The sequence below is a fragment of the Pongo pygmaeus genome, chromosome 1 (genome assembly GCF_028885625.2).
Source record: "Pongo pygmaeus isolate AG05252 chromosome 1, NHGRI_mPonPyg2-v2.0_pri, whole genome shotgun sequence".
Lineage (NCBI taxonomy): Eukaryota > Metazoa > Chordata > Mammalia > Primates > Hominidae > Pongo > Pongo pygmaeus.
The window spans coordinates 222,336,069-222,406,989 of record NC_072373.2 but is presented as its reverse complement, the minus strand read 5'-3'; the positions used below and the strand labels follow the sequence as shown (position 1 = coordinate 222,406,989).

Genomic DNA, 70,921 nt, shown 5'->3' with positions numbered 1-70,921 from the left:
TTTCATAATAAAACATTTTGAGTTACTAATGAAACTAATTAAAAGTACGAAAATTCTAAAAGGTTCGTATAAATGCAATAAATCATCCTAAAGATTGAAATGCATGTAATGTTTATAGGGCTGTTTCCTGGGCTGGGGAAATTCACTAGGGATACACTAGCCAGATCATTGGAATTCTAGCCAATGCCTTCATTTCTTATAAAGAAACACAAGTCGATTTTTGATGCTTATTAAAAAAAAAGTGATTCCTTGATTCACATCTTAACTGAAAAATATATTAACAAAGGGTAAGAACATCAGAACTATCCATAATAATTGGTCTATCACACAAATATTTGTTCCCTTCCTACACAGGACTATTTTCTGGGAGCAAAGAATCACTGTGGATTTAGCAAGGACCTTGGAAGCCCCCAGGATGCTTTACACTGGATTTCATTAGCTGCCCAGTATTCCTTTGAGGTCGGTAAGTAAACTGCTGCAGTTCTGAGAACAGAATCAAATGGGTCATCCCGAATTACTTCAGTCTAGTACTGCAGTTTTCCCAACAAAGACATAGAGGCACAGCAGAAGGGTAAATCTATAGTTATCAAGCTGGGGATTAGACCAGGAAGGCTCCTTCCAGATAAAGCAGCTATCTGCCACGACTGTGGTGGGAGGGGGAGGTTAATGCAGAATCTCACTTCTCACAGTACACAAAACTTCAATGGCTTAAAGAGTTAAATAGGCTGGGCACAGCGGCTCATGCCTGTAATCCCAGCACTTTGGGAGGCCAAGGTAGGCAGATCTCTTGAGGCCAGGAGTTCGAGACCAGCCTGGGCAACACAGGGAGACCTTGTCTCTACAAAAAAATTTAAAAATCTGGCCAGGTGCGGTAGTTCACACCTGTAATCCCAGCACTTTGGGAGGCCGAGGTGGGCAGATTTCTTGAGGCCCGGAGTTTGAGACCAGCCTGGCCAACATAGAGAAATCCCATCTCTATTTAAAAAAATACAAAAATTGGCCGGGTGCAGTGGCTCACACCTGTAATCCCAGCACTTTGGGAGGCCGAGGTGGGCGGATCTCTTGAGGTCCGGAGTTTGAGACCAGCCTGGTCAACATGCAGAAACCCCATCTCTATTTTAAAAAATACAAAAACTAGCTGGGCACGGTGGCACATGCCTGTAATCCCAGCTACTCAGGAGACTGAGGCAGGAGAATCACTTGAACCTGGGAGGCAGAGGTGGTGAGACAAGATTGAGCCACTGCACTCTAACCTGGGTGACATAGCAAGACCATGTTTCAAAAAAATATTTTTTTAATTAAAAAATTAGCCGGGTGTAAGGGCACATGCCTATAGTCCCAGCTACTCGGGAGGCTGAGGTGGGAGGATCTGCCTGAGCCTGGGAGGTCAAAGCTGCAGTGAGCTATGATTGTGCCACTAGCCTCCAGCCTCCGTGACAGAGCGAGACCCTGTCTAAACAAACAAACAAAAAAAATGGAAGCCTGTAATCTGGGATGCCAAGGCTGGCAGATCACTTGAGGTCAGGAGTTCAAGACCAGCCTGGCCAACATGCTGAAACTCCGTCTCTACTAAAAATACAAAAATTAGCTGGGCATGGTGGCACACCTGTAATCCCAGCTACTCCAGAGTCTGAGGGAGGAGAACTGCTTGAACCCGGGAGGTGGATGTTGCAGTGAACTGAGGCTGCACTCCAGCCTGAGCAACAGAGCCAGATTGCATCTCAAAACAAAACAAAAAAACAACAAACAGTTAAATATAACAAAATCTCTAAACATGGGTGAAATTTAGGTGACTGCTTACCTTTTCAGTCTTCCAACTGCCAAAGGTTGGACTGGCCCTGGGCCCAGTCCTCAGCTTTCTTTTCTTTCTATACACTTGTAACTTGGATGCCATTCATACTCATGACTTTAAATAAAGCTATATACTGACACTCCCAAGTATATATCTCTAGCCCTCTTCCTCAAACTCCAAATTCATGGATCTACATGCCTACATAAAATCTGATGGGTATCTGATATGGTTTGACTGTGTCCCCACCCAAATCTCATCTTGAATTGTAGCTCCCATAATCCCCTATGTCATGGGTGGGACCTGGTGGGAGGTAATTGATTCATGGGGTTGGGTTTTTCCTGTGCTGTTCTCGTGACAGTGATTAAGTCTCACGAGATCTGGTTTTATAAAGGGGAGTTCCCCTGCATACACCTTCTTGCCCACCGCCGTGTAAGACATGCCTTTGCTCCTCCTTCACTTTCTGCCATGGTTGTGAGGCCTCCTCAGCCATGTGGAACTGTGAGCCCATTAAACCTCTTTTTCTTTATAAATAATCCAGTCTTGGGTATTTCTTGTAGCAGTGTGAGAACAGACTAATACAGCATCTTAAATTGATTAGGGCTAAAACCAAAGCCCAGCTTTCCCTCTCTCAAACCTGCTCCTTCCCTGGGTTTCTCCATCTTGGTGGATGGCAGCTCCCTCCTTCCAGTTGATGGAGTTGTTCCACAACCTCATCATCATTGTCGATCCCCCTCTTTTACACAGCCTGCATCCAACCCATCCACAAACCCCACCTTGAAAATAGGTCCAGACCCTGACTACTCCTGACCACCTCAGGGGCTACTGCCCTGGTTCAGATTGCTATGGTCTCTTACCCAGCTTACAGCACTCACTTCCTCATCTGTCTTCCCATCCTCCCACTGGCTTTTCTCACCAGGGATAGCAATTGTTTTGCAACTTAGGCTTGGGCCCAGTGGCTCATGCCTGTAATCCCAGCACTTTGGGAGGCCAAGGTGGGCAGATCACCTGAAGTCAGGAGTTTGAGACCAGCCTGGCCAACATGGTGAAACCCTGTCTCTATTAAAAATACAAAAATTAGCTAGGCGTGGTGGTGCTCATCTGTATTCCCAGCTACTTGGGAGGCTGAGGCAGGAGAATCACTTGTACCTGGGAGGTCAATGTTGCAGTGAGCCGAGATCGCGCCACTACACTCCAGCCTGGGCAACAGAGCGAGACTGTGTCAAAAACAAAAAAACAAAACACACACACACAAAAATGAGAAAACGACAACTGAGGTCACATTTTGCCCTCCTCACTTCAGAGTCCTCCACTGGCTCCCATCTCATTCAGGGAAAACCCAGGGACGTCACCAGGGACCCACAGAGTCCTGCGTGATGCGGTCCTGTATGTGTTTTCTCCAACCTCATTACCCACTGCTCTTGTCCTGACCCACTGTGCTCCAGCCTCATTGATCTCCTGGTATTATTCACATAGACCTCGCCTGGATTGAGCACCCCAGGACATTGGCATTACCAGCCTCTGCCTGAGGGCCCTGCTGTGTGTTGAACTGTGTCCCCTACCAAAGCTATGTCCAAGTCGTAGCCTTATTTGGTGCTGTGGTCTGAATGCTTAGTCCTCAAAATTCAGACGTTAAGACTGAAACCCCAGTGTGATAGTATGAAGTGGTGGGGACTTTAGGAAGTGACAGGTCATGAGGGCTCTGCCCTTGGGAATGAGATTTGTGTCCTCTTCAAAGAGGCCTGAGGTGGGAGGATTGCTTGAGCCCAGGAGTTTGAGACTACAGTGAGCTAGGATTGTGCCACTGCACTTCAGCCTGGATGACAGAGCAAGAAAGTTCTTGTCTAAAAAAAAAAAAAAAAAAAAAAAAAAATGGTGGAGGGTGGGAGGGAGAGCATTAGGACAAATACCTAATGCACGTAGGGCTTAAAACCTACATGAGAGGTTGATGGGGCAGCAGACCACCATGGCACATACATGCCTGTGTAACAAACCTGCATGTTCTGCACATGTGTCCCAGAACTTAAAAAAAATAATAAAATTTAAAAGAAAAAAGAGGCACAAAGGAACCTGTGTGCCCCCTCCTCCACCACGTGAGGACACATAGAAGGTGCCATCTATCAGGAGCAGCCTCTTACCAGATACTAAATCTGCTAGTGTCATGATCTTGGTCTTCCCAGGCTCCAGAACTGTGAGCATTAAATGTATGTTGTCTGTAGTTACCCAGTCTAAGGTATGTTGTTATAGCAGCATGAATGGACTAACACTTTTTTTTTTTTTGTGAGACAGAGTCTCGCTCTGTCACCCAGGCTGGAGTGCAGTGGGGCGATCTCGGCTCACTACAAGCTCCGCCTCCTGGGTTCACGCCATTCTCCTGCCTCAGCCTCCCAAGTAGCTGGGATTACAGGCGCCTGCTACCACGCCTGGCTAATTTTCTGTATTTTTAGTAGAGACGGGGTTTCACCAGGAAACCCCAGATGCTGGAAGAGGCAAGAAAGATCTTCCAAGAGCCTTCAGTGCCAGGCTGGTCTCGATCTCCTGACCTTGTGATCCACCCACCTCAGCCTCCCAAAGTGCTGGGATTACAGGCGTGAGCCACTGCGCCCGGCCAAGATTTTTTATTTTTTGGGGATGGAGTCTGGCTCTGTCACCCAGGCTGGAGTGCAGTGGTGCGATCTCAGCTCACTGAAACCTCTGACTCCTGGGTTCAAGTGATTTTCCTACCTCAGCTTCCCAAGTAGCTGGGATTACAGGCATGTGCCACCACGTCCAACTAACTTGTTTTTGTTTTGTTTTGTTTTTGAGATGGAGTCTTGCTCTGTTGCCCAGGCTGGAGTGCAGTGGCACGATCTTGGCTCACTGCTACCTCCGCCTCCCAGGTTCAAGTGATTCTCCTGCCTCAGCCTCCCAAGTAGCTGGGACTACAGGCACGTGCCACCATGCTGGCTAATTTTTTGTATTTTTAGTAGAGATGGGGTTTCACCGTGTTAGCCGGGATGGTCTTGAACTCCTGACCTCGTTACCTGCCTGCTGAGCTCAGCCTTCCAAAGGCTGGGATTACAGGCATGAGCCACTGCACCCAGCCAACTTATTGTATTTTTAGTAGAGAAGGGGTTTCGCCATGTTGGCCAGGCTGGTCTCGAACTCCTGACCTCAGGTGGTCTACCCACCTCAGCCTCCGAAAGTGCTGGGATTACAGGTACGAGCCACCGTGCCCGGCCTGGACTAAGACATTTTGGAATAAGGTTTTTGCAAATGTAATCAAGTTAAGAGGAGTCATACTGGGTTAGCGTGGGCTTTCAATCCAATGATGGTGATCTACTAAGGAGAGAGATTGAGAAACACAGAAGAGATGCACAGAAAAGAAGGCCATGAACTGATGGAGGTGGAGATTGGGGTGATGCCGCTGTAACCCTAAGGCAAGTGACCCCAAGGATGGCCAGCAGCTACCAGACGCTGAAAGAGGCAAGAGAGATCCTCCGAGAGACTTCAGTGCCTGCTGATGCCTTGATTTCAGACTGCTAGGCTCTAGGGCTGTGAGAGGGTGACTTCTGTTTTTCTGTTGTTGTTGTTATTTGTTTGAGATGGTGTCTCACTCTGTTGGCCAGGCTGGAGTGCAGTGGCGTGAACTTGGCTCACTGCAACCTCCACCTCCCAGGCTCAAGTGATTCTCATGCCCCAGCCTCCCCAAGTTGTTAAGATTACAGGCGGGCGCCACCACACCCAGCTAATTTTTGTATTTTTAGTACAGACAGGGTTTTGCCATGTTGGCCAGGCTGGTCTCGAACTCCTGACCTCAGGTGATCCTCCCGCCTTGGCCTCCCACAATGCTGGGATTACAGGCGCAAACCATGGCACCTGGCCTGATTTCTGTTGTTTTATGACATCCAGTCTGTGGTCATTTGTTACAACAGCCACCATAAACTAATAGAGTTCTCGCCCCAATGTCAGATGCTTCCTTCTGCCACTTGGAGGGGGCTTGCGGGGAGGGCTCTGTGTCTCTGCTCCACACCTTTCTCTCAGGTCACCACAGCCCCAACCGAGAGGACTCTCCCATAGTCTGGGCAGGGGCACAGGGTGATGCCCTCCTTCATTCTCTTTCCAATTCTCTCAGTGTCACATAGACTCCGCTGCTTCCCTAGGCTTTCCCTGTTGAGTTGTGAAAAAAGCACATATTGCTTCTTGACCCTTACATTCTATTATTCTTTCTTTCTTTCTTTCCTTTCTTTCTTTCTCTCTCTCTCTCTCTATCTCCCTCCTTCCCTCCCTCCCTCCCTCCCTCTCTCTCTCTCTCTTCCCCCCGCCCTTTCTTTTTTTTTTGAGACAGAGTTTCCCTCTGTCACCCAGGCTGGAGTGCAGTGACGTGGTCTCAGCTTACTTCAACCTCCATCTCCCAGGTTCAAGTGATTTTCCTGCTTCCACCTCCTGAGTAGCTGGGATTACAGGCGCCGGCCACCACGCTTGGCTAAGTTTTGTATTTTTAGTAGAGACAGAGTTTCCCCACATTGGCCAGGCTGGTCTTGAACTCCTGGCCTCAAGTGATCCCCCCACCTTGACCTCCCAAAGTGCTGGGATTACCCACTGCACGTGGCCAACTCTGAGTACACTTTGAGTATAAATCTGGTAGGAAACCGTAAGAAGCATAACAACAAAGAAACCCTCCTGCAAATGTTCCCAGGAAGAAAAAGCAGTGGTTGGAGGGACCTGGGGCTTTATGCATAGCTTGAGGCAAACCAGCTTAGAGTCACCGGGAATCAGGAGCGATGGGTCATCTCCCTGCCTCCCTGGCCACTGGTAGAGACATGGGGGAGGAAGGCTACCCATAAATAGGCCAGATAACAGCTGCACACAGGCTAGTGTCCGGGAGCTCACCCAGGGCTGCAGGAGAAAGTGGCTTCCTCTCAAGCTGTGCTTAGGGCCAGCTGTGGATGCTTCCTGAAATCAACATGTTACCTTGACCAGATGATGCAACAATATGTTCAGACCCCTTTGCTCAGGTCTACACAGCAAGAACACAGGGCCAGATGGCAGTGCCAGCTCTCATCTGCACTCAGCATCGACTGCTCTGAGGCCCCAGGGGGAGAACGTATGGCTCCAACACAAATGAAGACTGGCCAGGACCTCAGCCTGCTCCTGCCCGTGCCCTTGAACTGGTGCTGCTCCTCCTAGGAGCTCCACATCCCCCTTCCCTTTTCTGAGAGCTTTGAAGGAGAGATAAGGGAAAGTGAATCCCAAAAGGTTTACCTTTGCCAAAATAATTGTTTGCCAGGAACAGCCTCTGCTTCTAAGGGCCAAGGCAATTGAGTTCTTAATAAGTCACCTTGTAATCTACTCTAACAAAACCTCCAGATACAGTAGGAACCCCAGGACACCTCCAACCTCTCCTGTTTTTACAAAGGAAGGAACCTTTAAGACTGAACCAAGTTGTGTTTCTAGCTGAGGCTCAGAGAAGTTAAGTGACCTGGCCAAAGCCACACAGCCAGCTGTGGCAGGAATCAGTGCTCTGAGAGAGTGAGCGTTGATGTTTTTGCCCATCATGCATTCACCCTTTCTCTAGTCACAGCATCCCATTCTTCTGGTGGGAAACACCCCCCTCCCAGTCTCAGTCCATTCTGTTGGGTGAGGCTGAGCTATCCCCAGAATCTAAGGGTGACCATGTGACCCAGGCTTAATCAATCAGTGATTCCATCTCCCTTGGCCATAGTGATTGGTTCAAGGATACACATGTAACCCATTTTGAGCCAATGAGAGTCAGGCTTAGGGTTTTTGCTGAAACAATTGAGAGAAAGAAGCTAGGGGTGCTGAGCTGAACCTACAGAGGTGCTGGGGCCACCAAGTGGAGAGATGGATTGAGGCTGAGTCCTGATGTCATCGTCTCAGTCTCTGGACCCAACCGTGCCTGAAGCCACATGTCCTTTTTGGTTTAAACTTCCTTGAATTGGTCACTGCTGTTGGTTCAGCAAATGAAAGATGCTGAACCAACTGGACCACAAACCCACACCCTCTTCCGACACTGCGCCGCCATTAGCCCAGATCCACCAACCTGGTTCCCCCAGGGAGCAGACAAGGTCCACCAACCCGGGTCCCCCCGGGGTTGATGAGCACGCAGACGAGCACGCGGGCACGGCCTTGCTGTTGTTTTTGCCTTTAGATCAAACCAGCCCCAGGGACTTGGGAAGCACAGCAGAGCCCAGGAAGCTCTCCGCACCTTTCCCTCTGCGTCCTTCCCAGTCACCTGCTGTATCTTCCCTCCTTTCCAGGAAGGAGGCAATTAGAGACAAGTGAAATATAAGCTTCCGTCCACCATCTCAAAGGAGGCAGGAACATGGCTCGGGACCCAAACGTAACACTTCACAGGCTTTGTATCTGGCACACTTTTGTTATTCTTGTCATCCTAGGGATGTTTTCTTATGGTGTCCAGGAAAAAAAAAAAAAAAGAAATCCCTTATGAAGAAAAGAGAACCAAAGTGGGGAGCCTGCCTATGCCAGCATCTACATAGATTTCCAGCATCACCGCTGGTTTGACAAATGCAGCTGCTCTGCCCCTGGCTCACATGTGACAATGTTTTTGGCAAGAGCTGCATCCCAAGGTCTCAAGTGCTGTCTGACGACACATCACTGTGTATAGTTCCAGAGGGACTTTGCTCTCCGAAGCTCGTGTGCCAATTGAGGAGCCCCAGTCCCCACCCTGCCATGTGATTGGGACTTAGGTACAGGCAAGATTTAATAAGTAGGCTGTCACTGCTATTTTGCAGGGATCAGTTAGGACAAAGGACACCCAGGCAGGCCAGGGCATACTTTTTGGGGTACTTGCACATTTGAGGTCAGCAGTTAATTTCTAAGTCTCTATACTTTTTTTTTTTTTTTTGAGATGGAGTCTTGCTTTGTCACCCAGGCTGGAGTGCAGTGGCACGATCTCAACTCACTGCAACCTCCACCTCCCGGGTTCAAGTGATTCTCCTGCCTCAGCTTCCCAAGCAGCTGGGACTACAAGTGCCCGCCATCACATCCGGGTAATTTTTTTTTTTTTGCAGACAAAGTCTCACTCTTTTGCACAGGCTGGAGTGCAGTGGTGTCATCTCGGTTCACTGCAACCTCCGCCTCCTGGGTTCAAGTGATTCTCATGTCTCAGCCTCCTGAATAGCTGGAATCACAGGCGCCTGCCACCACGCCCAGCTAATTTTTTTGTATTTTTAGTAGAGATGGGGTTTCACCATGTTGGCCAGGCTGGTCTCGAACTCCTGACCTCAAGTGATCCGCCTGACTCAGCCTCCCAAAGAGCTGGGATTATAGGTGTGAGCCACTGTGTCTAGCCTTAAGTTTTTTTTTTTGTTTTTTTTTTTTTTTTTTTTTTTTTGTTGAGTAGAGACAGGGTTTCATCGTGTTGGCCAGGCTGGTCTCGAATTCCTGACCTCAAAAGAGCTTTGACCTCCCAAAGTGCTGGGATTACAGATGTGAGCCACTGCGCTGGCCCTAGGTCTCTATACTTCCAGGTCATTTGAACTGGGTTGACATTAGTGTGGAGACATCATCTCTGTTTATTGGTGAAGTAAGCTGAGAGTGGCCTTCTTTCAGGAGGAGGGGGCCACCGCCTACTTTGAGAGACCCCCAACACATAGCTTCCCCTTAGGTCAGAGTAGGATCGGTCAAGCCTTTGTTTTTTCAGCAATTGTCCCTATTTCTACTCTGGAAGTCATATTTCTCTAGTACGAGGCATTATTTCTGTAGTATCTAGGCCTTAGGAAGGTGTTGGCTAGAGACTTACAAGGAAGGGTCTTTTAACACTGCAGATCTTTCTGCCAAATACTGCAGCCCATTTCTTATGGAGGTTGGTTGGCTGGCTGGCTGGCTTTGATGTTGGTGGATGAGATGAGGCCCAACATTCCATAAAAATGGGGAAAAAGTGTGACCAAGATGACCAAGAGGAGGGACCCAAGATCTGATCACTCCCAACCCCGCCTCGGGCTGCCCTTCCCCAGACCAGGCACCCAGGGCCCCTGCCTTGTGTGGAGTCACTGATTCTCCCCGAATGGCCCTAGAGCACTCCCTCAAACAGGTGCTGTCACTCAGAGTGACAGAAATCAGTGCAGAACACCTGTGGAAATTCTCCCCTGAAGTAGCAGCCTGACCACAGATGCCCTCCATATGAGCACTCAGCATAGAACCCACTGGTTCCCTTTAAAGCAGGTGCACGTAAACTTGGGTACTCACCCTGTGGCTGCCTCTGCCATGCTCATTTCCAAAGTGGCCCCCGGAGCTGGTCCCAGGAAGTATCGTTCCCGGCCTTGGTTTGCTGGTTTTTCTGGCTTGTGGCTGGCCGTGCCACACACAGCTGCACCTGCCCCACGGCTTTGCTTCCCAGTGAGGCGGAGGCAGGTACCAGGTCTCACTGCTGAAGATCAGAGTTTGGTGCTGGGGCAGCCAGAGAGGGAGGGGAGCTGTGGCCAAGCAGAGAGGCAGGGAGGCACAGCAGCTGCTCTTCCCACAGCTGTTGCCTCCTCTGTCCTTTCATCCGCTGAAAGCCTGAACAAAAGACCTCAACACACAAGAAATGTAAGGGAAGGAGATGCTACCCAAAAGGTTCAGAAATCAAAGTGGGAGGCTGGGTGCGGTGGCTCATGCCTGTAATACCAGGACTTTGGGAGGCCAAGGCGAGTGGATCACCTGAAGTCAGGAGTTCGAGACCAGCCTGGCCAACATGGTGAAACCCCGTCTCTACTAAAAATACAAAAATTAGCTGGGCGTGGTGGTGGGTGCCTGTAATCCCAGCTACTCGGGAGGCTGAGGCAGGAGAATCACTTGAACCTAGGATGCGGAGATTGCAGTGTACTGAGATCATGCTACTGCACTCCAGCCTGGGCAACAAAGCTAGACTCCATCTCAACAACAACAACAACAAAGAAATCAAAATGGGCCAAGGAAGAAGTCTCGCTTTGACCAGGTCCCATGGCCTCTGCTGTGCCTCGTCCCAGCATCTGCGGTGACACAGGAGAGAGTGTTGACAAGGATGTGCTGTCCAGGAATCTCCCTTTATCCAGTGACAGCTCCATTCATCTCATCGAGCTTTGCCCAGAGCTCTGGGTTGGCTTCACTCTGGCTCTGAGTCCCTGTGAGCCACAGGGTACGGTCCACTTGCAACAGTAAACCTGTGCCAGCCAGCTGGGGCTGGAGAGAAGGGAGGGCTGGGATGGCAGCCAGCCCAGCCGGGCAGCGCGCAGAGCCAGCAGCTAGGGGAGGCCACGGAGGCCCAGGGTCTTGGGGCAACCCCACTGCGCCCCCTGGCGGCTGAAGGAAGATCCTGGGCACGCCTGGACCTGGACCACCAGCTGACCTTCTGCAGTTAAGGAGTAGCTGTGACCTGGCTTTCATATGCAGAAATAAATAAATAAATAGAGTAGCCAGGAGGAGTAGCCAGGATGAGGGCCTCGACCAGGGCTCCTTACATATTGTGTCTCACCGCACCCCTAGCAGGCGGATGCAGGGGTGCCCTGCTCTCACGGCAGGGAAAGCTGAGCTGCACCGGCAGAAGGTTGGGGGAAGGATTAACCCCCTCCAACCTCCCCATATAGAAGAGCTCCTCTCCAGCCCCGTGGCCCTCAGCCCTCAGGCATTGTATGTTCTGGTCAGGAGGCCTGGTTGTACACTGGCCGACCTAGAGCTTCAATTTTCCCAGTCCTAGCCTAGCCTGGTGTAAGCTCAGTGAAGGCAGCAGTTGTAACAGTGCTAACTGCACTGCGGCACTCTTTCTTAATAATAACAAGAACGACAGCTGGGGGTGGGTGTGTACTGGGAGTGGCCACGACCTCTGAGCACACTGTCTGAAAACGCCACATTTTCAACAGTGTTTTTGGTTTTGTTTCGTTTTTTTTTTTTTTTTTGAGACAGAGTCTCACTCTATCACCTAGGCTGGAGTGCAATGGAATGCAATGGTGCGATCTCTGCTCACTGCAACCTCTGCTTTCCGGGTTCAGGCGATTCTCGTGCCTCAGACTCCTAAGTATCTGGGGATTACAGGTGTGCACCACCACACCCAGCTAATTTTTGTATTTTTAGTAGAGACAGGATTTCACCATGTTGGCCAGGCTGGTTTCAAATTTCTGACCTCAGGTGATCCGCCCACCTCAGCCTCCCAAAGTGCTGGGATTACAGGCGTGAGCCACTGTGCCTGTCCTTCAACAGTTTTTAAGGTGATCTGTTGGCAGTTAAGACTTAGACTTTTTTTTTTTTAAAGACACTTTTTTTTTTTTTAAAGACACCTTTTCAACAAACAGTACTGGGACAACTGGATATCCACATGCAACCTTATATAAAAATGAACTCAAATGGCTCATAGACCTAAATGAAAGACCTAAAACTATTAGACTCTTAGAAGGAATTAACAGGTGCAAATCTTTTGGAGCTTGGATTAGGCAATGGTTTCTTAAATACAACACCAAAAGCACAGCAACGGCAACAAAATAGACAAGGTGGACCTCATCAAAAGTAAACACTCTTGTGCATCAAAGGACACTATTGGCTGGGCATGGTGGCTCACGCCTGTAATCCTAGCACCTTGGGAAGCCAAGGCAGGAGGATGGCTTGAGCTCAAGCCAGGCTCAAGACCAGCCTGGGCAACATAGTGAGACCTCATCTCTACAAAAAAATTTTGAAAAATTAGCTGGATGTGGTGGCGTGCACCTGTAGTCCCAGCTACTTGGGGGGCTGAGTGAGGGGATCACTTGAGCCCAGGAGTTTGAGGTTGCAGTGAGCTATGACTCTTCCACTGTACTCCAGCCTGGGTGACAAAGCAAGAACCTGGCTCAAAAAAAAAAAAAATAAATAAATAAAAGTAAATAAAAAGTTATATAAGACACTATCAAGAAAGTGAAAAGACAACCTACAGAATGGGAGAAAATGTTTGTAAATCACGTAACTATCAGTTCTATCAGAATCCTACCATTCAATAAAAGAACACAAGCAACTCAATTCAAAAACGGGCAAAGGGCTGGGCGTGGTGGCTCATGCCTATAACCCCAGTACTTTGGGAGGCCGAGGTGGGCAGATCACCTGAGGTCAGGAGTTCTTGACCAGCCTGGCCAACATGGTGAAAGCCCATCTCTACTAAAAATACAAAAAATTAGCTGGGCGTGGTGGCAGGTGCCTGTAATCCCAGCTGCTCGGGAGGCTGAGGCAGGAGAATTGCTTGAGCCCAGAAGGTGGAGGTTGCAGTGAGCCGAGATCGCGCCACTGCGCTCCAGCCTGGGTGACAGAGTAAGACTCTGTCTCAAAAACAAAAAACAAACAAAAAAAAAACCAGCGAAGGAGGATTGCTTGAACCTAGGAATTTGAGACCAGCCTGGGCAACATTGTGAGACCCTCGACTCCACAAAAAAAAAAAAAAAAAAATTAGCTGAGTGTAGTGGTGCATGCCTGTAGTCCCAGCTACTTGGGAGGCTGAGGTGGGAGATCAAGGCTGCAGTGAGCTACAAGTGCACCACTGCACTCCAGCCTGGGCAACAGAGTGAGACCCTGTCTCAAAAAAAAAAAGTACTTGAATAGTCATGTCTCCAAGATTACAAATTGATGGCCAGACACAGTGGCTCGCACTTTGGGAGACTGAGATTGGAGGATTGGTTGAGCTCAGGAGTTTGAGACCAGCCTGGGCAACATGGCAAAACCCCGTCTCTACCAAAAAATACAAAAAAATTAGCTGGGCATGGTGGCGCTCACCTGGAGTCTCAGTTACTTGGGGGGCTGAGGCGGGAGGATTGCTTGAGCCCAGGAGGTCAAGGCTTTGGTGAGCCCTGATCAAGCCACTGCACTCCAGCCTGGGTGACAGAGAGAAACTCTGTCTCAGAAACAACAAGAGCAACAAAAACAAATTGACAGTAAGCACATGAAAAGATGTTCAACATCATTAGCCATTAGATAAATGTAAATCAAACCCACAATGAGATACCCCTTCACAACCATTAGGATGGAATTTAAAAACACAGAAAATTGCTGGGCGCAGTGGCTCATGCCTATAATCCCAGCACTTTGGGAGGCCGAGGCAGGCGGATCACCTGAGGTCAGGAGTTCAAGAACAGCCTGGCCAACATGGTGAAACCCAGTCTTTACTAAAAATACGAAAATTAGCCGGGCAAGGTGGCACGTGCCTGTACTCCCAGCTACTTGGGAGGCTGAGGCAGGAGAATTGATTGATCCTGGGAGGCAGAGATTGCAGTGAGCCGAGATCGCGTCACTGCACTCCAGCCTGGGTGACAGTGCAAGACTCTGTCTAAAAAAAACAAAAAACAAAAAACCCAGAAAATAACCATTGTCAGTGAGGATGTGGAAACTCGGACTCCTTGAACCCTGCTGGCAGAAAAGTAACATGGTACAGCCATTGTGGAAAACAGTTCAGCAGCTTCTCAAAAAATGAAACATAGAGTTGCCATATACCCAGCACACACCCAGGTGTAGACCCATGAGAACTGAAACCATATGTTCACACAAAAATTTATACACAAATGTTCACAGGAGCCTTATTCATAACAGCCCTCAAATGAAAACAACACAGATAGCCATAAAACTGAATGGTGGCATGCGCCCGTAATCCCACCTACTCTGGAGGCTGAGGCCTGAGGATGCCTTTAGCCCAGGAATTCGAGGCTGCAGTGAGCTATGATTACCACTGCACTCCAGCCTGGGTGACACAGTGAAACTCCATCTCAAAAAAAAAGAGAGATCATGCCATCTCAAAAAAAAAAAAGAAAAACACAAAACTTCCCTCCTTTCTTTTTTTTTCTTTTCTTTTTTATTTTTGAGGCAGAGTCTCTGTCACCCAGGCTGCATTTCAGTGGTAATCATAGCTCTCTGCAGCCTTGAACTCCTGGGCTCAAGGCATCCTCCAGCCTCAGCCTCCTAAAGTGTTGGGATTGCAGGCGTGAGCCATCATGCCTGGCCTCCTCTTCATCCTGAGCACCAAAATGTCAGAACTCAGAGGTCCTCCCGGTAGGTTGCTGTGTGCCTTATGTGAGGCACATTAAAACCACACGGTGTAGACCAGGGAGCTCATTCATGCCTGGGGCACCTTCTGTGTACCAGGCACCTTTCTTGGTGCAGGATTCACTACAGTCAGCAAAATAAAGTCTAATGGAGCTTACAGTGTAATTAAGGAAGAAGAAATAAAAAGCAGATATATAACATTTCAGATGATGTTAAGTACCTTGCAGAAAATAAAGCAGGGTACGGGGTAGACCGTTGGCTGGGGAAGGGCTGGGGTGTATGTATGTGCATTTTGGGGAGAAGGTAAGCACCCTTTGCCTTGAAAGTGTTTCTCAAAGCCTCAAAGCCCCAGCATGCTAACAGTCTGGAAACCCATTAACCAGCAGACACACTTAGACTCTGCAGAGGTCAAGACCTCCCCAGCACTGTGGACAGAGCCACAGCCAAAGCCAAACAGCTCCAGGGTCTCCTTTTTAATAAGGTACCACTTCACGGCCAGGCGCGGTGGCTCACACCTGTAATCCCAGCACTTTGGGAGGCTGAGGCAGGCCGATCACGAGGTCAGGAGACCGAGATCATCCTGGCTAACACGGTGAAACCCCGTCTCTACTAAAAAAAAAAAAAATTAGCTGGTTGCGGTGGCGGGTGCCTGTAGTCCCAGCTACTTGGGAGGCTGAGGCAGGAGAATGGCGTGAACCTGGGAGGCGGAGCTTGCAGTGAGCCAAGATTGTGCCACTGCAGTCCAGCCTGGGGAAAAGAGTGAAACTCCATCTCAAAAAAAAAAAAAAAAAAAAAAAAGGTACCACTTCACTCCTACTAGGATGGCCATAATTTACACATGCAAAATAGCAAGTAATGAGAATGCGAGGAAACTGGAACCCTGCTATATTACTCGTGGGAATGGAAAATGGTGCAGCCGCTGCGGAAAGCAGGTTGGTGGTTCCTCAAAATGTTAAACATAGAATCCCCACAAGACCCAACAACTTACCCCATAGGTATTGATCCTGAAGAATTGAAAGCAGGGGCCAGGTGCGGTGCCTCACGCCTGTAATCCCAGCGCCTTGGGAGGCCGAGGCGGGAGGATCCCTTGAGCCCAGGAGTTTGAGACCAGCCTGGGCAACATAGGGAGACCCTGTCTCTATAAAATATTGAAAAATTAGCCAGGTGATCGTGCCACTGAACTCTAGCCTGGGCGACAGGGCAAGACTCCGTCTCAGAAAAAAAAAAAACAGTTAAAATGATAAATCTTGTTTTCTTTATTTTACTACAATTAAGAAAAAAGACAAGGACGTGTCTTGCACAGTAACCTTTCCATAACAGCATCAGGAACCTGGCGAAAGGCTGAGATGGTGGCGGAGCTGTGGTCCTTCCTTAAAAAGGTGCAGCCATGGTGGCCAAGAGACAGCCTGGAGGTAACTGTCTTCAGTTAGCGCCAGTCTCAGAAGTGGTGGCTGAGCACGGGTGACGATGGAGGGTTTTTAATTGCTCCTGAGTTAATGTGCTTACTTCTCACCCTTGGGGCGCCTGGGTTTAATTACTGTCTTAGGTCACATATGCAAATGAGTCTGCTATCACTCCTGGTCCCAGTGGACAGCAGACCGGATTACCCAGCCCTTGCACATTGCAGCAAGACCAGCGGGAAGAAGCTGCAGTGCCCCCGGCCAGGGTGGCCGGTTAGAGCTGAATCCAATGAAGGTGATGTGATGCTTGCCCCCGGTGCTGGGTCTAGATGAACTGAAGAGTTCAAGGTTGCCGGGGGAAGTCCTTGATCCTTAAAGCACTGGGAGACCAGCTGTCAATGGTGGAGAAACCCCGGAAGCCCTGAATTCATGAGTACCTGGGCATGGAGGAGTTTCACACAAAAGGCAAGAACTGGGAAGCCGGCAACCTGCAGAACAGGCCATGGACAAACGGTGCAGACCCAAAAGCCTTGGGGGCTGGGCAGGCAGGGAAGAGAAGCAGGCAGGAGGGACCTCAGCTGCCTAAGGGGGTGGCCAACTGCTGCCTTCTGGGAATGCAGTGTTGTCCATTTTCCAATCCCTCAGAACCCAGAAACTAGGGCCAGGCACGGTGGCTTATGCCTGTAATCTCCGTACTTTGGGTGGCAGGAGGATTGCGTAAGCCCAGGAGTTGGAGACCAGCCTGGGTAATACAGCAAAAAAAAGTTTTAAAATTAGCCAGGCATCGGCTGGGCAAGGTGGCTCATGCCTGTAATCCCAGCACTTTGGGAGGCCAAGGCGGGCGGATCACGAGGTCAGGAGTTTGAGACCAGCCTGGCCAACACGGCAAAACCCTGTCTCTACTAAAAATACAAAAATTAGCCGGGTATGGCGGCAGGTGCCTATAATCCCAGGTACTCAGGAGGCTGAGGCAGGAGAATCACTTGAACCCGGGAGGTGGAGGTTGCAGTGAGTCAAGATCGTGCCATTGCACTCCAGCCTGGGTGACAAGAGCAAGACTCCATCTCAAAAAAATAAAATAAAATAAAATAAAATAAAATAAGCCAGGCATGGTGGCATGTGCCTGTAGTCACAGCTACTCAAAAGACTGAGGTGGGAGGATCGCTTGAGCCCAGAAGGCGGAAGATGCAGTGAGTCCTGATCACGCCAATGCACTCAGTCTGGCTGACACAGTGAAAAAAAACCCAGAAATTGACAGTTTTACATGAAGTCAGTTTTTTTAGATATTGGCAATTAATGAAAATAAAACACACACACAGAGTAGGCTGCCTGCAGAAGGGATGGGGTGGGGATTGAGTGGGAAGGGACCCAAGGAACTTTTGGAAGTGCTGGAAATATTCTGGTTACCCAGGTGTATTTGTTAAAATATGTCACACTGATATGGTTAGGCTTTGTGTCCCCACCCAAATCTCATCTTGAATTGTAATCCCCATAATTCCCATAATCTGCACACATCAAGGCAGAGACCAGGTAGAGGTAATGGAATCATGGAGCCGGTTTCCCCCATGCTGTTCTTGTGAGAGTGAGTTCTCACTAGATCTGACAGTTTTATTTTTTATTTTTATTTATTATTATTATTTTTGAGATGGAGTCTTGCTGTGTCACCCAGGCCGGAGTGCAATGGCACGATCTCGGCTCACAGCAACCTCCGCCTCTCTGGTTAAAGAAATTCTCCTGCCTCAGCCTCCCGAGTAGCTGGGATTAGAGGCGCCTGCCACCACACCTGGCTAACTTTTTGTATTTTTAGTAGAGATGGGGTTTCATCATGTTGGTCAGGCTGGTCTTGAATTCCTGATCTCAGGTGATCCGCCCATCTCGGCCTCCCAAAGTGCTGGAATTACAGGCATGAGCCACCGTGCCCAGCGAGATCTGACGGTTTTATAAGAGGCTCTTCCCCCTTTGCTTGGCACTTCTCCTTCCTGCCACCACGTGAAGGTGCCTGGGCCCTTTGCCTTCTGTCATGATTGTAAGTTTCCTGAGGCCTCCCCAGCCATGCTCAACTGTGAGTCAATTAAACTTCTTTCCTTTCTAAGTTACCCAGTCTTGGGCAGTTCTTTACAGTAGTATGAAAACAGACTAATACACACACCATATACTTAAAATGGACATCTGTTATTGAATGTCAATAATACCTCAATAATGTTAGTTAAATGGGAAAGAGAATTGGGAATGGGAAACTCACAGAAGCCTAAGGAGAAGTGTTGGGACCTAGAATCAATTTACATGTTATTTATTTATTTATTTATTTATTTATTTTTGAGTCAGGGTCTCACTCTATCGCCCAGGCTGGAGTGCAGTGGCACAATCTCGGCTCACTGCAACCTCCACTTCCCAGGTTCAAGTGATTCTCATGCCTCAGCCTCCTAAGTAGCTGGGATTACAGGTGCACACCACCACACCCATCTAATTTTTATATTTTTAGTAAAGATGGGGTTTCGCCATGTTGGCCAGGCTGGTCTCGAATTCCTGGCCTGGCCTCAAGTGATCCACCCACCTCAGCCTCCCAAAGTGCTGGGATTACAGGCCTAAACACCTTCCTCCCCTTTCCCTATGTCTTGTACCTCTTCTTATCTAAGTGTATCGGCACCTGATTGTCCAGCTGAATCATTTTATTCCGCGTGGGAGCCCGAGTTGGTGTGATCATTTATAGTACTATGTGTGCTCACCCTTGAGTGGTCTTACTATTGTGTTATTAGCCCCCTTTTATGGATGGAGAAACTGACACACAGTTGTTGGGGGAAAAGCCAGAATCCAGAGTTGCACAGCCTGGCTCTGTGTTCTCCGACACTGCTGCCTGCACTGTGGCTGCTATCGGGGAGCAGGTGCTGGGAACCCGCTGCTTAGAGGACAGCTGGTGTGGCTGCATCTACAGGCCCTAATATGGAACACATTGCTAAGAAGCAGGCTCCTAGCACAGCCCCGTGGACTGTTGGTGGCATTCAGAGGCCACCTTCCTGCCTCGGCTGCGTTCATTAAAATGAAAATTACCAGGACTTTGTGCTTTTCAGGGAAAGCCTGGCTGCCTCCCATTGTGTCCTTGAAAGCTTGGCGTTCTAGCCCCGCCTGGTTATCACCAGCTCTGAAATCCATTTACTTGTTACACCAGCGGTTCTCAAGTCTGGCTGCACACTGGAGTCAGCTTTAAAAAATACTGAAGCTTTGGGTTCCACCCTGAGGTTCTGAATTAATTGACCTGGGGTGAGTCCTGATATAGAAGCTTCAGAAGCCTCCCAGGTGATTTTAGTGTGGCCGAGTTTCGAAATCATTGCTTTAAACTTTCAACTTACCTTTTTTTTGAAGACAGAGTCTCGCTTTGCTGCCCAGGCTGGAGTGATCACAGCTCACAACTCCTGGGCTCAAGCGATCTCTCCACCGCAGCCTCCTGAGTAGCTGAGACTACAGGGACCATGTCACCATGCCCAGCTAATTTTTTACTATTTTTTTTTTTTTTCAGCTGGGTGCAGTGGCTCACGCCTGTAATCCCAGCACTTTGGGAGACCAAGGAGGGCAGATCACCTGAGGTCGGGAGTTCAAGACCAGCCTGGCCAACATGGTGAAACCCTGTCTCTACTAAAATTACAAAAATCAGCTGGGAGCGGTGGTACATGCCAGTAATCCCAGCTACTCCAGAGGCAGAGGCATGGGAATCACTTGAATCCAGGAGGTGGAGGTTGCAGTGAGCCAAGATCATGCCACTGCACTCCAGCCTGGATGACAGAGTGAGATGCTGTCTCAGAAAAAACCAAACCAAACCATATATATAAACAGTTTTTTTTCAGCCCAGGCTAACCCCAGACCTATCTTAAATGTTTCACTGAGAATGGCTTTCTCGAAACTTATTCATGTTGCCTGTCCTGCTTCAGACAGGCTCCCCAGGAAAGGACCCAGAGGTCTGCACTTCTGCTCGGCTCACATCTGCCAGTCAATGTCAGGATGTGCTTTGTTTCTGCTGAGTCAGGAAGTTTAGCCACAGTTGGCTTTCCTTATTTGGGGCCTCTGTGTCTCCAGGGTCAATGTGGTAAACCGCTCAGTCCAGCCTGCAATGGAAATGGCTCCAACCCCAGCCCAGCAGCCTCCTTTCAGGGTGGTGCGGACTGGAAGGGATCCTATCTACCTGTGTTTGCCATCTAACCTCAAGAGTGATAAATGAGGTTTACCTCACAGTCCAGAAATGTTGACATTAAACCAAACTGAAAAATACTCATGCTAACTTGCTGCCTTCGAGTCGAGATAAACAAGATGTGGAACATGCCAGTAACTGTCAGACCCAGTTCCATGATTTACTTCCCTCCAGATCAGTTCTCAGACACCGGTCATGAGAACCTGGAAAAGGGTTAGTATCTGGGGTTTTATGTGGGATGATTGCATTAAGTTAGGTAGGAGAATGACTTTGTTACTGTCATTATCTGGAGATTAAGTTTAGTTTAAGGAAATGTGTATGGGTGTAGAGCTGACAAGGGGGGAACTGCGATGGCTTTGATATGTCAGCTTGATGATTCCCCAGTTATTCAATCAAATACTAATCTAGGTATTACTGTGAAGCTATTTTGCAGAGGTAATTAAAGCTACTAATAAGTAGACGTTAAAGAATTATCCTAATTACTCTAGATCTGCCCAACTCCATAAGCGACGTGTTTGTTTTTTTGAGACAGTCTCACTCCATCATCCAGGCTGGAGTGCAGTGGTGTGATCTCAGCTCACTGCAACATCCACCTCCCAGGTTCAAGCAATTCTCCTGTCTCAGCCTCCTGAGTAGCTAGGACCACAGGCACACACCACCACTCCCAGCTAATTTTTTGGTATTTTTAGTAGAGACTGGGTTTCACTATCTTGGCCAGGCTGGTCACAAACTCCTGACCTCAGGTGATCCACCCACCTCGGCTTCCTAAAGTGCTGAGATTACAGGTGCAAGCCACTGCGCCCTGCCAGTGAGGTGGTCTTAAAAGCTGAGGTTTCAAGACAGAAATTTCACCTGTGAAATGACAGCTTCACCCAAGCCCCTGGAGTTCCAGCCTGCTGCTGGCCATTGTCCCTTCCCACTGGCAGCCCTGTGAATTTCAGACGTGCTTATCCAGGCCCCACAATCACAGAGGCCAGTTATTACTTTTGAGAAAGGCTCTCACTCTGTCGCCCAGACTGGAGTGCAGTGGTGCGATTTTGGCTCACAGAAACCTTGACCTCCGGGGCTCAAGCAATCCTCTGGTCTCAGCCTTCTGAGTAGCCGGGACCATAGCCATGCCATGCTCGGCTAACTTTACCTCTCCTTATTGGTTCTGCTTCTCAGGTTAAATCCTGACATTAACAATGAACAAGAATGTCCACAAGAGGGCTCCCCAGCTCCCTGACTGTGCATTGGAACGCGCAACTCAAGATATTTCTTTTAGGGAGAAAAATCAAGTAATAGAATATGGGACCTCTAAAGGTGCAGGTGGCAACCACAGTTTCTCATCTCTTATTTTTTCTGAGATGGAGTCTCACTCTTGCTCAGGGTGAAGTGCAGTGGCATGATCTTGGCTCACTGCAACCTCCACATCCTGGGTTCAAGCGAGTCTCATGCCTCAGCCTCCTGAGTAGCTGGGGGTTACAGGCGCATGCCACCAAGCCCAGCTAATTTTTTATTTTTTTTCGAGATGGAGTCTCGCGCTGTCACCCAGGCTGGAGTGCAGTGGCGCAATCTTGGCTCACTGCAACCTCCGCCACCCGGGTTCAAGTGATTCTCCTGCCTCAGCCTCCTGAGTAGCTGGGACTACAGGCGCCTGCCACCATGCCTGGCTGATTTTTGTATTTTTAGTGGAGATGTGGTTTCACCATATTGACCAGGCTGGTCTCAAACTCCTGACCTTGTGATCCACCAGCGTAAGCCTCCCAAAGTGCTGGGATTACAGGCATGAGCCACCGCAGCCAGCCCCATTTTTGTATTTTTAGTACAGGCAAGGTTTTGCCATATTGGCCAGGCTGGTCTTGAACTTCTGACCTCAGGTGATCCTGAGGCCTGCCCTGGCCTCCCAAAGTGCTGGGATTATAGGCGTGAGCCACCACACCTCGCTTCATCTCTCACTTTTAAATAAATGTATTCTTCACGCCCCGTGTTCAGCATTACCCTAGAACAGTACTTTCTGCAACATTCAAGTTTTCCATTTGCATAATCCAATGCAGCGGGCATCAGCTACAAATGGCAGCTACCGGGCACATGAAACCTGAAGCTTGAGAAACCGAGGAGTGGAATTCATTCATTTAAGTCGGGTCCTGAGGTCTTCTTGATGCCCTTCCACCTTCCTGCCTGGAGCCCCTATTTAATCCTTTCACCTGCTTTCCCCACGAAGAGACCCTATGCCAGCTCTTCCCAGGACGGCCACCTTCACCCTCAAGTCCTTCTGGTCTCAACAATATGGCTGTGTACTTAGTAGCTACCATCCTTAAGATAATCTACAAATAGGCCTGCATTTGAAGTTTCTTCCAAACAAGGTGTCCAAACAAAGTCTCGCTCTGCCTCCCAGCTTAGACTCTCTGTTTTGAACCCACTACCCTGGAGGGACCGCGTGTGTCTCTTCTCTTGCCTTTGCCTCTGGTTCCCTTCCCAAGGACCCAAGAAAATGACCCCAATGGATCCTCATCCTTTTCTGTTACGACACCAAACCTTGGTTCTCAAAGGCCGACACCCTTTCGCCAGGGCCCCCTGAACCCTAAGGACAGACCCAGATTGTTCCAAACATACACAGGCACACAGAGTATTCTCATGGGTCACTGAGGCTTTTTATTTTGAGCACAAAACCACCGGGGATCTTGCCTGTGGCCACCCCAGAGATGACACGAGGCTCACATGACTCCAGACACTTGGTGGAAAGTGAGGCAAGAAAAACAATGATTTGGGCCAATTACACGACTGCAAAGCTAGAGCTGCCAACAGGGCTCCAGGGAGCTTGGCTTCTGTAGAAGTTCTAAGGAAGCGGTACGAACTCCACGGTGGTGGGGCGCTAACTAGCAGGGACCCCTGCCAAGTGTTGGTTGGGGGCCTCGAGCTGCCTGAGCTGACACGAGGGGAGGGATCTATTTAGCCAACAGGTGACTGAAGGGCTTGCCTGCCCACAGCTTACTTGGCCAGGGGGTTTCTGAAGTTCCTGCCGGCAAACTTAGCCTTGCTGCCCAGCTCCTCTTCAATTCTTGGGAAGGAGAAAGGTAAAGAGATGGGGAGGAAAAAAAGAAGTCAGACCTCAAGTTTTAAGTTTTCCCATCCTAGATGTGGTCAAAGACACAGCCCCACTCCTGAGAAGTTGAGAACACAGAACTCTCCAGTTTGTCCACCTTCTTTAAACCCTCTAAACTTGTGCTTCTCTGAGAAGCCAGATATAGAAAAGTATTTAGTTCTCCTCACCCCAATTCACCATGCTAGGTGCCCTCCACCCACTGCCCCTTCTCCTCCTCTCGCTCCAGTGTTTCAGAGGAGCAAAGTAAAATGTCAGCATTGCCATTTCTTGGAAGATAAACATTCTAATGCTTTTGTTTTTTAAAAAATATTGAAGGGACAACAAATAAATGGCACGGGGAGAAAAGGCGAATGACCTTATTAAAAGACAAAATGTGTGAGCTGTTTGGAGAAGCCCCGTCTCTATTAAAAATACAAAACAATTAGCCAGGCATGGTGGTGGGCACCTGTAATCCCAGCTACTCAGGAGGCTCAGACAGGAGAACTACTTGAACCCGGGAGGCAGAGGTTGCAGTGAGCCAAGATTGCGCCACTGCACTCCAGCCTGGGCGAGAGTGAGATCCATCTCAAAAAAATAAAAATAAAATTCCCCAGAAAAAAAAGAATGGGAGTTTGAGGCTGCAGTGAGCTATGACTGCCCCACTGCACTCCAGCCTGAGTGACATGGCAAGACCCTGTCTCAAACAAACAAAACAACAAAAAAGCCCCGCGTCTACTCGTCACCTGCTTTTTTGTGTATGTTTGAAAATGTCCAGGATAGTTTTAATGAAGGGGTAATATGGGAGAACTTAGCGGGTGGAGGGCGGGGGGACAAGTCTCCTGGTGTTCAGGGGCTTCTCAAGGACACAGACAGGAAAGGGAGACCAGAACAGTCCCATAGCGCTCACAAGTGGAAACCCAGCCATGTGCCCTTTGGCCTTTTCTTCCTCCCTCGGAGCCCTGGCTCCACATCCACAAACAGGGGTTAAATGCGCTGAAACAGATCATATGAAGGAGCTCTCTGAAAGCTCTAAGAAAGTCATGGATCAGCTGTCAAAGGTGGGGGGTCCCATTCTTTCTCACCAGAAGAGGGCAGCACTGTGTGGAACAGGCTCCTGCCTCTGGTGGCGCTGCAGTGGGTGGGTGGAGGGGGGGGTGGGTCTAGGCCTAACTCTGTCCTGATGTAAGCCTGCTCAGGGCCTGGCTGTCCGCACTGCGCGCCTGCACCTGTACACGTTCCCAGAGCCAGGAGCTCCTGGGGGAGGGCAGTGCCTACACTGAATGCAGGCCCCCACCTGGTGAACCATAGGCCCCTTGTTCTCAGGAGCCCTCCTTACCTGAGGAGCTGGTTGTACTTGGCCAAGCGCTCAGATCGGCAAGGGGCACCAGTCTTGATCTAGGAGAAAAGAAAGGCCATTTGCTCATAGCGGACAGGCTTTGCAGGCATTTCTGGCAGGGAGAGGGTGTGATGTCAAAGAGAATTTTTAGAGGATCTGATGCTAGGAAAGTGGGGGCCACAACATACAGGCAGGGCCCTCATGCCCCCATTCTATTCAGGCTCAGAAACGGGAGCAGCAACTCAGGGGATATGAGCAAAACGGGGACAGACATGGAGCTTCACTGGTTTTGGGTCTTCCTAAGAAGTTGAGGTCAGAGAGAAGAAAGGAGGAGATGCTCATTCTTACCTGCCCAGTGCACAGCCCCACAACCAGGTCGGCGATGAAGGTATCTTCAGTCTCCCCGGAACGATGAGACACCATGACGCCCCAACCATTGGCCTGGGCGAGCTTGCACCTGGAAGCCAAGGAACAATCCAGATGGCATGACCCCATTTTCTGGTTCCACAACCCCCAATGCCATTACCCCTCGGTGCCAACAGGAGAGCAGTGGAGGGGCTGTTAATGGCTAAAGCTCTCCATGCCTGGGCTTTGTCAAGAGCACAGAGGAGAACCCTCACTCTCCTCTGAACTCTTCCACCCCCAGGACCTTCTTAGCCCTCTTGTCATAGTTGAAACACTGGGTTCGGCCTCCCTTGATGGGAGGAAGATTAGTGTTCTCTGACAGAGCTCTTCATAGAATACAACTACTTGTTATGTTGCCCAGGCTGGTCTTGAGCTCCTGAGCTCAAGTGATCCTCCTGCCTTGGCCTCCCAAAATGTTGGGATTACAGGCCCCAACTGTTTAATTTAAAAGGCTCCTGAGTTCAAACACAAAACCTGTTAAAATTCCAGGGAGTCCTACATTCTCCCAGCAGGATTCCCCATCACCAGAACAAAAGGGCCCGTTTCTGATTCACAAGCCATAGCTGTGGGAAAGCTGCTTGCCTGGGAAGACACTTACGCTTGAAGAGACTCGGTCACAGAGCCAATCTGGTTGACTTTGAGCAGGAGGCAGTTGCAGGACTTCTCGTTCACGGCCTTGGCAATCCTCTTTGGGTTGGTCACTGTGAGATCATCCCCCACTACCTGGATTCCTGCACTGGCTGTGAACTTCTGCCAAGCTCCCCAGTCATCCTGGTCAAAGGGATCTTCGATAGACACCACTAAGGAAAGGAGGGACACGCTTCATCAGTGTGATCCTCCCAGTGTGCTCCACTGCAATGCCCAGCAATGACCCCTTGACTTGCTGCTCGCCTGGCCTCACGCTGCCCAAAATTATAGGACAGGGATGGCTCCCCAAGTGATCCTTGAAACAATGTGCCCCAACCTACTCCTGCAGCAGGGGACAAAAGTCACCCACAATCCTGGGTATCTATAGATCTAAAACAAAAAAAATCTCACTCTGTCACCCAGGCTTGAGTGCAGTGGCGCAATCATAGCTAACTGCAGCTGCGAAGTCCTGGGATCAAATGATCCTCCCACCTCAGCTTCCTGAGTCGCTGGGACTATAGGGGTATGTCAACCCACCCAGCTACTTATTTTTTTTGTAGAAATGGAGTCTTGTTATGTTCCCTAGGCTGATCTCAAACTCCTGGGCTCAAGTGATGCTATTTCAGTCTCTCTAAGAGCTGGGATTCCAGGCGTGAGCCACCATATGCCCAGCCTCAAAAATTTTGTTTAAGACCTGTAAGAGGACACTTATTTGTCCAGGGTGGTTTGAGTTTAGTGCCACTGAAAATCAGAAAGGAGCCACAGACTCACAAGTGAGAAGACCTGAGTTTGGGTCTTGGCTCAACCTTGACCAAGTTATTTAGGGTAGTGGTTAAACACAGACTCTGGAGCCAGATTTCCTGGTCTGAATTCTTGCCCCACCATTTGCTGTGTGCTCTCGGGCAGATTATTCAACCAGCCATCAGTTTCCTCTCCTGCAGAAACGTGGTCACAGTCTCTATCCTGTGCACATACAGCGCCTAAAATGAATATTCCCAGCTCACAGGAAGCATGATACATCTCAGTACCAAGTGGCTGTTCTGATTCTGAAGGCTTGGTTCCCTCAGCTGTCTAATGGAGCACAGACTGCATCTGCTCCTCAGACAGAGATGGGAGATAATCGTACTGTGAACAACTTACAGTGCAATGTCGCTGCTGGCACCCGAGCTCCTTAGCTACTCAAGAACCTCTGTGAAGCCCTGTGTATATGCACAACTGGGGGCAAACCCCCTGGCGAATCCCCCACGGGAGCTGGAGGTTCAGACACACCCTCCCCATCCCCTCCTTGCAGCCATCACCAGCCAGCCAGATGCTCCAGCTGCCCTGCTGCAGGTCAGTGGCAGGAAAGGGAGATGGCACTCTGGGAACACTCACCTGGGTAGTCCTTGATGAAGGACTTGTACAGGTCAGCCAGCTGGTCAGGCGAGATGTACCTGCTGGGGTCATCGGGAGACTTGAAGTCCAGGTCATACTTCCCAGACCTGAAGAACTCGGAGGCTGCTACGTCCATGCCGATGACCACCTTATCAGTGTAGCCAGCTTTCCCAATGGCAGTCTTCAGCAGCTCCAGGCCTGGGAAGAGATGGTGGCAACAGGTTTGGAAAACAGGTAGGTAGAGAGAAAACTTCCCTTCAACAGCTGCTACTCAGGGACTGTAACACAAAGATCAAGAGGTATTCAGGCCCCAACCAGGAGTTCTGACATCAGTCACGTTTTTTCTGCTTTGGGGCAAGAAACCATGGGTCAGAGCTCTTGGTGCATACGAAATGGGAAATTCAGCACAGCTTCCAAGAAAGCAGCCCTTCTCACTGACAAATGCTCCCAAATTTGGTGCCCAGAACAGCTGTCCTGGCCAAGATACAGTTACAGTAAGCAGCTGAGATCAGCTGTCCCAAGGCACAGGCCTTAAATAGAGCAGAAGCAGGATCCAAGAGAAAGCCCAGTGGAGGCAGCCCGGGATGGCAGGATCCTCCCGCCAGGCTGTGCCGTTGAGAGCTCAGGCTGAGGGTCTGCTGTCTATGGCTGAGCTGCCCTGCCAGCAGGACAGACAGACAGACACTTGGCTCCCCAAACTATTAGGTGTGGCTTGAGCCCAGGAGGCGGAAGCTGTAGTGAGCCGAGATCACACCACTGCACTCCAGCCTGGGCGACAGAGACTCCATCTCAAAAATAAAAGAAAAAAATAAGTAAAATAAAATGAAGCTCCCCTTTTCCTCCTTAAAACCGTTTGAAGGGTCTTGATCTTTACAAACCACAGGTGGAAAGAATAGATTTCCACAGTGGCAGGTGTGGGTGACTCCCCCACAGAGGGAGCTGGCACTGCAGGGCTGGGTGGGGGTGGATTCCCCAGCACCTTTACCTTCTTTATTCTCCAGGATGTTGGGAGCAAACCCGCCTTCATCCCCCACATTGGTGGCATCTTTCCCATATTTCTCCTTGATGACATTCTTCAGGTTGTGGTAAACCTCCGCTCCAATGCGCATGGCTTCCCTGAAGTTTGCTGCACCAACTGGGAGGATCATGAACTCCTGCATGGCCAGCTTGTTGCCAGCGTGAGAACCGCCATTGATGACATTGAACGCCTGGGGAGAGCAGAGCAGAGAAGCATGGCACCGGGTCCAGAGAGCCCCACAGGGCAGTAAGCCCCTCTGGTCCTACCATCCCCATCTAGCTCACAGATGAGCCCAAGACTTGCTTCTTGAGGAGCACCAGAGTGGCCAAGGTGGCTATGAAATGCTCACCAGGTCTCTGACTCATGTTTTTAGAGACAGGGTCTCGCTACACTGGTCTTGCCTAGGCTGGTCTCAAACTCTTGGGTTCAAGTGATCCTCCTGCCTCAGCCTCTTGATTAGCTGGGACTACAGGTGTGCACTACTGCAAACAGTTCACGCCAGGTCTATTTTGATAACTGCAAATTCATGATCACCAGGATAAACACTTGTGACTATGTCAGCTAATGCTCACAGCCTAGCAAGGAAAGTACTGCTGTCATTTCCTGCCCGAGCCGCCACTGCAGATAAAGGACCTGGGGCACAGGCAAGTTATCTGCTCAAGGTCACACTTAACAAGGGGCAGAGCTGTGCTGGGAGAGTCACATGTTTTAAGATATCAAGACACAGGAGGTCTCGGGTCCCCAACAGCAAGCTGAAACCCCCAACTCCTTGCTTGGGAAGTTCCAATAAACCACTCACCGGGACTGGCAGGATGACTTCAGAGTTGCCAGCCAAGTCAGCAATGTGGCGGTACAGGGGGACTCCCTTCTCAACGGCACCAGCTTTGCAGACGGCAAGGGACACCCCCAGAATGGCGTTCGCACCAAACTTAGCTAGAACAGAAGAGAACCAAGTGGAATGAAGTCATTTCTGACTCACCTTTTCTCCTGCTGTCCTGCCCTGAGGGTTGCATTCTGCACCATCTCCTCCCCCATCACACCTCCATTTCACTGTTACTAGAAATGCAAATAGCATTCCATGTGGACTCACCACTGCTTTTTCCCTCTAAGACAGAGCCCAACTCCGGCCAACTGTAGGAATTGCTGAATTCATTGTTAAGGAGCAAAGCTCTTCTGAGTAACTAAACTGACAGGCTATTGTCCCTGGTTTTGCACCTGATATTCAAAAGTATGATTTCTTTTTTTTTTTTTTTTTTTTTTTTGAGAAGGAGTCTCACCCTATTGCCCAGGCTGCAGTGCAGTGGCAGGATCTCGGCTCACTGCAAGCTCTGCCTCCCGGGTTCACACCATTCTCCTGCCTCACCCTCCTGCGTAGCTGGGACTACAGGTGTCCACCACCAGGCCTGGCTAATTTTTTGTATTTTTTAGTGAAGACAGGGTTTCACCATGTTAGCCAGGATGGTCTCGATCTCCTGACCTTGTGATCCGCCCGCCTCGGCCTCCCAAAGTGTTGGGATTACAGGCGTGAGCCACCGCGCCCAGCCAAAAGTGTGATTTCTTAAGAGTGAAGCAAAGACATGGGAAGAGACCACAGGCTTAGTTCATCACTAAGATCATGGGCCTCTTTCCTGAAAGGTTTTAAAGTCTTCAGGAGACTTCATGATCTTTCCCAGTAAAGATGCCACCTCAGGCCACTCACATTTATTTTCTGTTCCATCCATCTCAATCATCAGTTTGTCAATCTTCTCCTGTTCTGTGACGTTCAGTTTCTACAAGGGAGAGGGGAGAATGAGGGGTTGGTGCCACTCTTATCTGCATAGCCTTTGCTCCCCTACCACGGAATCTGACTTTGGAAGTGTGTAAAATCAAAATCAATTCTGTGATGTTTGTTTTATAAGAAAAAGGGGAGGACAAAAATCAGTGGGGAGACAAAAAACTGCCTTCTGCTTGCTTTGATGGTTATCAGGCATTCACCCAACAGTGAAACAGAGATGGACGCTCTCAGACACAATGCTTTTGTAACAAAAGGTAAAGTCTACCCAGGGAGCCCAAAGTGACTTTATACCCAAGAGAACTGTCAGGTATGTGCTATGTAAACCACCGCTACTGAGGAACATGGCTTTCATAGGCAATAAATAAGCAAAGCTCACTGTTCACTCAAGCAGGCTGAGCCCTTGAAAGGCAGGCTCTGCTGCTCACTCTTGGCTAACCTCAAAGATGGCAAATCTTCATCCTCTGATGGGAGGCATGATTTCTGCTGGTAGTCCGAAATCACTTAGCAAAGCATCTAATGATGGATCAAAATGAGTTTTTGATGAGACTGTAAAGTAACAAAACTGACGTACTGAGAACTGGCTCAAAGTAATCCAATAAAAATCAGCATTACTTCTTAATTTTTTAATTTTTATTTTTTAAGACAGAGTCTCATTCTGCTGCCCAGGCAGGAATGCAGTGTCACGATCTCAGCTCACTGCAACCTCCACCTCGTGGGCTCAAATGATCCTCCAAACTCAGCTGGGACTATAGGCATGCACCATCAGCCTGGCTAATTTTTGTATTTTTTTTGTAGAGATGGGCTTCGCCATGTTGCCCAGGCTGGTCTCGAACTCCTGGCCTCAAGGGATCTGCCCACCTCAGCCTCCTAAAGTCCTCCTAAAGTGTTGGAATTACAGGTGTTAGCCACTGCACCCAGCCAAAAATCAGCATTCCATTTTAAACTAATATATTAATAAGAAGACATTATTTTTATCTATGATGTTCTTGATATAAAAAAATGCAAAGAAAATCAACTCTGATCCCATCATGCTGTATTAGCAATTCGGTGTCTTTTGCAGCTTTGTCAAGGCATCACTGGAACAGGCAGGCAGTTACCTAAGCACAAAGCTTCAGAGGTCAATTCTCACTAACAGTTTGGTATGTTTCTCTAGGGGGTTAAGAAAATGTCAGGGGATCCTGCTCATCGTGTGAGTCACACTATGTAGGGGTATGAAGGGACAGAGAACAAGGTATGTGTGGAGGTGTCCAGGAGACTGGCAGAGGGTGGTGCAAGAAATTTCATCTGGGGGTCGGGCAGGGAGTAATTACAGAGTGCCACAAAAGCCAGGCCTAAACCAACAAGTCAGGGACAGAGACAACAAAGGAACTCCTCCTTTTCCCTCGTGTACAGAATGAATTCACGGAGGAGAGGGACTAGATTCAAGAATAGATGGAGGCTGTGGCTGGGTTTGGACTGGGCTTAGAGAGCTTTGTTATTTTTATTTTTTGAGACAGAGTGTCACTGTTGCCCAGGCTGGAGTGTAGTGGCACAATCTCCGCTTACTGCAACCTCTGCCTCGCAGCTTCAAGCGATTCTCATGTCTCAGACTCCCAAGTAGCTGGGACTACAGGCGTGCACCACCACGCCCGGCTAATTTTTGTACTTTTAGTAGAGACAGGGTTTCACCATGTTGGCTAGACTGGTCTCCAACTCCTGACCTCAAGTGATCCACACACCTCAGCTTCCCAAAGTGCTGGGATTACAGGTGCGAGCCACTGCACCTGGCCCAGAGTGTTTCTAGACAGGGGTTTTCAAACCAGTCCCACCTGATGAGTGCCACAGGCATTGCGGAGGGACGGGCCGAAGGGAGGGCAAATGAGCTAAAAACTGCTGAGTTGGGTGGGTTGCTGGGTCCCCAGCCCTACTTCACCTCCAGCAGCTCTACTTTTATGTTTGACATACGGAGATTTCCAGATTTTACTTAACAGGAACTCCACTGTTAAAGTCAGTACAATTATAGCAAATAATTCCAAAGTTCATGAGAAATCAGTCACCATGGACACTACCACAAACACCCCTGAGAGCCACTCTTAAAATCTGGATCTTAATTTCCCCAAAGGTCCAGAGAGTTGCAGGGGGGAAAAAACCTCAGGGCTCTAAGTGTCTCATTCTTCTGATGCAATTCCATCTGCTCCCAAAAGTGGGGTGAGGCAGCGGGCAGGTTAGAGTTATATCATGCACGGATCGTTCTCATGCATGACAGGGAATCCAGTCGGCTTCTATAGCTCTCAGAATAAGCTCTTCCATGAACAGGAAAGCCCCTGGGCCTGGGAGACGCTCTGTTGGCATTAGACACATTAGTTATCAGGAGGCAGGTCCTACCTTGCTAACCAGGGCAGGTGCAATAGTTTTATTGATGTGCTCAACAGCCTTTGAGACACCTAGAAGGAACAATCAAATCAAATTACTGACATTAACTTTAAAAGCAGGCTTGAGCAGCATTGTTAGAGAGAACCACTGTTGAGGCCGACGCGGAAGCCCACCAAGGGACCTTCTCTGGGACCTCTTCCCCCTCTCCCCTTTCCCCCCAGAATCAGAGGACTTTCCGGCCCAGTCTGAGTGCTCCTACCTAGGACCCCAGAGGGTTAGAGCCACACAAACAGCAGCTGGCTCAGAGTGATCTGACCGGAGGTTAGTTTGCAAGACCATGTACTGGAAACACCAACTGCAGACTAAAGGCTGTTCAATCAGTTACCTGAGTGCACAGGGCTGGTGCCAGGAACTCATTAATATACTTAATGGGTCTGGAGACGCCTGCCCAGCAGAGGATGAAGAAGGAAAAATGAGAGAGACTCAGAAGAGAACCGGTGATTAAGGACTGCGAGTGAGAGACAGTGACGGGACAGGAAAGCGGAGGAGAGCATTTCAGGGGCCATGCGTTCAATCTTCCACAAACGCTTACTTACTGAGCACTCATTACCACCAAGGCACAGCATCATCCTGCTCCGGGTAAGTCCCCACGTACGCCATTAAACAACGGTCAAATGGTAACATGTTCGTGTGTGTAGAGTGCTTCTTACAGCATTAAAGCGGGACTGAACACCCAGCACCACCACTGCGACACCAGCCCAGTGTTTCACAACCTGATTTCATCATTGTCCCCTCCCTGTAGCCTTTTTGGAGTTTTCCGAGTCCCCCACTGAGAATGCGTGATCTAGCCCTATGTGCTTTTCTGTAATTTGGCCACATGTTCTATCTCTAGAAAGGTCAATGTTGCACACACACTAAGTCAATGTGAATACAGCCAGAGGCTGGCTCTGCCACAGGGCAGGGCTCCTGTGAGTCAGTCAACAGGAAAATCAGACTAAATGACACATCTGTAGCTCACCATTCAGAGGAGGTCATTGGTTAGACCTTCCCTGGATCCTTTCTAGCCCCTGCAGAGGCTGACGATCTCTGGAGGGCCCACAGAACTCTCCTGGGAGATGGGGAAACTTTTCTTTAGTTAACAGCCCCTGTTCTCATCCTTGGGTTCCTGTCCTAACCGTGAAGGAGTATTTCGCAGATTGGGGATAAACTGCAATAGAAACAAGCATCGGAACTGTCGACCCAGAGCATGCGGGCTCAGGAACCCCGGAATCCACACCAGCTTCCCTGTTCACACGGCAGTGGTGCACTGCTTCCACATCATGAGTTACAGCAGGTTTACCTGCCAGAGACCTGCAAATGCAAGTGCCACCCAGAGAAGAGGACAGGACTGGGCAAGGCAGGGAGGCCATGGGCTGTGGGTTCTAAGGCTTACCCTTCCCCATATAGCGAGTCTTATCATTGTCCCGGAGCTCTAGGGCCTCATAGATACCAGTTGAAGCACCACTGGGCACAGCAGCTCTGAAGAGACCTGGATGAGAGGAAAAAAGATGTAGTAGCAATTCAGAAATCCAGTTCCAGCACAATCCCAAGTCCCCTCCCGCCCACAGATGCATTTGTCATTAGGGAGCTGTTTCTTCCTCCTACCAACTGTGTGAATTAAATGCTCTGGGCTGTTCTTCATGCCTTTCACATGTTTATGATTCTGTACTGCAGACCTTACTGCAAAGATGACTAACTCCTCTAAGCAGAAAGAAAGTGTTCTACAACAGAGCCTACATGCCACCTGGGGGTCTTGTTAAAATGTAGATTCTGACCCAGGCGAATATGTGTCCCTCACAAGCTCGCATTGGTGCCCTGTGGATTACTCCAGCAGCACCGCCCAAGAGAAATCCAATGCGAGCCACACAGGGCATTGAAGATGTTCTGGTACTTTTTTTTTTCTTTTTTTGAGACAGTCTCGCTCTATCCCCCAGGCTAGAGTGCATGGCGCGATCTCGGCTCACTGCAATCTCCACCTCCTGGGTTCAAGAGATTCTCCTGCATCAGGCTCCCCAGCAGCTGGGACTACAGCAGCCTGCCACCACGCCCGGCTAATTTTTGTATTTTTAGTAGAGACGGGGTTTCACCATGTTGGCCAGGCTGGTCTTGAACTCCTGACCTCAGGTGATCTGCCCACCTCGGCCTCCCAAAATGCTGGGATTACAGGCATGAGCCACCATGCCCGGGCAGGTACTATATGGACGTTAAGCATAAAATTAGGGTAATTTAACTGGCTCAGGAGGAGTATCTAGCTCATTTGTTTCAGTTTGGACAATGCTAAATGCTATTTTGGGGGTTCTACGCCCAACTGGATACTGGCAAACAGGATGGATGTGGGGGGAAGAAATAAAGATAATAAAATGCACAGTTTAATAAATGTAACAACTGAACCAAGTAATCTTGCAGATACTGAAACCAGCCATCTGGTGAAACCTATACCTGTAACAAGGGCAATCTTTGGTGGAGGCAAAAGAACAGACGGTGTCAAGGAAGATGTTGCAGAGAAACCAAGCAGATATTTCTAGCAAAGAACCCACCAGCATTCCCTGCTGCACTGCAGTGTGTGCTATCAACAGGTCATACTTTCTTCTTGAAACCTGCCCTGGCTCCCTACATATCCACCCTGCACTGGATCAGGCAAAGACAAGATGAAAACAAGAGGCTTGGAGTCTACGGACTTTTGGTGATAGTAATGTGTTCACGCATGTTCACCACTCTAGTGGGGATGCTGACAACGGGGAGGCTGCGCATGTGCAGAGGGAGTGGGTACTCGTGGGTTTATGGACCTCTGCACCTTCCGCCTGCTTCTGCTGTGAACCTAAAACTGCTCTAAAAAAGTTGATGAGATAGGGAGAGAGAGACGAAAGGTTCTGAGCAAGTCCATCATTTCATGTTTTTTGAGAAGGATTAAAACACACAAGAGAAAGTTACATTCATTTCAATTTCAAAATGTCCGCCTCCCAACAATCTTCCAGCATCTGGGGTCTTTTGTTGCTTAAAGTTCATTAATTTCCAAGCAGAAAGTTCCACCCATTGACAAAGCAAACCACTCTTACTGGATGAAGGGAATTCTCAGCATCCTGTGAGAACCCTCAGGGTTCCCCATAAACCCAGTGAGAAACCCCATTGGGCTTGAGAGCCCACACAGCAAGCAGCCAAAGGCGGAACTCAGGCATTCTTTTGCCCAATGAAGTTGGGCCTCAAGGATCCTTTCTTCCCGAGGGGGAGGGGAAGATGCAAGGGGAAGGGAAAGGCTGGGGTTCCACTGCCAGGCCTGTGACTCACAGATGGTGACTCAGCTCTGACCGGCAGTTCTCTGTGAGTTTAGCACCACTGAGTGATTCTGCCTGAAGCTCCTTTGCCAACCTCACCCACTCTGTCCATCGCGCCATGTGCTGGAGGTAACACAGAGCTACAGAGGCACTAGATTTTCTCTTAAAGGAAGGAGTTTCACCATTCTCTTAATTTTTTCATAAGAAAACTCCTCGTATGGGGATTCACAGCCAGGTAAAAATTGTCCTTGATCCTGGCTGAAGACTGATTTCTAGACAGAGATAAAGGTGCTACATTCACGCCTGCTGTCCCTCCCATTATCAAGAGATACCATCCTATCACACTGTATCTCCGCATTTGGTCACAGCAAGCTGTCAGCCAACACCTAGTGATGGGCCCTTTTAGGGACAAGGTCTTATGGTATCACCTTACTTCCTTACCTCACTGACTTAGGAGCCAACTTATGTGGTTTTAAGCCAAGGAGCTGGCAGGGTCAGGTGGGGTGGCTCACACCTATAATCCCAGCACTTTGGGAGGCCGAGGCGGGCAGATCACCTGAGGTCAGGAGTTCAAGACCAGCCTGACCAATACGGTGAAACCCCGTCTCTACTAAAAATGCAAAAATTAGCCAGGTGTGGTGATGCACGCCTGTAGTCCCAGGCACTTGGGAGGCTAAGACAGGAGAATTGCTTGAACCCAGGAGGCGGAGGTTGCAGTGAGCCGAAATCATGCCACTGCACTCCAGCCTGGGCGACAGAGCAAGACTCCATTTCAAAAAAAAAAAAAAAGAAAAAAAAGAAAAAAAATAAGCTGAGAAGTAGCAAGACACTGGCTCCATGCCTAAAAATCCCCCAACCCTCGCAGTCAGGAATCACAACCTACTAGCATGTGCAGACAGAAAGAAAAGCTTTAACAAATTTTTTTTTTTTTGCCTAAGGCTCCAGCATTTGTAGAAAATTTTTAAAATGAAGCATGGTGGAAGGAACCATGGAAACCAAGGAGGTGGCACATACCTTTTGAGGTGAAGAGATCAACCTCAACAGTGGGATTCCCACGAGAGTCAAAGATCTCCCTGGCATGGATCTTGAGAATAGACATGGTGAATTTCTGTAGGAGAAACACACAGTTCATGTTTTCCATAAGCCATAATGCTGCATTTGCTCACTCATTCAAGGAATCACTTCCCAGGTTCGTGAACTAGAAAGAATCAGCACTGGACTAAATACTGGATGTAGGAAAGCTGGCTAGGGTGGGGGAAAAAGCCTGCTGGAAAGCAGTGGGAATTCTCCTAATTAAGTAGTTAGGGCCTAGCTCCGAAAGGCCTTGACCTGATTACGCCTAGTGTTCCATTATTGGACGCTAAGGGTGTGGGAGTTATTTTTATCCAACTGCTCAAGTCATTGCCAAGGTCTGATTTTTCACAAAAAAGATTTGCAACCTCTGGCATAAATGGGTTAAACCCCGGCAACTGAGGTCTTGTTCTGTAAGCAAAAAGAAAAAAAAAAAGAGAGAGAGAAAAAGCCCACAAATGTGTGCGCCCAGGGAGAATCAAATCCAAATAGAAAGATGAATGTGTTGCTAGACGCAGAGCGGCCCAGGAGCTGTCTGAAACTGGCTATTGTCATGAGTGAACAATGAGGGCTGGCATGGGAATGGAAACAAGAAAAGACATGAAGGTCACAAGCAAAACCACCTAGGGCGAGGCCAAAAAGAGGGTTGGGGGGGACCAGGGGAAAATCTTGCTTGCAGTAGAATTAAAACAAAATAGTGAATGAAGTTTGGACATAATTCTTCACATTAAATTTGAAGTAGCAGCAGAATATTCACTTAGTAGGTATTTGATCAGAAATTCTGTTTGGAAGTCAGAAACAATGAAGTCCTTGGACCGTGTGATCTTGGCTACTGCCGCTTCCTGGGACTTTCCAATTTCACAGTACTCGGGTCTTCAGTATCGTTATGTCATTAATGATAACATCTTTATTTTATTTTAGTTACTTTTCTAAGAGATGGCGGTCTCACTATATTGCCCAGGCTGCTCTCAAACTACTGGGCTCAAGCGATCCTCCCCTGCCTTGGCCTCCCAAAGCATGCTAGGATGATTATAGGGGTGAGCCACCAGGAGCAGCCAATAATGACATCTAATTATTTCTTCCCAAGGGGGTTTTATAATTTGTAAATAGAAGAAGGATTCTTTGAACACCAGGATACTTCAAGGGAAGGGGCTTCCTTTACCACCACCTTAAAAAAAAAAAAAAATACAAGAATTTGCAGCAATGAACAACAAATAGCAATTCCTCAAAGAAAAATCCTTTCTTACTTTTTTCCTTGGCACTCTCCAAAGAAACTAACTGAACAACTTATAGAACTGAGATGGGTGAGAGGAACTTAGTGTTTAAAGCCATTATCTACCTGAGCTCCCCTCCAACATCTTCTGTGGAATGTCCTGAGGCGGCAAATGGCAGATTTTTAACTTTCAAAATTATTTACTGAAGTCATTTCTGTGGCTTTGTTGTCTATGTAACAATGGAGTTTTATTCATTAGCCAAAAAAAAGGTATTTAGTTTTTATCTACTAGGTTCCAAAAAGACAAGTTTGTTTAAACATATTTTTAGATTTAATTTTGCGTTTTGGCAAATTACATACCCGAGTAACATTTCCATCACTGCGAAAGTTATCTCAGGCCATTTCTAGTCAATATCCCCCTGCCCCATCTCCAGGCCACCACTGTGGTGTACTTTGTGTATTTCAGTCATACTTTTAAAGGCAATTTTATTAGGGCACCTCAGTATTTTTGTTTTCATTTTAGTGACTTAAGACAAAAGTCTTAGGATGTGAAAAGAAAGTGTAAGTGATTTTTTTTATTTTTTGAGATGGAGTTTCACTATTGTCGCCCAGGCTGGAGTGCAATGGCGCCATCTGGGGTCAGTGCAACCTCAGCCTCCTGGGTTCAAGCGACTCTCCTGTCTCAGCCTCCCGAGCAGCTGGGATTACAGGCGCCTGCTACCACGCCCGGCTGATTTGTTTTTTATTTATATATATATATATATTTTTTTGAGATGGAGTCTCGCTCTTTCGCCCAGGCTAGAGTGCAGTGGCACGATCTCGGCTCACTGCAAGCTCCGCCTCCCGAGTAGCTGGGACTACAGGCGCCCACCACCACACCCGGCTAATTTTTTTGTATTTTTAGTAGAGATGGGGTTTCACCGTGTTAGCTAGGATGGTCTGGATCTCCTGACCTCGTGATCCGCCCGCCTCGGCCTCCCAACGTGCTAGGATTACAGGCGTGAGCCACCACGCCCGGACCATTCACAGCTTTTCTGGCTGCCTGGATGGAACCCCGAATTAGGGACACGGTAAATGAATGGAGCAGTCAGGGCCCGGGTGGGCCTGAAAGGCAAGCGAAGCAATGGACCCTACCGCCCAGAGAAGCGCACAGAGCAGGGGAACACTGAACAGGAAGCTTTCTTAAAATATATTCTTCTTGGCCTAGCACGGTGGCTCTTGCCTATAATCCCAGCACCTTGAGAGGCCGAGGCGGGCGGATCACCTGAGGTCGGGAGTTCAAGACCAGCCTGGGCAACATGGTGAAACACCGCCTCTACTTAAAAAAAAAAAAAATTAGCCGGGCATGGTGGCGTATGCCTGTAATCCCAGCTACTCGGGAGGCTGAGGTAGGACAACCGCTTGAACCCAGGAGGCGGAGGTTGTGGTGAGCCGAGATCGCGCAACTGCACTCCAGCCTGGGCAACAAACAAGAGCAAAACTCAAAAAAAAAAAAAAAATCCTTCTTAAAATCAGATCAGGGCCCGACTTTTGGTGGCCAGCCGGGGAGCCGCTCTTGCCCAACTTGGGCGAGTCGCCTGGAGGGCTTGCAAATGATCTAACGGCTCTGCTGCAGGTTCCTCAAGAAGAGGTGCCTTCTCGGAGTTAAATGAGTCACCGCTTACTGGGCAGAAGCGCGGGCCGCGAGCGCGGGCAAGAGGCGGGGGCTGCTGGTGGGGGAGGGGGCCGCAGCCTCGTGGGCATCTCCACTCTCGCCGCCCTCCTCTATTTTAGGAAGAGCCTGGCCTGAGTGGCCACCGCCGCTAAGTCTGCGTCTATCCCAAAAACCTTACACTTGGCTACGATGGAAAAGCAACTTCCACTCCCAACTCCCGGTGTGCTAAGCGGCTCGCGTGTGCAGCTCCCGACCTTCCCCTGACAGTGACTCGGCCCCGCAGTCGGTAATCACGTGTTGATCTGCACTTTCCCCTCCAAAGAAACCGGGGGCCCAGCACGTGCGCCTGGCACTGCGCCCCCGCCCTGGGCCTCGGGGTGAGGGGGGGGGCGCCAGTTCCCATCCAGGGAGGCGGCTCGCACGCGCCCCCGACCCCGCCACGCTGGGCCTGCGGGCGCGCCACCTCTCTCGCAGGGAAAAGAGCCCCGCAAGCCCAGAAAAGCCCTGCGCCGCCAGCCCGTTGCTCAGCACTTCCCCAATCATTACCTAGCCGCTGGGTCTCGTCGCCTAGGAGAGGAAGCTGAGGGTGCTGCAGACACCGAGGTGAACGTAAAGCCGGAGAGGTCTGCGTGCTTCGGGTCCCCACAAATACTGTCCGCGCCGCCCGCGCCGACTTCCTGCCTGGCTAAGGCGAGCCCCACCCACTTCCCGCCTCCGGGACACGCCTCCTCAGCGCCGCCTCGCCATTGGTCGGGAGAGCCGTCACTCATTCCTTCACCTCCCGGAAAGGGGCGGGACTGCGGCGGCTGCAGCAGCGTGGAAAGGGGGGTGACGACCCGCGGACGTGAGGCGGGCAGATCTGGGGGGGCCCCGACTCCCCGGCGGCCATGTAGTGGTGCGGGCGAAACTCTGGCCCCAGATAGGACCGGTGAGCCGAACTGGGGTGTGCGGAGCCGGGGCTCCAGGGGATGGCCCGAGGCGGCATGGCAGGCATGAGAGCTCGGGGCTCCGTCACGTACTCCGAGTGCCGCACGCACTCAGCGTCGCTCTGGGGCCGCACGTCCGGCCCTCGACCTTGCTGACGACTTTGACGGCCCGCGCCTGCCGCGGCCCTCCTGCCCCGCCCTTCCTTCCCCGCCCTTCCTGCCCCGCGCCGCGATCCGAGAGACCCCGTTGGCGTAGAGTCGTTGAGAGGCTGCGCGCCTCGGCGCCACTCCGGGGTTGAGGCGCTGGCCCCGCCGCAGGGCTGCGTGTCCGTGGCCACGTGCGCCGCCTGCGCCTGCGCGCTGCCCTCCAGCCGCGCCCGTCCGGCCGGGCTCCGCCGGGCACCCGCCAAGGTGACCCTGTCCCTTTCTGCTGCGGTGAGAATCAGGCCGAGACAGCCAAAGGAAGGTTCACTTTCCTTTAATTCTACTTCATATTTTTTGAGTGCCTCCTAGGTGTCCGGCGCGCCCCCACGTGCTTCCCCAGTGTTAATTCATTCTCTAGCCCGTGTCATATTGCATCTGAAATTTCACATCCCTCTCATTCCCATCTAGGGAACTAGATCAAACCTACTTGGATTCTTGTGAACCATTCGTGTGAATTATTTGGAACTGGAATTTCACACAGACCCGGGGAATTTCTCAAAGTTCAAGACGGGTCATATTCCATGGAATATGGAAGGAGTTGGTGGAGTGATTTCACCTTTCTGATCAAGAACTGATAGCCATTAAAACTCAGCTCCGCAATATATCCTCCCACTCCAAGGGAGGGCTGAAATGATCACTTCGTTTTCTGTTACGGCTACTTTTATATTTTTCAACATTACTGCTGGTCTGTAAGAGAACTAAAACATCTGATTTTCCTCATTTCCTTGTAAAGAGGTGTTCAAATATGTACTTGAATTTAATTATTTCTTCTGGTCAGCTGCAAAAACTGCTTTTCTTCGTTAACCCCTAGCATTTTTACCCTCTTAGCTACTGACAGGTTTCCATGGCGTTGGTTAAAAATGAAAGCCTATTGAGATCATAGTATTTGCTTTCCAGTGGGTAAGAAGCAAGAACTTTAGGATTAAATTCAGCAAAAAAAAAAAAAAAAAAAAGTAAAATTTTGCAAGCAGAGTTTGTGATTTCACCAGCAATACACTAACGTTTTTGGCTACTGAAAACCACTATCCCCAGCCCCATGACTCAGCAGCTAAATCAACAGCCAACATCTCCTACTGGTAAGGACTCAAAGAAATCAGGCATTTGGTACTGACTTTCAGAGCAATTCTAAGGCGTGGCCCTGAAAGGGCTCCAGACAATCTTATTTTACGTTAAAATGGTTAGAGAGATAAAGATACTCTGCTGTGGCCAGAACCAGTAAATCTAGCAGGAAATCAGAGGCAGAACATGATCCCAGGCTGCTGCCTTTGCAAGATTCTTGGAGGCTGCAGCACCACATTCTGAGCCAGCACTTCGACCTCACATTGTAGCTAAAATGTTAATGATTACTAGAGATGTCCTGAAATCTTTTTCGAAATTCACAGGCTGCCAAATGCCCTCCCTGTTTCCATAGCTCCTTAAGCTTTGTTAGCAGGCTGTGGGGTTCACATTTGCATGTAGTCAGCACAAGGGCATCGCATTTAGTTATTCTCACTTGCTGTAAGCTTGCTGAGCAGTTTCATTGGCGGTGGTGGGCAGGTGGGGAATAACTGTCCAAAGCTGTCGGAATACCACACCTTGAAGCACTGTAGGTAACACAGGCATGGTGTCTGCAGGTGGCCAGGATCAAGGAAAAGTGAATCTGCTACGACCTATAACTCGCTTGGATTACTGATTCTTCCTGTGATACGTGTGTAAAAACCACTGGTCAGCTTGAGAAGGTGATCTTTGTGAAAGAGGGTCTCCAGCCAGATGGGGAACTTCAGGGTTGGATAAGGAGCTGTGGGGAGGTAAGATACCAGATGAGTGCAGAAGGGGATGTAGGTGGATGGTCCCTCCTCATAACAGATCATGAGGTTTTGGTATTTGTTCATCACTCTATTTCACGTACACCAGAGACTACATAAAGCATATATAAATCTGTGTACCCACATCCCGCTTAAGAAATGGAACACCAGGCCGGACATGGTGGCTCACACCTGTAATCCCAGCACTTTGGGAGGCCGAGGCAGGCAGATCACGAGGTCAGGAGTTCAAGACCAGCCTGACCAACATGGTGAAACCCCGTCTCTACTAAAAATATAAAAATCAGCTGGGCGTGGTGGCAGGCGCCTGTAGTCCCTGCTACTCAGGAGGCTGAGGCAGGAGAACCACTTGAACCTGGGAGGCGGAGCTTGCAGTGAGCCGAGATGGCACCACTGCACTCCAGCCTGGACGACAGAGCGAGACTCCGTCTCCAAAAAAAGAGAAAGAAATGGAACCCTAGAGTCCAGGCTCAGTGGCTCACATCAGTACTCCCAGCACTTAGGGAGGCCGAGGCAGGAGGATTGCTTGAGCCCAGGAGTTCCAGAACAGCAGAACAGCCTGGGCAACATGGAGGAGAACGCAGTCTCTGTAAAAACTAAAAAATTAGGCAGATGTGGCACATGCCTGTAGTCCCATCCCAGCTACTAGGGAGACTCGGGTGGGAGGGTCACTTGAGCCTAGGAGGTTAAGATTACAATGAGCTATGATTGTACCAGTGCACTCCAGCCTGGGAGATAAAGACCTGTCTCAAAGGAAGAAATGGGGCCGGACATGGTGGATCACCCCTGTAATCCCATCACTTTGGGAGGCTGAGGTGGGTGGATCACCTGAGGTCAGGAGTTTGAGACCAGCCTGGCCAACATGGTGAAACCTCATCTCGACTAAAAATACAAAAAATTAGCAAGGTGTGGTGGCACATGCCTGTAATCCCAGCTACTCGGGAGGCTAACGCAGGAGAATTGCTTGAACCCAGGAGGCAGAGGTTGCAGTGAGCCAAGATCACGCCATTGTACTCTAGCCTGGGCAACAAGAGTTAAAAAAAGAAAAAAAAGAAAAGAAATGGAAAGTTAAAAAAAAAAAAAAAAAAAAGAAATGGAGGCCGGGTGCGCTGGCTCATGCCTGTAATCCCAGTAGTTTGGGAGGTCAAGGCGGGTGGATCACCTGAGGTCAGGAGTTCAAGACCAGCCTGACCAACATGGTGAAACCCCATCTCTACCAAAAATACAAAGATTAGCCGGGTGTGGTGGTACATGCCTGTACTCCCAGCTGCTCGGGAGGCTGAGGCAGGAGAATCATTTGAACCCAGGAGGCAGAGGCTGCAATGAGCCAAGAGTGTGCCACTATACTCTAGCCAGGCAACAGAGCAAGATTCCTTCTCAAAAAAATAAAAAATAAAAAAAAGAAATGGAACATTAGTAGTGTCATTTAGGTCCCCTGTATGTTCTTTGACCCCAGAGGTAGCCACTACTCTAAATTTTGTGTTTTATTATTCCCTTGCTTTTTTTTTTTTTTTTTTTTGAGACGGAGTCTCGCTCTGTCACCCAGGCTGGAGTGCAGTGGCTGATCTCAGCTCACTTTAAGCTCTGCCTCCCTGGTTCACACCATTCTCCTGCCTCAGCCTCCCGAGTAGCTGGGACTAGAGGCACCCGCCACCACACCTGGCTAATTTTTTGTATTTTTGGTAGAGACGGGGTTTCACCGTGTTAGCCAGGATGGTCTCGATCTCCCGACCTCGTGATCCACCCGCCTCGGCCTCCCAAAGTGCTGGGATTACAGGCATGAGCTACCGCGCCCGATCTATTCCCTTGCTTTTTAAAATGATTTTTTTCTTTTTTTTAGAAGGAGTCTCATTTTTTTTGCCCAGGCTGGAGTGCACTGGTGCAATCTTGGCTCACTGCAACCTCTGCCTCCTGGATTCAAGTGATCCTCCTGCCTCAGCCTCCCGAGTAGCTGGGATTACAGATATCCACTACCACGCCCGGCTAATTTTGTATGTTTAGTAGAGGCAGGGTTTTACCATGTTGACCAGGCTGGTCTCAAACTCCTGACCTCGTGATCCACCTGCCTCGGCCTCCCAAAGTGATGGGATTACAGGCATGAGCCACCTCACCCAGCCTATTTTATATTATTTTATTTTATTTTGTTTTATTTTCGAGACAGAGTCTCTCTCTGTCACCCAGGCTGGAGTGTAGTGGCACAATCTCGGCTCACTGCAACCTTTGCCTCCCGGGTTCAAGCGATTCTCCTGCCTCAGCCTCCAGATTAGCTGGGATTACAGGCGCGTGCCACCATGCCCTGCTAATCTTTTGTATTTTTAGTAGAGATGGGGTCTCACCGTATTAGCTAGGATGATCTTGATCTCCTGACCTCTTGATCCTCCCACCTCAGCCTCCCAAAGTGCTGAGATTATAGGTGTGAGCCACCGCGCCTGGCCATATTTTATTTTTAAATATATATTAAAAAGTTATAAGTACGGAACACTTCACAGATTTGCATGACATCCTTGTGCAGGGCCCATGCTGATCTTCTCTGTAGCATTCCAATTCTTTTTTTAGTATATGTGCTGCCAAGTCATGCTAGGTTGGCATTCCTCAGGGTGCCCAAATGAGAGGAGTAAAGGGGAGGTGATTAAGCAAGAAGGCCCAGGGGAGCTGGGGAAGCCAGGAGCAGGCACCCTGGGAGCAGAGTTCCCCTGGGCAGAGGTCATGAAGGGGCACCCAAGTGAGAGCCGAGGGAGAACAACTTCTGGAAAGTCTGTCTCAGCAGGCATCAGAGGAAAGCATCTCTGTTTGGCATCAAAGAGCTCAGCATGGCCTCCCTCAGGGCCCCAGCGCCTTTATCTTTGGGATGGATGGATAATAGCCTCAGGAGGAGGTCGGTAGTCTGGGAATTACTGCTTCAAGCTAGAATGGATACCTAGAAGGCACTAATATCCCTAAATAGTACCTGCAGGAAGTTATCCAGCCAGTTTTCTTTTCACGTGTCTCCGTTGCCTCCCTTTTTTTCACAAAATTCTTAAGGTTGTTGCCGAGGTTCTTTTTTTTTTGTTGAGACGGAGTTTCACTCTTGTTGCCTAGGCTGGAGTGCAATGGCGCCATCTCGGCTCACCGCAACCTCTGCCCCCCAGGTTCAAGCGATTCTCCTTCCTCATCCTCCCTAGTAGCTGGGATTACAGGCATATGCCGCCATGCCCAGCTAATTTTGTATTTTTAGTAGAGACAGGGTTTCTCCATGTTGGTCAGCCTGGTCTTGAACTCCTGACCTCAGGTGATCCGCCCTCCTTGGTCTCCCAAAGTGCTGGGATTACAGGCATGAGCCACCGCGACCGGCTGCTGAGGTTCTTAAGGTTGTCACAGCGTCACTTAGAGGCAGGAGTGCCGGCCCCTGGGACAGTCCTTGTCTTGAGAGGAGGAGAGGTCAGATGACAATTGCTGAGTTCCAGATGGAAAATGAGGACCAGAAGGTAGTGGTCCCGCGTGATTCAGGCGCGGGGAGCAGGGTTTCACCACACCTTCAGGCACACGACAATATAATGAGAAAATTCTCCCTGCATCTATCACAGACTAATAAAGTTGCTGGGCCGGGCACAGTGGCTCACGCCTGTAATCCCAGCACTTTGGGCGGGCGAGGCAGGCAGATCATCTGAGGTCAGGAGTTCGAGACCAGCCTGGCCAACATGGCAAAACCCCATCTCTACAAAAATACAAAAATTAGCTGGGCATGGTGGCACATGTGTGTAATCTCAGCTACTCAGGAGGCTGAGGCAGGAAAATTGCTTGAGTCCAAGAGGCAGAGGTGGCACTGAGCTGAGATCGTGCCACACTGTACTCCAGCCTGGGCAACACAGTGAGACTCTGTGTCAAAATAAATAAATAAATAAAATAACGTTGCTGAGGCCCTGTTACCTGCCAGACACCAGGATGCTTGTACATATAACTCATTTAATCTTGTAAGCAAGTCCATGAGCACACTCCGTCTGATTGTCTCCACTTTCCAAGGGGCAGAGAGGCAGCAGCTGCTGGCTGAGGTGCCAGAGGACCAACCCACGCAGCCTGGTCCCCAGTCCTCGCCCCCAACCTCAGCATTGTGCTCCTCCAAGATGAAGATTGTTCGTTCCCCTAGTCCCCGGATTCCAGTAAAATGCTACAACACCACCCTTAGTCCAAGGAACCTTGTCTTGATTTGCCTATCTATACCACAACTACCTAGAATTTAGCTGTAGCAGCTTCAGGATATGCGAAACATGACTCAGGAAGCTTTTGTGTCTGCCGGATTCTGTATTCTCTCTAGAACAGGTTTGCAGTCAGAAGGAGAGGCAGCTTGCAGTCTGAAATGCCAGTTACACTATGTCAGCATTGGAGTTCCAATGATAAAATGTCCCCAACCCCATACTCAGGTTGATGTTTTCTGGCATTTCCTAAGCAAAGGGGTAGACACTTTCTGATTTTCGGCTGGGCCCGGTGGCTCACACCTGTAATCCCACACTTTGGGAGGCCAAGGAGGGCAGATCATGTGAGGTTGGGAGTTTGAGACCAGCCTGGCCAACATGGTGAAACCCTGTCTCCACTGAAAATACAAAAATTCGCTGGGTGTGGTGGTGGGTGTCTGTAATCCCAGCTACTCAGTGGGCTGAGGCAGGAGAATTGCTTGAACCCAAGAGGTGGAGGGTGCAGTGAGCTGAGATAGCGCCACTGCACTCCAGCCTGAGTGACAAGAGAGAAACTCTATTTCAAAACAAAAGAGACTTTTCTGATTTCGCACAAACACATTACAGTTCCCATGAAGTGAAGTCCTTGGAAGTAAAGTCCCCACACCTCCTGCACTGGAATTCTCTGACTAACCGGGGTTTTTGTTTGCTTGTCTTGTTTCCTGGTGGTCAGGGAAATGCTGAGGAGAGAATGGATTTCAGCACAGCATTTGTCAGAGCCTCTTAGGTAATTCTTGGGGCTAGGAGAGAAATGAAGATTTCTCTTCTGCATTTTGAACAGAAAAGCAAGTGGGTGGATTTCTAACTGGTTGAATGAGTCTTCTTGAGGTACTCATCTCAAAAGCAAAGGTAGGAGACTGGATGAAACTGATAGGCTGGGCGTGGAGGCTCACACCTATAATTCCAGCATTTTGGGAGGCTGAGGTGGGCAGATCACCTGAGATGGGGAGTTTGAGACCAGCCTGACCACCAACATGGTGAAACCCTGTCTCTACTAAAAATATAAAAATCAGCCGGGCGCGGTGGCAGGCGCCTGTAATTCCAGCTACTCGGGAGGCTGAGGCAGGACCACTTGAGCCCAGGTGGTGGAGTTTGCAGTGAGCTGAGATCATGCCAGTGCACTCCAGCCTGGGTGACAGAGAGAGACTCTGTCTCAAAACAAACAAAAAAAGGTGGGGCCTTTGATAGGTGATTGAGCCCTGCCTTCACGAATGGGATTAAGGTTCTCATAAAAGAGGTTGGAGGGAGCTGCCTTTCTCTTCTGCCATGTGAGAGCACAGCATCTACGGAGCAGGGGCAGAAAGCAGGCCCTTACTTGATACCAAATCTGTGGACACCTTGATCTTGTGTTTCCCAGCCTCCAGACCCGTGAGAAAGAAATGTCTACTATTTGTAAATTGCCCAGTCTAAGGAGCTGTGTTTTGGCAGCCGAAGTCATAGTCACAGGCTGTGGATAAACATGAAGTTTTGGGGGAGGACATTATTCAACCTACTAGAGCCTCTCACTCTGCAGGGTCTCTCCACATGGCTTCTCATCATTCAGTAGTCTTATCTAGCCCAGGGGTTGACAAGCTATGGCCTAGGGTCCAAATTCTGTTTTTATAAAGTTTTGTGGGAACACAGACACACTCGTTTCCTTTCTTTTTTGAGACAGGTCTTGCACTGTTGGCCAGGCTGGAGTGCAGTGCTGCCAATCATGGCTCACTGCAGCCTCAACCTCCCAGGCTCAAGTGATCCTCCCATCTCAGCCTCCCAAGTGGCTGGGACCACAGGTGTGTACCACCACGGCCAGCTAAATTTTTTTTTTTTAACTTTTTTGTAGACACGGAGTCTCCTATGTTGCCCAGGCTCCATTTCTTTACATGTTGTATATGGCAGCTCTCAAGCTGCAATGGCAAAGTCCAGTAGTTTCAACAGAGACTGCAAGGCCCACAAGGCTGAAAATACTTACTATCCAGCCCTTTATAGAGAAAGTGTGCTCACCTGTGGTCCAGCCTAGCTTCTCACATGGAAGCTGTAGCCCAAAAACAAATGATCCAAGAGGGCCAGTCCCAGTGTGCAAGTGCTGATGGCCTCTGCTTGCTGCTGACTCATTGGCCAAAACAGGTCCCATGGTCAAGCCCAGAGTCGGTGGTAGGGGCCACCCATGGGCCTGGATAGTAGGACCCCCCCACAACCCAAGAGAGTCTACCACGGGGGTGTGGGAGGTGCTGAAACAGGGAGGCTCAATAAGGAGAATTCTTCCTTTCTTTCTTTCTTTTTTCTTTCTTTCTTTTTTGTTTTTGAGATGAAGTCTTGCTCTGTTGCCCAGGCTGGAGTGCAGTGGCTTGATCTTGGCTCACTGCAACCTCTGGCACCCGGGTTTAAGCGATTCTCCTGCCTCAGCCTTCGAAGTAGCTGGGATTACAGGTGCGTGCCATCACGCCCAGCTAATTTTTGTATATTTACTAGAGACGGAGTTTCAGCATCTTGTTCAGGCTGGTCTTGAACTCCTGACCTCGTGATCCACCTGCCCCGGCCTCCCAAAGTACTGGGATTACAGGCGTGAACCACCGCGCCTGGCCTTTCTTTTTTTAAGACAGGGTCTTGCTCTGCCACTGAGGCTGGAGTGCAGTGGCATGATCACAGCTCATTGCAGCTTCAGCCTCCAGGGTTCAAGTGATCCTCCCATCTTAGCCTCCTGAGTAGCTGGGACCACAGGCATGTACCACCACGCCTGGCTAGTTTTTAATTTTTTTTGGTAGAGAGAGAGTCTCACTTTGTTGTCTAAGCTGATCTAGAACTCTTGGGTTCAAGCGATTCACCACTTTGGCCTCCCAAAGTGCCAGGATTATGGGCATGAGCCACTGCCCAACTGATGAGGAGACTCTTGCCTTGTCACAGGGAGAGACCACGGTGGCCCCATAGGTCTTGTAGCTTGTGGCAGTGGATGTGTGAGAAGTGATTGGATTCCAGATACATTTGCAAGCAAAGCTGATAGTTTTGGCTGGGCACAGTGGCTCATGCCTGTAAATCCCAGCACTTTGGGAAACCAAGGTGTGAGGACTGCTTGAGCCTAGGCATTTGAGACCAGCCTGGGCAACACAGCAAGACCTTGTCTCAACAACAGCAACAAAAATTAGCTAGGAGTGGTGGCGTGTGCCTGTGGTCCCAGCTATTCAAACAGCTGAGGGTGAGTATCCCTTGAGCCCAGGAGTTGGAGGCTGCAATGAGTTATGATCGTGCCACTGCACTACGGCTTGGGTGACAGAGCGAGACCCTGTCTCTTAAAAGACAAAACGAGGCTGGGCGCGGTGGCTCATGCCTGTAATCCCAGCACTTTGGGAGGCTGAGGCAGGTGGATCACGAGGTCAGGAGTTCAAGACCAGCCTGACCAATATGGTGAAACCCTGTCTCTGCTAAAAATAAAAATTAGCCAGGCATGGTGGTGGGCACCTGTAATTCCAGCTGCTCGGGAGGCTGAGGCAGGAGAATTGCTTGAACGTGGGAGGTGGAGGTTGCAGTGAGCCAAGATCGCGCCATTGCACTCCAGGCTGGGCAACAAGAGTACAACTCCATCTCAAAAAATAAAAAATAGGCTGGGCATGGTGGCTCATGCCTGTAATCCCAGCACTTTGGGAGGCTGAGGCAGGCAGATCACGAGGTCAGGAGATAGAGACCATCCTGGCTAACACGGTGAAACCCCGTCTCTACTAAAAACACAAAAAATTAGCCGGGCGTGGTGGCGTGTGCCTGTAGTCCCAGCTACTCGGGAGGCTGAGGCAGGAGAATGGCGGGAACCCGGGAGGCGGAGCTTGTGGTGAGCCGAGATCGCACCACTGCACTCCAGCCTGGGCAACAGAGCGAGACTGTCTCAAAAAAAAAAAATAAATAAATAAATAATAAAAAAGTAAAACGAAACAAACAAATGAATAAAAGGATCACTCAGAGTGTGGTTGCTCACACATGTAATCTCAGCACTTTGGGAAGCTGAGGGAGGATCCTTTGAGTCCACGAGTTTGAGACCAGCCTAGGCAACATAGTGAGACCCCATCTTGTGTCTACAAGAGTTTAAAATGTTAGCCGGGCATGGTGGCATGCACCTATAGTCCTAGCTACTCAGGAGCCTGAGGCAGGACAAATGCTTGAGCCCAGGAGGTTGAGGCTACAGTGAGCGGTGATTGCGCCATTGCACTCTAGGCTGGGCAACAGAACGAGAGGCTGCCTCGAAAAAATAATAAAATAAGAGAATCACGTCCAGTGTGAAGTTCGTACTCTGGGGAAGGGTCTTTGATTCTGAGTAACAAGCACACGTAGGGCCCCTCTTAGGGAGGCAGGATGTGAGGGACACAGAACACACCTCCCCAGGTCCCCCTAGGAAGACAGCAGACTTGAGATCTGAGCTCCACTTACTGAAGGACTATTACGCAATAAAGGGAATAGACCTATTCTCTGTGGCTCCGGAGATGAGGACGACTACAGAGAGCATTCCCAGGGAGGCCGAGGGCATCTCGGTTTCAGAGAAGAAACCATCTCCAAGATGACATGGTGTTACCATGTCATCTTGGTTCAGGAGGGGCTGTTCAGGAGAGGCTGGGGGCCCTCTGTGGAGGGTCTGGAGAATTCCAGCATCTGAGTCATCTTGGTTCAGGAGGGGCTGTTCAGGAGAGGCTGGGGGCCCTCTGTAGGAGGGTCTGGAGAATTCCAGCATCTGAAGGCTGCAGTTCGGGGCTTTACCATAAACACACACACCACACACACACACACACACACACACACACACACACACACACTGCATATATGTATAATATGTATTTAAGGCAAACTAAAATTAACTTAGTTTCCATTCTTTTAAGATCTTTAGAATATCTCTGAGATTATTTGTGAAACCTCAAAATTAAAAAATAACAACGACAAGAAACAAGGCTAAGAATCAACATCCCAGGCTCCTGCCTCTTAGTCTATTAACCACAGAAATTAAGTTCAGCAAAGACAAAGATGCTTCTGTTACTTCCCAATTAGTCTGCCCTGTTTGGACACAGTCCCAGACCTCATAACCTGGAGCCTACGCACAGACTCCTGGCAAGAGAGGCGCCATCCCGGGCCCAGTGCCAAGGCTCCTCTCTCGGTCCTGTCCTCAGGGTATCCTTGGCCTCCTTCTGGACAGAGGCTCTTCCCCCTCCTGCCAGGTCCTCAGATCCCAGCTCCCTAAGCAGGGGCTTATATCTTGCCAGTGCTTCTTGTTTTTCTTTTTTTTTTGAGACGGAGTCTCGCTCTCTCTCTCAAACAAAACAAAACAAAACAAAACAAACAAACAAAAAAAATCAAATGGGAACACTTCAGCTATGACAGGAAATATCTTCTCTATTTACATAGGGCATATGCTGAATACATGATTTTGTAACGTTATTTCATCCTCTTCATTTACCTAGGGTGTATACCAAGTAACCAATGGAAACTTCTAGAGGGTATTTAAACCCCAGAAAATTCTGTAACAGGGCTCTTGAGCCCTTATGCTCAGCCTGCTCCCACCCTGTGAATACTTTCTTTCTTTCCTCTCTCTCTTTTTTTTTTTTGAGACTGAGTCTCGCTCTATCGCCCAGGCTGGAGTGCAGTGGTGTGATCTCGGCTCACTGCAGCCTCCGCCTCCCAAGTTCAAGTGATTCTCCTGCCTCAGCCTCCTGAGTAGCTGGGATTATAGGTGCCCGCCACTATGCCCAGCTAATTTTTGTATTTTTAGTAGAGATGGGGTTTCACCATGTAGGCCAGGATGGTCTCAAACTCCTGACCCCAAGTGATCTGCTCACCTCAGCCACCTAAAGTGCTGGAATTACAGGCGTGAGCCACCTCACCTGGCCTAAGGAGAGAGTCTTTGGTCAAGAGATACATACCTTGTTTGAGTTTGAGAGTCTCTCCCAGGAAAAAGATGTACACTAGTGTGTAGATTCACATAGAGTTTGGGAGTGTTTTTATTTATTTATTTATTTTTAATTTTTAAAAATTTATTTATTTATTTATTTATTTTTGAGATGGAGTCTCACTCTGTCACCCAGGCTGGAGTGCAGTGGTGCGATCTTGGCTCACTGCAAGCTCCACCTCCCAGGTTCACGCCATTCTCCTGCATCAGCCTTCCGAGCAGCTGGGATTACAGGCGCCTGCCACCACGCCTGACAAATTTTTTGTATTTTTAGTAGAGACGGGATTTCACCGTGTTAGCCGGGATGGTCTTGGTCTCCTGACCTAGTGATCTGCCCGCCTCGGCCTCCCAAAGTGCTAGGATTACAGGCGTGAGCCACTGCGCCTGGCCTGGGAGTGTTTTTAGACATAGGGTTATGGGAGAGCAGTCCCCCTTCTCCCTTACTTTATATATGATCTACTCAGAAAAGCCCCTCATGCGGCAACATTTATTAAATATCTTCTACCCACCAGCTCAGCACTGGGGATTTCAAGGCAAGTTAGACGTAGTCCCTGCTTTAAGACACTCAGGCTGGCTGAGCAGACAGAATCATATACAAAGAGGACGCAAAATGGAGTGTTGAAGGGGTCCAGAATATGCTCCTGTGGCATAAGAATTATTTTGAGCTGAAGGTATTTGAGAATAGATGCTTTTCCTGAACTCCCTTATGTGGCCAAAAGCAAAGGCTTCCAAAAGAACTCAAAATCCCCTCTTGGGAGCAGCCAAGGAGGAGTGACTGATTCTTTTATTTTTACTTTTTTTTTTTTTTTTTTTTAAGCAGGGTCTCACTCTATCACCCAGGCTGGAGTGCAGTGGCGCGATCATGGCTCACTGCAGCCTCAACCTCCTTGGCTCAAGAGATCCTCCTGCTTCAGCCTCCCGAGTAGCTGGGATTATAGGCATACGCTACTGAGTCTGGCTAATTTTTGTATTTTTTCTAAAGATGAGGTCTTGCAGTGATGCTCAAACTCCTGGACTCATGTGGTCCTCCCGCTTTGGCCTCCCAAAGTGTTGGGATTACAGGTATGAGCCACCATGCCCAGACCAAGATTGAATGACTCATAATCATCATACCCAAACAGACTTTGTCACAAAACTGCAATCGCCCTACAGGTTCTTTCTGCCCACTGCACAGACAAAACCAATTATCTGAGACCATGATATTGCAGTAGAGAAGAAGTTTTATTAACACAGAGCTAGCCAAGCAGAAGGAACTGAGGTATTGCTCAAATCAACCGCTCTGAAAACTCAAGAGGCTGTGGTTTATATGGATAGTTTGATGGGCAGGGAGCTATTTTTGTTGGGGATGAAATCATAAGGGTGTGGAAAATGGTCCCAGTGTGCTGAGCCCACCTTTGTGTGGGGACACAGGACCAGTTGAATCATGACTCATGGGTTCAGGTGGGGTCAGTTGGTTGCCAGAATGCAAAAATCTGAAAAACATTTCAAAAAAGCAATCTTAGGTTCTACAATAATGATGTTACCTATAGGAGCAATTGGGGAAGTCACAAGTCTTGTGACTTCTGGCCACATGACTTCTGAGCAGTAAAGGACTATAGAAGCAAGGCCAGGTGCAGTGGCTCACACCTGAAATCCCAGCACTTTGGGAGGCTGAGGCAAGAGGATCATTTGAGCCTGGGAGTCTGAGACCAGCCTGGGCAACATAGGGACACCTTGTTTCTACAATTTTTTTTTTTTTTTTTGAGACAGAGTTTCACTCTTGTTGCCCAGGCTGGAGTGCAGTGGCATGATCTCGGCTCACTGCAACCTCTGCCTCCTGGGTTCAAGCACTTCTGCCTCAGCCTCCCAAGTAGGTGGGATTATAGGCATGCGCCACCACACCCAGCTAATTTTGTATTTTTAGTAGAGATGGGGTTTCACTATGTTGGTCAGGCTGGCCTCGAACTCCTGATCTGCCCGCCTTGGCCTCCCAAAGTGCTGAGGTTACAGGCATGAGCCACCACGCCCTGCCTTCTACAAAAATTTTTAAAACTTAGTGGGGCATGGTGGCATGCACCCGTAGTCCTAGCTACTCTGGAGGCTGAGAGAGGAGGATCATTTGAGCTGGGGAGGCCAAGGCTGCAACAGTAAGCTATGATGGTGCCACTGTACTCCAGCCTGACAGAGTGAGACCCTGCCTTAAACAAACAAACAAACTGCACCTACTTTTTTTTTTTTGAGACGGGGTTTCGCTCTTGTTGCCCCAGGCTGGATGCAATGGTGCGATCTCAGCTCACCGCAACCTCCACCTCCCGGGTTCAAGCAATTCTCCTGCCTCAGCCTTCTGAGTAGCTGGGATGACAGGCATGTGCCACCACGCCCATCTAATTTTGTATTTTTAGTAGAGATGGGGTTTCTCCATGTTGGTCAGGCTGGTCTTGAACTCATGACCTCAGGTGATCCACCCGCCCCAGCCTCCCAAAGTGCTGGGATTACAGGCATGAGCCACTGTGCCCAGCCCTGCACCTACATTTTAACAGAATTCAGGCATCTCCCATAATCCGAATCTTGTGGCCTTTCATTAGTTTTACAGAGGTGGTCACAGGTGGTCAAAGGTGGACACAGGTGGTTTTCTGTCCCTGAGCAAGAAGGGGGTTAGTTTTAGGGAGGGACTATTATCATCTTTGCTTCAAAGTTAAACTATAGACTGAATTCCTCCCGTGGTTAGCTTGGCCTGTGCCCAGGGTTGAGTGAAGCCAGCCAGCCTGTGAGGCTCGAGGCAAGACGGAGTCAGCCAGGCCAGACTTCTCACTCTGTCACAATCTGGGCAAAGGCAGTTTCAAAACCATCCTATCTTCCATCTATGCTCCTTGGGACCCATTTATTTTTACTAAAAGTCATTTGTTTTTCCTTAGGGGTCCTTCCCTTATTAAGCCCTGATTTCTAACTGCCTCCTTGGGTCGCATTTTTCTGCGAACTTCTATACCTACATGAATAAAGATATTTTCTCTTGCTAACCTGTCATTTGTCAATTTAATTTGCATACTCCAAGTGCTGAACCTAATAAAGGAAAAGTTTTTCCTCAACAGTGTCAACTGGGGTAGCAATACTTCTGGTTTCTGATTTGTGCTGATATATGATTCAAGCTACACACTCTAAATTTATCTTGTAATTCCTCTGAAGATCAAGGTTCATTTGTTTATTCTTCAACAAACATTACTGAGGGCCTATTAAATGCCAGGCCAGGCACTGTTTTAGGAATGGAGAATAGAAGAGTGAACAAGGCAAAGTTCTTGCCTTCATGGTGTTTACGCTCCGGTGCAGGAGGCAGATGACAAGCCAGTAAATGCCTAGAGTGGCAGCAGGTGCTGATGCTATGGAGAATATTGAAACTGCCATTGCAAAATCGTAGCTCAGACACTGAAAGAGATCTGACCTAACCAACTCCATCTTGCTTGTAACCTCCAAGCTGTTCTTGTTCATTCCTGGGCGTAGGCTGAACTGACTTTGGAAGGAACTTAGTTTATAGTTTAAAACAAAGAGGATAACAGCTCTTTCCCAAAACGAAAGAGCTGGGGACTAGACTGCCTTTATAGGACTAACATATTAGCCACAAGATTAGAAATTAACGTTTAGGAGTCATGCAGTTGGAGGCTACAATATTCTGACCCTCCCTAAACTGCTCCTAAGACCAGTGCTTGAGATATGTAGCAGACCCTGCCTTGATGGATCGGCTGGCACCACCCAGATGGACAAACTAGCTCATCTGATCTTGTGGCCCCCACCCAGGAACTGACTGAGCACAAGAAGACAGCTTCAACTCCTTATGGTTTCATCTGCAATCCAACCAGTCAGCACTCCTGGCTCACTGGCTTCCCCGACCCACCAAATTATCCTTAAAAACTTTGATCCCAGCTGGGCGTGGTGGCTTACGCCTGTAATCTCAGCACTTCGGGAGGCTGAGGCAGGCATATCACAAGGTCAGGAGTTTGAGACTAGCCTGGCCAATATGATGAAACCCCGTCTCTACTAAAAATACACAGGGGTGGTGGTGCCTGCCTGTAGTCCCAGCTACTGGGGAGGCTGAGGCAGGAGAATCGCTTGAACCCGGGAGGCGGAGGTTGCAGTGAGCCAAGATCGCACCACTACACTACAGCCTAAGCGACAAAACGAGAGTCCATATCAGAAAAAAAAAAAAAAAAAAAAAAAAAGTCTGATCCCCGAATGCTCGGGGAGACTGATTTGAGTAATAATAAAAGTCCGGGAAGAAGAAGAGGTGAGAATGACCCCCTGGGACCGACCAAAGCCCACGCGCCGCCGCATCCTGCGTCCAGCACCTACGTCCCGCCACCGTCACCACTGCCACCATACTCAAGAGAAAGGCTGAAGGGGATGCTAAAGGAGATAAACCCAAGGTGAAGGGCGAACCACAGAGAAGATCCGCGAAGTTGTCTGCTAAACCTGCTCCTCCAAAGCCAGAGCCCAAGCCTAAAAAGACCCCTGCAAAGAAGGGAGAGAAAGTACCCAAAGGGAAAAAGGGAAAAGCTGATGCTGGTAAGGAGGGGAATAACCCTGCAGAAAATGAAGATGCCAAAACAGACCAGGCACAGAAAGCTGAAGGTGCTGGAGAGGCCAACTGAAGTGTGTGCATTTTTGATAACTGTGTACTTCTGGTGACTGTACAGTTTGAAATACCATTTTTTAATCAAGTTTTATAAAAATGCGGACTTTTGTTTTACTGTTTTTTTTTTTTTTTTAAAGCTATATTGTTAGCACACAGAACACTTCATTGTTTTTTTGGGGAAGGAGCATATGTTACAATAGAATGTCTCCGAAGCTGGATTGATGTGGAGAAAGCACCTTTCCCTTCTAGTTTTGAGAGACTTCCTCTTGGCTCCCAGGAGGAGGGATTCCCTGACTTTGACACACATGGCCACCTTGGCACAAAAGCCTTGTGGTATGGAAAAACAAATGTGTTTTTATGTCCTCTTCTCCCTTTTCATCTTTCAGCGTAGACTTAACTCCCTTAAGCCCAGACATCTGTTGGGACCTGACCCCTAGTCATTGGTTACCAGTGTGTCAGGCAATCTGGACTTTCCAGTGATGCCACTGAGATGGCACCTGTCAAAAGAGCAGTGGTTCCATTTCTAGATTGTGCATCTTCAGATAAATTCTGCCATTTTCATTTCACTTCCTGAAAGTCAGAGTCGGCTTGTGAAAAGTTGTTAAACAACGTGCTAAATGTGAAATGTCAACCCTCACTCTAAACCTTCCCTGTTCAGAGCATCAGGTGAAGACTTCATTGGGTTTTATAGTGGCTTTCTGATTTTTGGTAGTCCATTGAAGAAGGGAGTTTGAAAGTTGTTGTATACTGTTAACAATTGTCTGCCCATGTCCTGCCTGAAATACTATGATTGTTTATGGAAAGTATCTTTAATAAAGCTGGATACAGTTTGGCTTGGAAAAAAATAAAAAATAAAACTCCGATCTCCTGCACAACTGGCTCTGAGTCACTCTTTCTCTTCTTTATTTATTATTTTAATTGTTTAAATCATTTTTATCATTTTAACTTTTTATTTTATTTTATTTTATTTATTTTATTTTAAGATAGTCTTGCTCTGTCACCCAGTCCGGAGTGCAGTGGCATGATCTCGGCTCACTGCAACCTCTACCTCCCGGGTACAAGCGATTCTCCTGCCTCGGCCTCGAGAGTAGCTGGGATTACAGGTATGTTCCACCACACCCGGCTAATTCTTGTATTTTTAGTAGGGACAGGGTTTCACCATGTTGGCCAGACTGGTCTTGAATTCCTGACCTCAAGTGATCCATCCACCTTGGCCTGCCAAAGTGCTGGGGTTACAGGTGTGAGCCACTGTGCCCTGCTGAATTACTCTTTCTCTATTGTGATTCCCCTGTCTTGAGAAATTGGCTCTGTCTAGGCAAGTGAACCCATTGGACTGTTGCAATATTAGTCTCTCATGGGGGAAGAGTGTACTGGTGGGGCTTGTATGAACACTACATTATGTGATTCATATAAAACAATTTATCAAAATAAAATTCAAATAGTTTAAATCTTAAGACACCTTCCTAGTTATTTTTTCTAAATAGGGAAGAAAAGGAGCAGCTGACTTTTTTACTGCTTGCTTTTATTTTCATTTTATTATTATTATTTGAGACGGAGTTTCACTCTTGTCCTACTCGGGAGGGTGAGGCAGGAAAATCACTTGAACCTGGGAGGCAGAGGTTGCAGTGAGCCAAGATTGCACCACTGCACTCCAGCCTGGGCGACAAGAACAAAACTCCATCTACAAAAAAAAAAAAAAAAATAGAAAAGAGAGAAAGAAAGTACTCTATGCTTGTTTTAAAAATTCAGACCGGGTGCAGTGGCTTATGCCTGTAATCCCAGAACTTTGGGAGGTCGAGGTGGGCAGATCACAAAATCAGGCGATCAAGACCATCCTGGCTAACATGGTGAAATCCCATCTCAACTAAAAATACAAAAAATTAGCCGGGCGTGGTGGCGCCTGCCTGTAGTCCCAGCTACTCAGGAGGCTGAGGTAGGAGAATCGCTTGAACCCAGGAGGCAGAGGTTGCAGTGAGCCAAGATTGCGCCACTGCACTCCAACCTGGGTAACCGAGTGAGAATCTGTCTCAAAAATAAAAAATTAAAACAAAACAGAAACACATTATATTCGTTTCCTCTCCCTCCCTACTTTGCTTCTACTATTAACAGTCTGGCTAGGCATGGTGGCTCACACCTGTAATACAGGAGATCTAGTGTTGGTCAAATCTCTCCCCTTTACCTCCCCATGTAAGGATTCTTCGTGGGAAGGACCATACTCGGTAATCCTCTCTACCCCCACTGCAGTTAAGGTGGCAGGAATGGAATCTTGGATTCACCACACCCGAGTTAAATTTTGGGCACCCCCTGAGGAACCTGAGGGACCATCAGCTCAGGAGTCCCAAGATCATCCAGACCAGCCTCGATACACCTGCGAACCGTTGGAGGACTTGCATCTCCTATTTCGGAAGGAAACATCCAGACTAAAAAGGCTCCTATCACTGATCCTGAAGAAAAACTCCTTCCTCCTTAAAAAAGATAAGTGAAAACCTACGTAATCTTTATCTTTAACACTTCTCCTTGCCCCTTTGATGGAATCCTTTTGCTATTTCATCATATTATTAAGCAGCATACTAACCATACTCTTTGGGATAGGGCTATATACTGTAGCTCCTGCCAGGATGAAAATCTTAATCACATCAACCTTCTTTCTATCATCCTTCCTTCTGACAGCAATTTACTCCTACCTTTAACTCAGCCTGGATAAAATGATCTCATCTTCCAGAGCACCCCCTTTACCTTCCCATTTACTCTTTGTCTATCTATCCCTCCTGCTTCCTTAGATACCTCATACAATCACCCCTCCCCTTCCACTAGCTCCTAATTACCTCTATAAGACTCTCAACTTAACTCACTCTCTGTTAAACCAGTCCAATCCTTCCCTGGCAAATGACTGTTGGCTTTGTATCTCTCTATCCACCTCTGCTTATGTTGCCACTCCCATTCCCTCAAAAAACTGGGTCTTTACCAATTTAACCTACCACCCTTGTTATGAAGGAAAAGACCCTTTCTGACTTCTAAATATGCAATCATTAGCCCACTTCCCCATCTCTGATAGGACCAAGAATACCCTAACAGGATGTGCAATCTAATTTTTACGTTCTTACATTTCCAACCTCACCTATTACACAAGCAATGAAAAGCCCATACACGGTCCTGTTACTATACCATCTTAACTCTCCAAGCCCCTTTATGCATCCAATGCAACCTGTTATCAGGCCTGCCCCTGGGGCACCTACTACCCCATCAGTGTAATTACACCCTACAACTTCAAGCCCCAACTAATCATAGTAACTTCTGAGTCACTCAAACAGCTCCATTCAGATGGCTTGTCTGCTTCTCAGCACATCCAAAAATCATCACCTCCTCTCTGATTAACAAACAGTCCAGGTTTTGTAATGGCAAACATACTCCCTGCATGACCATTCACCCCTGGACCCCCCGCAGCAGCGCCCCCACTGCTAGTGAATGCCTTCTCATCCTCTCTTTCAATCACTCTCTCGAATGGTTCCTAGTAGATACAAAACAATTTTTTCTCCAATGGGAAAATAGAACACAGGGAACCACTCAGTTTGATCCCAACTCCCCTTTACAGATGCTCACTGGAGCTACCTTAGCAAGTACTCTAGGAGTATGGGAAAATGAAAACAACAAACTCACACACCTTTTTAACATACACAACCAGTTCTGTCTACCCAGCCAAGGTATATTCTTATGTGGAATGTCAACCTATATCTGCCTCCCCACTAACTGGAGAGGCACCTGCACCTTAGTCTTTCTAAGTCCCAACATTAACATTGCCCCAGGAAATCAGACCCTATCAGTACCCCTCAAAGCTCAAGTCCCTCAGCACAGAGCCATACAACTAATACCCCTACTTATAGGGTTAGGAATGGCTACTGCTACAGGAACCAGAATAGCCGGTTTATCTACTTCATTATCCTACTACGCACACTCTCAAAGGATTTCTCAGACAGTTTGCAAGAGATAACGAAATCTATCCTTACTCTACAATCCCAAATAGACTCTTTGGCAGCAGTGACTCTCCAAAACTGCTGAGGCCTAGACTGCCTTACTGCTGAGAAAGGAGGACTCTGCACCTTCTTAAGGGAAGAGTGTTGTTTTTACACTAACCAGTCAGGGATAGTATGAGATGCTGCCTGGCGTTTACAGGAAAAGGCTTCTGAAATCAGACAATGCCTTTCAAACTCTTATACCAACCTGTGGAGTTGGGTAACATGGCTTCTCCCCTTTCTAGGTCCCGTGGCAGCCATCTTGCTATTACTCGCCTTTGGGTGAGTAATTTTTAACCTCCTTGTCAAATTTGTTTCCTCTAGGATCGAGGCCATCAAGCTACAGATGGTCTTACAAATGGAACTCCAAATAAGCTCAACTAAAAACTTCTACCGAGGACCCCTGGACTGACCCGCTGGCCCTTTCACTGGCCTAAAGAGTTCCCCTCTGGAGGACACTATAACTGCAGGGCCCCTTCTTCACCCCTATCCAGCAGGAAGTAGCTAGAGCAGTCATTGCCCAATTTCCAACAGCAATTGGGGTGTCCTGTTTAGAGGGGGGATTGAGAGGTGAAGCCAGCTGGGCTTCTGGGTTGGGTGGGGACTTGGAGAACTTTTCTGTCTAGCTAGAGGATTATAAACTCATCAATCAGCACTCTCTCTAGCTAAAGGATTGTAAATGCACCAATCAGCACTTTGTAAAAATGCACCAATCGGCTCTCTGTGTCTAGCTAAAGGATTGTAAACACACCAATCAGCGCTCTGTGTCTAGCTAAAGGATTGTAAATGCACCAATCAGCACTCTGTAAAATGGACCAATCAGCAGGATGTGGGCGGGGCCAAATAAGGGAATAAAAGCTGGCCACCCAAGCCAGCAGTGGCAACCAGCTTGGGTCCCCTTCCATGCTGTGGAAGCTTTGTTCTTTCGCCCTTCACAATAAATCTTGCTGCTGCTCACTCTGGGTCTGCACTACCTTTATGAGTTGTAACACTCACAACAAAGGTCTGTGGCTTCATTCCTGAGGTCAGCGAGACCACGAACCCACCAGGAGGAACAAACAATTCTGGATGCGCCACCTTTAAGAGCTGTAACACTCACTGCGAAGGTCTGTGGCTTCACTCCTGAAGTCAGCGAGACCACGACCCCACCGGAAGGAAGAAACTCCGGACACATCTGAACATCTGAAGGAATAAACTCTGGACAAACCATCTTTAAGAGCTGTAACACTCACCACAAGGGTCCGCGGCTTCATTCTTGAAGTCAGCGAGACCAAGAACCCACCGGAAAGAATAAATTCTGGACACAACATTTTTTTTCCTTTGAGACAGGGTCTCAGTGGCACAATCATAGCTCACTGCAGCCTTAACCTCCTGGGCTCAAGAGATCCTCCTGCCTCAGTCTCCTGAGTAGCTGGCACACCGCCATGCCCTGCCAATTTTTTTTGTAGAGACAGGGGTCTCACTATGCTGCCTACACTGGTCTCGAACTCCTGGGCTCAAGCAGTCCTCCCTCCTGGTCGTCCCAAAGTGCTGAGATTATAGATGTGAGCCACCGTGCCTGGCCTCTTTTCTTCTTTTTTCCCTCCACATATGTCTTTTTTTTTTTATTTTTATTTTTTGAGACAAAGTCTTGCTCTTGTCCCCCAGGTTGGAGTGCAGTGTTGCCATCTTGGCTCACTGCAACCTCTGTCTCCCAGATTCAAGCAATTCTCCTGCCTCGCCCCCCCCAAGTAGCTGGGATTACAGGCACCCACTACCATGCATGGCTAATTTTTGTATTTTTAGTAGAGGCGGGGTTTCACCATGTTGGCCAGTCTGGTCTAGAACTCCTGACCTCAGGTGATCCACCCGCCTCGGCCTCCCGAAGTACTGGGATTAGAGGCGTGAGCCAGCGTGCCCGGCCGTCTTTTGTTTTTTTTTTTTGAGACGGAGTCTCACTCTGCTGCCCAGGCTGGAGTGCAGTGGTGCTATCTCGGCTCACTGCAACCTCTGCCTCCCCGGTTCCAGTGATTTTTGTGCCTCAGCCTCCCGAGTAGCTGCTGTGATTACTACAGGCGCCCACCACCACGCCTGGCTAATTTTTGTATTTTTAGTAGAGACGGGGTTTCACCCTGTTGCTCAGGTTTGTCTCAAACTCCTGGCCCCAGGAGATCTGCCTGCCTTGGCCTCCCAAAGTGCTGGGATTACAGGTATGAGCCACCGAGCCTGGCCTCTATATAAGCCCTAAGTTCTAACCGCTCCTCTGAGTTACTCATCACTGAATTTCCTTGCGTGTGATTCATAAGTTTCCAGGAAAGGGGTGGGTAATTTCCAGAATGAGGGTTCCTCTCCTTTTTAGACTACATAGGTAAACTTCTGGGCCAGGCATGGTGGCTCACGCCTGTAATCTCAGCATTTTGGAAGGCCAAGGCTGGCAGATCACTTGAAGTCAGGAGTTCGAGGCCAGCCTGGCCAACATGGAGAAACCCTGTCTGTACTAAAAATACAAAAATTAGCTGGGTGTGATGATGTGCGCCTGTACTCCCAGTTACTCAGGTGGCTGAGGCAGGAGAAGCCGGAGGCAGAGGTTGTGGTGAGCCAAGATTGTGCCACTGCACTCCGGCCTGGGTGACAGAGCAAGACCCTGTCTCAATAAAATAAAGTAAAATAAAATAAATAAATAAAGGAATAGACTACATAGGCTAACTTCTGGATGTGGCTGTGGCATTTGTAAACTGTCATGGCGCTGATGAGAGTGTCTTTTAGCATGCTAATGCATTATAATTAACGTATAATGAGTAGAGAGGACTACCAGAGGTCCTTTCATTGCCATCTTGGTTTTGGCTGATTTGGTCTCAGCTCACTGCAACCTCCAACCTCCGGGGTTCAAGTAATTCTCCTGCCTCAGCCTCTTGAGTAGCTGGGATACAGGCATGCGCCACCACGCCCAGCTAATTTTTGTATTTTTAGTAGAGACGGGGTTTCACCATGTTGATCAGGCTGGTCTCAACCTCCTGACCTTGTGGTCTGCCTGTCTTGGCCTCCCAAAGTGCTGGGATTATAGGCATGAGCCACTGCACCTGTCCTGGGCTGACTTCTTGACCACATCCTATTTTATCAGCAGGGTCTTTATGACCTGAATCTTGTGATATCAATCCTGCAGACCTCATCTCTCTTTTTCTTGTTGTTTTTTTTGAGATGAAGTCTCACTTTGTCACCCAGGCTGGAGTGCAATGACACCATCTTGGCTCACTGCAACTTCTGCCTCCCAGGTTCAAGCAATTCTCCTGCCTCAGCCTCCCAAGTAGCTGGGATTACAGGTGTGCACCACCATGCTTGGCTAATTTTTATTTTATTTTATTTTATTTTTAAGACAGAGTTTTGCTCTTGTCGCCCAGGCTGGAGTACAATGGCAGGATCTCAGCTCACTGCAACCTCTGCCTCCTGGGTTCAAGCAATTCTCCTGCCTCAGCCTCCCAAGTAGCTAGGACTACAGGCACTTGTCACCACACCGGCTAATTTTTGTATTTTTAATAGAGATGGAGTTTTACCATGTTGGCCAGGCTGGTCTTGAACTCCTGACCTCAAATGATTCATCCACCTGGGCCTCCCAAAGCACTGGGATTACAAGCATGAGCCACCGCGTCTAGCCTCTGAGTAATTTTTGTATTTTTAGTAGAGACAGAGTTTCACCATATTGGCCAGGCTGGTGTTGAACTTCTGGCCTCAAAGTGATCCACCCACATCAGCCTCCCACAGTGTTGGGATTACAGGCGTGAGCCACTCTGCCTGGCCAAAGACTTCTACTTTCATGTACTTACTATAAATCTTACCCTTAAGTGAAAGCCTCAACATTACTGAAACACATACTTACCATAAATCCTGCCCTTATGCAAATTCTCTATGGTATATAAGCCCTGGGTCTTGGGGTGTAACATTGCAGGGATCCAGCATGTCATCTGGAGGCTGCCTGAGACATGGTTTCTGTTCGTAAGTCCCTATTAAATGTTTCCTTCTGATGGCTGTGTTTGTCAGCCTCTTTCTTTGGTCTCTCAGCTCCCTGGGCCTTTGGGGGTAGGTTTGCATAGACCTGCTCACCGCAGAACAGTGCTTAATACATTTTTTTTTTTTTTTGAGACGGGGTCTCACTCTGTTGCCCAGGCTGGAGTGCAGTGGTGCCATCTCAGCTCACTGCAGCCTCCGCCTCCTGAGTTCAAGCAATTCTTCCACCTCAACCTCCTAAGTAGCTGGGATTACAGGGGTGCGCCACCACGCCCAGCTAATTTTTGCACTTTTAGTATAGATGGGGTTTCACCATATTGGCCAGGCTGGTTTCGAACTCCTGACCTCAGGTAATCCACCCGCCTCAGCCTGCCAAAGTGCTGGGATTACGGGCATGAGCCACTGCGCCCGGCCTTAATACATTTTTGTTGAATGGATGAAGTGCTTCTCCATAAGGGATGTTTGGGTTCAATTTTCTGGCTCCGTCAAACCCATCTTCTGAGTCTCAGACCCTCTCCTTGTCCATAACTGTCCATGCGGAGATCGGCGGTGTGGTGTTACGATAGATGCATACTGGTTTACATCTGCAGTTCCCCGTTCCTAACTCCCACAGTCCTGTGATAATGTTGGGGCACTTGAGGCCTCAGGAAACAGAACCTCTCCTCTGAACTTCTCCTGTCCCTCTTTCACCTGTCCAACCAGGATTCTAATCTGATGTGGGTCCAAAGACCTTCATTCCGGAGAGGGTCCTGCCCCATACCCTAGAGCAAGACTGCTCAGCCCACAGCCCAGGATGGCTTTGAATGCAGCCCAACACAAATTCATAAACTTTCTTAAAACATTATGAGATTGTTTTGCAATTTTTTTTTAAAGATCATCAGCTATCGTTAGTGCTAGAGTATTTTATATGTAGCCCAAGACAATTCTTCTTGTTCCAATGTGGCCCAGGAAGTCAAAAGATTGGTCAGCCCTGCCCTAGAGGAAGGAATGCTGAGAGACAGGCCAAGAAAAGCCTGAACAGACAGGCCTTGCCGGGGATTTAGATCATGAGATTTTTGTGCAATCACATTTCTACACAGTTATCAGTCGTGCCCATGTAATTAAGCCTCCATAAAAAAACCACGAGGACTGGGTTTGGAGAGGTTCTGGATAGCTGAATACGTGGAGGTTCCTGGAGGGTGGTGAGACCCGGGAGAGCATGGAAGCTCTGCCTCCCCTAAACTCCACCCTATGCATCGCTTCATCTGTATCCCTTGTGAATCCTTTATAATAAACCACTAAACATAAGTAAGTGTTTTCTTGAGTTCTGTGAGCCATTCCAACATATTAATCAAACCAGGCTGGGCATCGTGCCTCACACCTGTAATCCCAGCACTTTGGCAGGCCCAGGCGGGTGGATTACTTGAGGTCAGGCGTTCGAGACCAGCCTGGCCAACATGGTGAAACCCCGTCTCTACTAAAAATACAAAAATTAGCCGGACATGGTGACTCACACCTGTAATCCCAGCTACTCAGGAGTTTGAGGCAGGAGAATCTCTTGAACCCAGGAGGTGGAGGTTGCAGTGAGCCGAGATCCTGCAACTGCACTCCAACCTGGGAGACAGAGTGAGACTCCATCAAAAACAAAAAAACAAAAAGCAAACAAACAAAAAAACAAACCCAAAGAGGGGGTCATGGGAACCCCAAATTGAAGCCAGTGACTCAGAAGTTCCAGAGGCTCAGACTTGTGACTAGTATTGGGGGAGACAGTCTTGCGGACTGAGCCCTCAACCCCTGGGATCTGATGCTATCTCCAGGTAGATAGTGTTGAAATTGAATTGCAGGACCCCCAGCTGGTGTCCACCCTCACACATTTGGTCATAGAAGTCTTCTTCTGTGTTGACTGTTGTGGTGTGAGAGTAGAGGAAAAACACAGTTTGGATAGAGTTTTTTTCTGACACAGGTGGTGATCTTCAGGAATTCACCTGCACCTGTGAGATTCTGAAGACGTGGACCCAGCCTTCACAGGCATCCAAGTTACCTTCCTCATGAGGACTTGTTTTACAGATCACAAAAGACATCTGCACTTTGTATGGCTCCAGCAGGATCTCTCTGATCTATGAGGATTAATGAGCCAGCCACATCTCTCCCCAGCTTCCTGGACCAATGACGCAAACCTAGTTCAGAAACCCAGCAAGCTGCCTGAGGCATTAGCCAGGCATCCGTGGTATGCAAGTTTTGGCACTGGTTTGCTGTTTGGATGTTTTTCTCCTTCAGGCGGAAATTTACAAAGCACTCATGCTCCAAGTACCATGGCAGAGAGAGGAGGTGAAGCAAATTGTAAAAACTTCAACCTAATATTGAGTTTCTCCTTGACTTGTGTTGAAGCCAATGATGGCAAGGGATGTGGATGACCTGGATGTTTTCTCCTGGGATCCACCCTCTCACAGGTGTCCCTCTGAGCACTTTGCAGGATGAGAAGTTGAATAAGGAGGGGAGACAAGGTCCCCTCTCCTCCCCTCCCCTCTCCTTTCCTTTCCACTCCTCACAGGGTCTCGCTGTGTTGCCCAGGCTGGAGTGCAGTGGTGTGATCTTGGCTCACTGCAACCTCCACCTCCTGGGCTCAAGCAATCCTCTCACCTTAGCCTTCTGAGGAGCTGGGACTATGGGCATGTGCCACTATACCTGGCTAATTTTTATATATTTTTTTTTTTGGTAGAGACAGAGTTTTGCCATGTTGTCCAGGCTGGTCTTCAACTCCTGGGCTCAAGGAATCTGCTTACTTCGGCCTTACAAAGTGGGTACTGATTTCTCTGCAGCTTATGGACACACCTTCAATGGGGGCACCAATGGAAGTGCTTTAGCTTGTAATCTCCATCAACATCTCCCACAAGACACCTCCCCAAACTTGATCTGGTTTGGGGAGTCACTCCTGTCTGGAGGAAAACATCTCTAATTTAGCCCTCGAGATTACACATATTAAGTTCAACTAAGTACGAATTCAAGATATATTAAATACAATTTCCAAACACACCAGCCATCATGGGTGAGAATCAGCAGAAACTATGAATGACAGACTTAGGCCACCTCAGGTTTTTGGAGTGATCAGATACAGATTATTTTATTTATTATTTATTTATTTATTTATTTATTTATTTATTTGAGATGGAGTCTCTCTCTGTTGCCCAGGCTGGAGTGCAGTGGCATGATTTTGGCTCACTGAAACCTCTGCGATTCTCCTGCCTCAGCCTCCCAAGTAGCTGGGATTACAGGCGTGCAACACCATGCCTGGCTAATTTTTGTATTTTTAGTTGAGGTAGGGTTTTGCCATGTTAGCCGGGCTGGTCTCGAAACTCCTGACCTCAGATGATCCACCTGCCTTGGCCTCCCAAAGTGCTGGGATTATAGACATGAGCCATCCTGCCCGGCCAGATACAGATTATTAAGCATAGAGTTGTAAGGCAAGTGTTCTGGGTCTCTCTCTCTCTCTCTCATTCTTTCTTTTTCTTTCTTTCTTCTTTTGAGATGGAGTCTTGTTCTGTTGCCCAGGCTGGAGTGCAGTGCCATGATCCAGGCTCACTGCAACCTTCACCTCCTGGGTTCAAGTGATTCTCTCACCTCAGCCTCTCGAGTAGCTGGGATTACAGGCACCCGCCATCACGCCCAGCTAATTTTTGTATTTTTAGTAGAAACAGCGTTTCGCTATGTTGGCCAGGCTGGTCTCAAACTCCTGACCTCAAGTGATCCACCCACTTCAGCCTCCAAAGTGCTGGGATTACAGGCATGAGCCACTGCACCTGGCCCTGGGTGTCTGTTTCCATCTTGCTGCTCCTCTGAGCCTCCTATACAAAGATTCTGGCGCTACTGCACACCGTGTGTTTGTGTCTTCTATGTTAAAGTTCTTTTTCCTGGCTAATGTGGTCCAGACTTGTTGGAAGGGATTCTAAAGTAACAATCCTGTGACCACGTGACTGTGAGAAGAATTCTTTTCTAAAGAAAAGGATCTTCATCACATACTGCCTCATCTCTTTCACTACCTTTAATACCACCTCAGATATCTCTTTTCATTTCCTGCAGCCCTTATTGCTTCCGTGGTGTTAGGCCCCTTGGCATTTTATCATATTTGTTTTTTTTCCATTTTGTAGCTGACTATCTCACCAGTCACTCCTGTCTGGAGGAAAACATCCCCAGTTTAGCCCTCGAGATTATACTTATTAAGTTCAACAAAGCACAGACTCATGATACACAATTTCCAAACACACAAGGAAGCCAGCCACGATGAATGAGAAACTATGAACAACAGACTTAGGCCTCTTTAGGGTTTTGGAGAAATCAGCTACAGATTATTAAATAACGATTCATGGATATTTTTTGGGGGGGTGCTGCTTTTTGATTTTTTTTTTTTTTTTTTTTTTGAGACGGCGTCTTGCTCTGTCACCCAGGCCGGAGTGCAGTTGCACAATCTCGGCTCACTGCAAGCTCCGCCTCCCGGGGTTCACGCCATTCTCCTGCCTCAGCCTCCTGAGTAGCTGGGACTACAGGCGCCCGCCACTACGCCCGGCTAATTTTTTGTATTTTTAGTAGAGATGGGGTTTCACCGTGTTAGCCAGGATGGTGTCAATCTCCTGACCTCGTGATCCGCCCACCTCTGCCTCCCAAAGTGCTGGGATTACAGGCGTGAGCCACCACGCCCGGCGATTTCTATTTTTAATAGAGATGGGGTCTTGCTATTTTGCCCAGGCTGCTCTTCAACTCCCGAGCTCAGGCAATCCTTCTGCCTTGGCCTCCGAAAGTGCTGGGATTACAGGTGTGAGCCACTGTGCCCAGCCAAAAATTTTTAAAAATGAATTTAAAAATGAGCAATAAGAAGAGACGTCTAAAAATGGTCATGCTTTCTCTGATGCAGAACCAGGGCTGAGCTCACTCTAAAGGCCTTTCCACACTTACCACATTCATAAGGTTTCTCACAATGGGTTCTTCGATGCCTAAAAAGGCTTGTACTCCAAACAAAGCTTTGCCCATATTTGTCACAGTTTTGAGGTCTCCTTTTAAAGGTGTTCTGATCTTTTTCATTTAATTTATCCCCAAATTCACAGAATTCTCTGCCTTCAGAATCCTGGAGAACATTCTCTCTGAGACTGCTAGACTCTTCTGTCAACTGTTCAATTTTTGCTGTAATTCTCTCCTCTGAAGCTGGCTTTCCAATCTTGGTCTTGTTCTCACCATCTCGACTTGGTCCCTGGACTGCTGCGAAGCCTCACACCTGGCGAACCTGCCATCGCCCTGTCCACTCTCACGGCACAATCAGGAGCTGTGCTATGCACTCTCCTGGCTCCGCTTTCCAGGGAACAGAAGTAGATATAACAATTTGGATTTCTGCATTGTAATCTGAATCAATGACTCCTGTTTGTACTTGCACTCCTTTTAAATTTAAACTAGACCTACCTAGTTTCAGTAGTAATCCTACTGTCCCCACTGGCATCATCTGACTGGAGACAGTAACATTCTTTAACAGTCTCATTACAAAAGGAGAACTTGGTCCACATTGATTAATAGCTTGCTTAAATTCTTTGAGTAATTTAAAAGGAAAAGGCTCAAATGTAGCTATAATATTTCCCTGTTGATCTGGGGGATGTATTCTAACAGAGAACTGCCAAGCCTCTATATCACCCTCTCTTCTAGCTTGCTGAATTCCTGTCTGAATAGAACTGAGAGCGGTCGTTCGAGGCGCTTCTCAAACAGTCACTGGGGCAACTACTTTTTGCCCAGTGTCCT

The 70,921-nt window shown here is 48.6% G+C and overlaps 1 protein-coding gene and 1 non-coding gene across 2 annotated transcripts; both read right to left on the bottom strand.

Moving 5' to 3' along the window:
- Nucleotides 1-22,949: 22,949 nt before the first annotated feature.
- On the bottom strand, nucleotides 22,950-40,342 carry ENO1 (enolase 1). The gene is made up of 12 exons (XM_054440841.2): nucleotides 40,084-40,342; nucleotides 36,614-36,707; nucleotides 33,721-33,816; nucleotides 32,301-32,359; nucleotides 29,862-29,931; nucleotides 28,962-29,095; nucleotides 28,130-28,352; nucleotides 27,145-27,342; nucleotides 25,742-25,943; nucleotides 25,087-25,195; nucleotides 24,739-24,797; nucleotides 22,950-23,378 (listed from the first exon to the last, which is right to left on the bottom strand). Exons 2-12 carry the CDS (start codon nucleotides 36,696-36,698, stop codon nucleotides 23,309-23,311), a joined length of 1,305 nt encoding a protein of 434 aa, XP_054296816.1. The 5' UTR covers nucleotides 36,699-36,707; nucleotides 40,084-40,342; the 3' UTR covers nucleotides 22,950-23,308.
- Nucleotides 40,343-44,936: 4,594 nt separating this feature from the next.
- On the bottom strand, nucleotides 44,937-45,047 carry LOC129023298 (U6 spliceosomal RNA). The gene has a single exon (XR_008496761.1). It is a non-coding gene; the product is annotated as a U6 spliceosomal RNA (small nuclear RNA).
- Nucleotides 45,048-70,921: the final 25,874 nt, after the last annotated feature.

Excerpts from the sequence above, each read along its gene's own strand:
- ENO1 (XM_054440841.2), bottom strand. The coding sequence starts at position 36,698 with ATGTCTATTCTCAAGATCCATGCCAGGGAGATCTTTGACTCTCGTGGG. Across the intron at positions 29,932-32,300 it reads CACCTGCCCTGGTTAGCAAG|AAACTGAACGTCACAGAACA; the intron begins GTAGGACCTGCC and ends TCTCCCTTGTAG. Across the intron at positions 25,196-25,741 it reads GTGACCGAGTCTCTTCAAGC|GTGCAAGCTCGCCCAGGCCA; the intron begins GTAAGTGTCTTC and ends CTTGGCTTCCAG.